The 66,517-nt window shown below is 41.2% G+C and overlaps 3 protein-coding genes across 5 annotated transcripts; 1 reads left to right on the top strand and 2 right to left on the bottom strand.

The window, feature by feature from the left end:
- Positions 1–6,547: 6,547 nt before the first annotated feature.
- On the bottom strand, positions 6,548–38,167 carry LOC135472574 (cyclic GMP-AMP synthase-like receptor). Of its 3 annotated transcripts, XM_064752132.1 has the most exons (5): positions 26,609–26,680; positions 25,857–25,943; positions 11,160–11,290; positions 9,539–9,760; positions 6,548–8,331 (listed from the first exon to the last, which is right to left on the bottom strand). In XM_064752132.1, exons 3-5 carry the CDS (start codon positions 11,263–11,265, stop codon positions 7,124–7,126), a joined length of 1,536 nt encoding a protein of 511 aa, XP_064608202.1. In that variant the 5' UTR covers positions 11,266–11,290; positions 25,857–25,943; positions 26,609–26,680; the 3' UTR covers positions 6,548–7,123. The 3 variants fall into 3 exon arrangements, with proteins under 3 accessions (XP_064608202.1, XP_064608204.1, XP_064608203.1); XM_064752134.1 differs by lacking the exons at positions 25,857–25,943; positions 26,609–26,680 and adding an exon at positions 38,152–38,167; XM_064752133.1 differs by lacking the exons at positions 25,857–25,943; positions 26,609–26,680 and adding an exon at positions 29,956–29,973.
- Positions 31,764–41,667, top strand: LOC135472402 (uncharacterized). Its single transcript, XM_064751887.1, has 4 exons — positions 31,764–32,128; positions 32,381–32,600; positions 40,093–40,247; positions 41,554–41,667. Exons 1-4 carry the CDS (start codon positions 31,784–31,786, stop codon positions 41,665–41,667), a joined length of 834 nt encoding a protein of 277 aa, XP_064607957.1. The 5' UTR covers positions 31,764–31,783.
- A 15,363-nt stretch (positions 41,668–57,030) lies between these two features.
- LOC135472399 (C-type lectin-like) lies at positions 57,031–63,842 on the bottom strand. Its single transcript, XM_064751882.1, has 5 exons — positions 63,799–63,842; positions 63,283–63,439; positions 58,459–58,579; positions 57,593–57,802; positions 57,031–57,335 (listed from the first exon to the last, which is right to left on the bottom strand). Exons 1-5 carry the CDS (start codon positions 63,840–63,842, stop codon positions 57,064–57,066), a joined length of 804 nt encoding a protein of 267 aa, XP_064607952.1. The 3' UTR covers positions 57,031–57,063.
- Between the last annotated feature and the right edge of the window lie 2,675 nt (positions 63,843–66,517).

The raw sequence follows: 66,517 nt of genomic DNA, 5'->3' as shown, positions 1-66,517 counted from the left end.
ATGGGGTTACAACATGTACGTTACACATTGGAAAGTTTGTCAGTAACTCACCAAAGGTCGATGGTTTAAACGAGGCACTCCTGTTTCAACCATCCACAAAGCTGAAATAGTGTGGAAAAAAGTTCTCAAGTTCAGCATTAGACAGCAAATGAATAAACCTGCATGAATGCCACCATGTATAAGTGATATACTCTCAAAGGTGTAGCACTGACCAAAACAGGAAGTGTACATTCTGGAGTTTAACGAGTTGAAGACAACTTGAAAATTGATCAGTCATTATCTAATTCTTAGGTAGGCCTACTGTGTACTTGAGAGTAGGGAGGCTAAGAGCTTTCTCACCCAGGGAGTCCTGTCTCAAACGTAAATCCATGCAAACATGCAGTACTGAATTTAGTATCCCTTAATATAACAACTAACATACATGTACATTACATGTAAGCGCACATACTTTAAGTAGTCCAGTGTTGATGTAGTACGGCCAGGTGGGTGTCTGGCATGTAGTTAGGGTCATGGTAGCGTAGTGTGTTGATGTAGTACGGCCAGGTGGGTGTCTGGCATGTAGTTAGGGTCATGGTAGCGTAGTGTGTTGATGTAGTGCGGCCAGGTGGGTGTCTGGCATGTAGTTAGGGTCATGGTAGCGTAGTGTGTTGATGTAGTACGGCCAGGTGGGTGTCTGGCATGTAGTTAGGGTCATGGTAGCGTAGTGTGGATAGAGAGGCCAGCACTGCGAGATTAGTCAGACACAAATCGGCTGAATGAAACTGAATAGGTTGGATGAGTGAGTGCTTGCTTGGGCTTTAACGTTGTACTCAACAATTTTTCAGTCGTATGACCACGAAGGAATCCTTAGAATGTATGTAATGTGCCCCCTTGTTGCAGGACGGATTTCCACCGCTCTTTTATCTAGTGCTGCTTTACTGAGACACCATACCAAGGGTATGATAGGGGTCAACCAGTCGTTGCTCTATCCGCTTCATGCTGAACGCCAAGCGAGGAAGTTACAACTTCATCTTTTAAGGTCTTACATGTGACTCGACCCAGGACTGACCCTGGATCTACCGCTCCCGAAGCGGACGCTCTACCAACTGTGTAGGTGTTGAATGTCATACATGTTCCACTTATATGACGGTGGCCAGCATTATGGTGAAAGGGAACTGGGTAGAGCCCGGGGGAAACCCACACCATCCGCTGGTTGCTGACAGACCTTCCTACGTACGGCCAGAGAGGAAGTCAGTATGAGCTGGACTTGAACTCACAGCGACCGCACTGGTGGAAGGCTCCTCGGTGATTGCACTGTGCTGGTGTGGTAACCCCCTTAGCAACGGAGGCCCCCTATATACTCATCGATATTGAAAAGGCACTTACTCGAATAAACAGTACGCTTTTCTCAGTGTTTCACACAAAACCTGAAGCAATATATATGTACACATAACTTTATTTTCTGAGGGTGACAAATGAACATTTATTCTGTCAGTTACAAAAACTGTTCTTCCCAGAAGCTGTCTGACAGGGTGACAAAACAAACAACATTTACAAGTAAATATTAACAGTGACCAGACGAATAGTTTGCACACATAACATTATCAAAAGTAGCCGTAGATTCAGTAATTATGCTATACAAAGCAATACAAAACCAACACAATCAGCAAAGGACAGGCAAAGGCAATGAAGTAATGTCTATCACCTCATTTATTCTTTAAGCCTTATCCTGGTAACTTTCTCAGGAAAACTGATTCAGAAAAGGTGAAATGTAGTGGGAAAATAACTCAACGACAAAGTGGAATTTTGCTTACGCCACCCCCTCTCGCTCCCCACCCGTGACACTACTTGAGTATTAGACTTTAACTAGCTGGACACATTCAAGTATACCTTTTCTTTGCACAAATACCTGTATGTGTGCCACTGTGCTGTATCTGGGTTGGGTGTCATGTCTGCATGGTGTCTTCTGCATGATTCTTCAGTGACTGCAGCACTTTGGCGGTGTGAAGACACAGTATATGTACACACACCTAATGGTTCCTCGTCCTCTTACTACTAACAAATTGTTAAATACGACGATAAACTCCAAGCAAGCATTCATTCATTCACTCATGGTGCTATTTCAAAGGATTCTGACCTATAGTTATATAAATGTACACCACCTCCAACCTTCACCCCTGCCCACACCTACCCATCAACCACCCTCCACCGACAAAAAAAAAATAATAAATAACACATCAAAAGACATGTTGCAATATTTTCATGATTGATTTATTCATACATAAGGAAGGTGGAATGTGTAGCATTATCCAGGCCTATACTGTGAATGGATGGCTGCATGAAATTCATTATTCAGATTCAAAAAGACTTGAAAAAAATCTTAAAATAGGCACAATACCTGATAGGTGTGTAATTTGTATTTCTGTGTAAGGTGACTGAAAAACAAATTAAAATGCTGGAGTTTTTTCAACACTAAACTAATCTCAATAACATGCATGTTGTTGTTACCATATAACAGTTATATCATTGCTTGATGTCATAAACTGTTGGAATCATGACATGACTGTAGGATCCAGAAGGGGCAGTAGGATCCAGAAATAACTGTAGGATCCTGATGTCACTAGAGTCCAAAAGTGATTGTAGGATCCGGACGTGACTGCAGAATCGAGACGTCACTGGGATCTAAAAGTGACTGTGATCTAAAACTTTCTACAAACTTTAAAAAGTGACTAGGATCCAAATGTGACTGCAGAATCCAGGGGTCACTGGGATCTAAAAGTGACTGTAGGACCCAGACATGACTGCAGAATCCAGAGGTCACATGGATCTAAAAGTGACTGTAAGACCCTGACATGACTGCAGAATCCAGTGAACACTTGGACTTAAAAGTGACTGTAGGACCCAGAGATGACTGCAGAATCCAGAGGTCACATGGATCTAAAAGTAACTGTAGGACCCTGACTTGACTAGAATCCAGAGGTCACATGGAGCTAAAAGTAACTGTAGGACCCTGACATGACTAGAATCCAGAGGTCACATGGTTCTAAAAGTAACTGAATGACCCTGACATGGCTAGAATCCAGAGGTCACCGGGATCTCAAAGTAACTGCAGGACCCTAACATGACTAGAATCCAGATGTCACATGGATCTAAAAGTAACTGAATGACCCTGACATGACTAGAATCCAGAGGTCACATGGAGCTAAAAGTAACTGAATGACCCTGACATGACTAGAATCCAGAGGTCACATGGATCTAAAAGTAACTGAATGACCCTGACATGACTAGAATCCAGAGGTCACATGGATCTAAAAGTAACTGTAGGACCCTGACATGACTAGAATCCAGAGGTCACATGGATCTAAAAGTAACTGTAGGACCCTAACATGACTAGAATCCAGAGGTCACATGGATCTAAAAGTAACTGTAGGACGCGGAAGTAACTGCAGACTGAAAACATGGCTTCATAAAAAAAGCTACAGATCACCTTCATTACTGTTGAATGTATGTACCAAAATACATGTGATAAAATAAAATCCTACATGCATGTATCACTGTGATTCTTCAATCTTTTCACATGTTTGCAAGGTGTTTATTCAAGCATATTTTGAAGGCATTATTCTTTGTAGACAGATAAAATTATACTTTCTGTGAAGCCCTTAAACTATCCAATCCAACCAACCTAGTTTTGTTTCCAAAACATTCATGGAATGTTTTATTTAGCTTAACATATTACAGTAATCTAAAGTTCAACAATTACATGTAACAACAACAACCACCAGGAACAGTCTATAATAAGTATCATACGAACTGCTAACTAAACTTGAGCTTTGTGTGCAAAAATAAAATAGATTGAAACAATTTTTTATGACAAAATACAGTAAGAATGATAAATAAATAACCCTCATGATAAAACTATGATTACATTCTAAATGAAGCTATGATCATCATCTACATGAAACCATGATCACCTTTAAGATAAATTTAAGATCACCCTCTAGATGAAACCATGATCACCCTTTAGATGAAAACATGATCACCCTCATGTTAAAACTATGATTACGTTCTACATGAAGCTATGATCATCATCTACATGAAACCATGATCATCCTCAAGATAAAGCTGTGATCACCCTCTAGATGAATCCCTGATCACTCTCTAGATGAATAAACCAACATCCACTGTCGTGATGAACTCTTCATCCAGCAGATGAGTCAATCTTAACCTAGGTTCACCACTGCCCTCTGAATCACCCTTCCAACCTTCTGCCTTGACATTTCTCTTTTACGTAACCTTTTGGCCTTCTGACACTCCATGTTCTCGAGGGTGTTCATTGACTAGATGAGGGAACTACAGATGGTCAAATCTTTGGAGAGTCCACTATTCCTTGACAAACAGACCATTGCAGCCATGGTAGCATGTCAGTAGGTTTGTCAGAGGTGGGTGGTTTTCCTTCGGGCTCTGCATGGTTTCCTCCACTCAGACACCTGATGCTGTCATACAAAAGTGAATATGCTTAAGTCTTGGCTGAAATCACCAGTAACATGAATAAAGTAAATGAATCAAATCATCTTCAGGACAACACCTTGGTGATTGCCCATGTGAAAACCCAATGTCAAACCTTTTATATGGATCACCTAATCCTCCATGACACAAAACTCCATCTGTGTAGCTGAAACTGCTGTCAGCTTCTAGAGGAAACCTTCCCCACCATCAGGAGGCCTATATGAAACCCATGCCGCCCATGGACACTTACAGGTGTATAAATGGCTGATACATATATGCTTTATTACCACATGTCACATGCCTCATGGACATTGCCTTAGATAGAATAATGTGTTTCTGACATGATAGCTTTAAATATCTTTATAAAATAGAAACTCCAACAAGCAGAATATCCACACTCTATCATAACAGTAGCAACACTATAACAATATCACTTCTTCATTGACAGGACAATGATTCCAAAACAATTATGACAATAATAAAAAACACCACACCATATTAATAGATGCATGTATACAGTATGCAAATGTCCTTTTTGTTGGAGAATACATTCAAGTAGGATTTGTCCTTACTTGAATCCTCGAAATTTTATAGCTTATGAAGAAATGCAAAAAACTGTAATTGCATCTAAATTGTATATCAGATTATTTCAGTCTGCATCAGACCCACAATGTTAAGTCAGCATACACATGCACTTGTTACATCACTCAGTTATTTCAGTCTGTATCAGACCCACAATGTTAAGTCGGCATACACATGCACTTGTTACATCACTCAGTTATTTTTTTAGTCTTTGTATTTGAAAACAAAATATACACTTACACGTATACAGCCGTCTGTTTTATTCAGATTTTACAAAATGTGTCAGTTTTTATGTAATTCTGTCATGTACACCTCAAACATTTTGCATACAATGCAACTTTTCAAAATTATCATGTGGATTTTCTCAAAAGTTTCACATAAAAATGTTACATATGACAAATGTACCTTTCACAAAGGTTTCATATGACAAAAGTGCCTGCTAAAAGGTTTCACATGAAAATGCTGTACCTATTTTGTTTTTAATACTGTACTTCATGGAAGATTTGCATGAAATTAACATTCTAGTTGATGTACATGTACTGTAAACACACCAAACATATGTATCACCATATACAAGGGTAGGAGTGCTAAAAGGAATTAGAAATTTTTTTCATGCACAAAGAGCGTAGCAGTATACCATATGGTGCATCAGTAGTCAATGTATTGAACAGTTGACTCAGTAGTAGCTTGCATGGTGCACAGCAGGGTCAGCAGTAGTCTACATGGCACACAGCTGGGTCAGCAGTAGTCTACATGGTGCACAGCAGGGTCAGCAGTAGTCTACATGGCACACAGCTGGGTCAGCAGTAGTCTACATGGTGCACAGCAGGGTCAGCAGTAGTCTACATGGTGCACAGCAGGGTCAGCAGTAGTCTACATGGTGCACAGCAGGGTCAGCAGTAGTCTACATGGTGCACAGCAGGATCAGCAGTAATCTACATGGTGCACAGCAGGGTCAGCAGTAATCTACATGGTGCACAGCAGGGTCAGCAGTGGTCTACATGGTGCACAGCAGGGTCAGCAGTGGTCTACATGGTGCACAGCTGGGTCAGCAGTGGTCTACATGGTGCACAGCAGGGTCAGCAGTAGTCTACATGGTGCACAGCTGACTCAATGTAGTCTCAATGGTGCACTGTTGGAACAGTATTAGTCTGAATGGTATACGGCTGACTCAGTAGTAGTCTGCATGGTGCACAGCTGACTCAATGTAGTCTACATGGTGCACAGTTGGCTAAGTAGTAGTCTGCATGGTGCACAGTTAACTCAGTAGTTGTCTACATGGTGCACAGCTGACTCAGTAGTAGTCTACATGGTAAACAGTTGACTCAGTAGTAGTCCACATAGTTCACAGTTGACTCAGTAGTAGTCTGGATGGTTCGCAGCTGACTCAGTGGTAGTTTGTATGGTGCACAGTTGACTCTGTAGGAGTCTACATGGTGTACAGTTAACTCAGTAGTTGTCTACATGGTGCACAGTTGGCTCAGTAGTAGTCTACATGGTTCACAGTTGACTCAGTAGTAGTCCACATGGTTCACAGTTGACTCAGTAGTAGTCTGGATGGTTCGCAGCTGACTCAGTGGTAGTTTGTATGGTGCACAGTTGACTCTGTAGTAGTCTACATGGTGTACAGTTGACTCAGTAGTAGTCTGTATGGTGCACAGTTGACTCAGTAGTAGTCTGTATGGTGCACAGCTGGGTCAGCAGTAGTCTGTATGGTGCACAGCTGGGTCAGCAGTAGTCTACATGGTGCACAGCTGACTCAGTAGTAATCTACATGGTATACAGTTGGCCCATTAATTGTTTAGTGCTCAGTATTGTTGTGTGTGGAGTTGTTAACTTGGCTCAGCAGTTTTTTCATAATGCACACACACAATGGTCGAAATGTAGAAATCTGGAGATTTAATAATAATTGTAAAGACTGGATATGCTTTGTTGTGCTGGAAGAACAGGGCATACATTCTTGATGATTATATAAACATTTGAATCAAGGACTGATTTCTAGAACTGAATAAGATGTGGGTATTAAGCAGAGAGTGTAAAGTACAAACACAAGAATTCACAACTCATCCTTAAGCTCTGGAACATTTATCCATCTCTTCACAGTATCATCAAAATTCTCCAATATTCTCTTGAGTCTACCTTCCATATTGATGATTGTGTCCGAGGTGCACGAGGAAAACAGATTGACACTGTTGAGAAAGCAGCATGGAAGATTTTGTTCGACTGCAAATTTGTGCAGGTAATCTGTGAAATCAAGTAGCTGGTCACACAGCGGCTTGGACGCCCATACATAGCCACTACGGTCAAGATGACAGTAAGTGTTCTTCAGCTGATACGACGAAAGATGGTTCAAGGGCATTTCTTTGTGACGAAACAGAGCTTTTGCTAGGCGCAGCAAGCTCAAGTTATCTGATTTACTGGCGATGAGATCTCTTTCTTGCTCCTGGAAAGACTGTCGCCAGGACAGGGGATAATTCTTAGCCAATCCTAAGTCAGCTTTCTTAGCGACAAACTGCTGTCCATCGACTGTTGTGATGAGCGGGACCAATTCAATACGGTAAGTTTCTGGCTGGCAGTCCAACTCCACGCTGACTGTTGGCCCTTTATATCCAGGCCGGTACTGGTGACAGTCGCCTATCATCGCAACTTTACCATTAACCACTGCTTTCTGCACAATACTTTGTAGTTTACTGATGATACGAGATGGACTAAGGAAATTGTAACCGTCCTTGACCTCGCCATATTTATCACAGACTGACGGCTCATCACAGGAGATGAGTTTGTAGCCAGGCATGTCGGGAATGGTATGAGCAGTCAGCCTTCCTGAGCTTATCTTGAGAGGAAGATGAAAATCAAAATCAGCAATCTTCACAGCAGCCAGACCTTCAGACATACTGCCCACCAAAGTGTAACGTGTGAATGTCAAGCCCTCCATGTTGGAAATGATTTGTGTCCATATCTGCTTCATGAACTGGTCAACGATGCGGCGGCTTGTTTGCACATCCTTGGACGGAACACGGACCTCTTTCTCGTAGAATTTCACTAGTTGTCTATTCAGTTTGTCACTGCAACGTAGTTTGTCACTACGATACGTACCCTCGGTTTCTTTCCCTGACAGCCAATAAGAAAGTGCTTTTAGGCCTAAGGTCACTATAGACCTTACGCCATCTCCTTGTGATGGGTGTCTCTCCTCTGCTCGACCTTCGTTCACTTTGGATTGTTTTCGCTGATTGGTCGCATGCATATCTCCACTGTTCCTTTCAGCTGAAAATAAAACTGGAGAAATCTAATCAACACATCAAACTATAACTATCTATAATTTACATTTTTTGTATAATGGTACTAATGGTCTCTTATCAATGGGACCGCTGAAAGTTCATGTTCATGCTGGCTTCCTCTACAGTGGGGTATGGGAATTGAAGTCTGGCAGCAATCTGCAGATGGTCGTGAGTTTCTGCCCAGTTTCCACCCACCACAATGATGACTGCTGTTGTATAAGTGAAATATTTTTGAGTACGGCGTAAAACACTAACCAAATAAATAAATAAATAAATATTGGTACCAGAACTGGTCAGAGAGACTCCAAAAAGCCTTAACACATACATGTATTTAACGTAACATGTGTACTAATGATCTACATGTACATTAAATGGAAACTCAGCTAATTTTGATTCTTGTGTCCCAAATTAATATTGATATCTGAAGTAAAAATCATATTTGTTCTGCAAATTAAAACTACTTCAGACCATAATTCTGTGAAATCGGTTTCCTAACAGGTTGTTTAAAACAGCAAATAGGAAGTTCTGAATCAATGGTTTTAATCAACAAGTAAAAATAAACATTAAGAACTAGCTGCAACACTTCCTTCTGGAAGAACAAAACCTGAAAATAAAAAGGATGAGTAAGAGAAAGTTGATCCTCGTTTTGCCATGGACACAATGTCTGGGAGCAGTATGTAAATGAAGGAGATTCATTCCATTTGAATTTGGCTATGGCCACTAGGCAGACATTCCATTTGAATTTGGCTATGGCCACTGGGCAGACATTCCATTTGAATTTGGCTATGGCCATCGGGCAGACATTCCATTTGAATTTGGCTATGGCCACTGGGCAGACATTCCATTTGAATTTGGCTATGGCCATCGGGCAGACATTCCATTTGAATTTGGCTATGGCCAGTGGGCAGACATTCCATTTGAATTTGACTATGGCCATTGGGCAGACATTCCATTTGAATTTGGCTATGGCCAGTGGGCAGACATTCCATTTGAATTTGGCTATGGCCATTGGTCAGACATTTGATTATTGTATCAACCTTCTTCATATACAACAACTCTCCATTAAATAACTGTGAGGCAACCTTTCCCAAACAACATCCCAAACACAAATTTTCAAAGAAAGAAAGCTCTATGTCCACATAAAAATGCAATATAAGCAGTGTCCAAACCATTGTGTTGAATAAAAATAGAACCTTTCTCCCTGGACTTGTGTTTCTTCTTCTCCTTTTTCTTCTGTCTCTTTGACCCCCGTAATTTCTTACTCCCTCCAGAGTTGGAATGTCCTCCATTTGAGTCTTCTACCTCTTTGTCCATTTTATCCTTTTTCCTTTTGTTTTTCTTAGATGAGCTGTGATTAAAATCTGCATCAGTGATGATTTCTCTGGTTCGTTTGTCTCCTTTCAAATCCCCAGAGCCTAGAGCAGTAAGCAAATGCTGACCATGACCCCAAGCACAGGAAATTATAAAAAATTCCAAATTTAAATTCCAAATTCAAATTCAAACCCAGTCCATTAAAAAGGTGCAACCATTAACCACTTAACCATTAACCACTTATCTATCAACCACTTAACCATCAATCACACTATCCATCAACCACTTCACCATCAACCACTTAAGCATAAACCACTTATCTATCAACCACTTATCCATCAACCACTTCACCATCAACCACTTCACCATCAATCACTTATCCATCAACCACTTCACCATCAACCACTTAAGCATCAACCACTTCCCCATCAATCACTTATCCATCAACCACTTCACCATCAACCACTTAAGCATCAACCACTTCCCCATCAATCACTTATCCATCAACCACTTCACCATCAACCACTTAAGCATCAACCACTTCACCATCAATCACTTATCCATCAACCACTTCACCATCAACCACTTCACCATCAATCACTTAAGCATAAACCACTTATCTATCAACCACTTATCCATCAACCACTTCACCATCAACCACTTCACCATCAATCACTTATCCATCAACCACTTATCCATCAACCACTTCACCATCAATCACTTCACCATCAATCACTTATCCATCAACCACTTCACCATCAACCACTTAAGCATCAACCACTTCACCATCAATCACTTATCCATCAACCACTTCACCATTAAGCACTTCAAGATTTATATTAAATGACCTAAAATTTCACTCCAAATTTAGTTATTTATTTATTTATTTATTTCATTGGTGTTTTATGCTGTACTCAAGAATATTTCACTTATACAACGGCAGCCGGCATAATGGTGGTGCAGAGTCCGGGGGAAAGCCAGGACAATCCGCAGGTTGCTGACAGACTTTCCCATTTACAGCTGGAGAGGATGCCAGCATGAATGGGACGAACTCACAGCAACCCCATTGGTGAGAGGCTCTTGGGTCATTACGCTGTGCTAGCATGCTAACCAAATGAGCCATGGAGGCTTCCCCTTTCACTCTAAAACATCTTTTCCTGAGGCAATTAAATACTATAAAACACTGCTTTTAGGTCATTTATTGCAATTAAAAGCACTCGTTTCACATGTTTTTGTCTTACAGCACTATTTTCACAATATCCACCCACTCCTACTTATTCCACCCACCCATTATCCACACATTCATCCACCCACCAACTCACCCATCCACCTCTCCATCACAACAAAAACCCCACCCATCCACCTTTCCATCCACCCCTCCACCAACCCAACCATCCACCTTACCATCAACCCACCCACTCATCTATCCACAATTCCATCCAGATATATGAATAATTTCTTCATCCACACCCCCAAATCTGACAGATTCGTGGTTTGACTTACCCGGGTTTTTCACCTGTTTGCCCTTCCCCTTTGATCTCTTCAGTTCTCCCTCAGGGAGGTAGGACAGTACCAGGAAGAAGCAGATGAATAATGGTAACAGCTTCATATTGAATGCCACTTCAGCTCAACGCCTGGAAAGATTGACAGTTGATCCATTAAATGACTGAATAGAGGGGCATGTACATGGACGTGGGCACTGAAACGTACATGGACGTGGGCACTGAAGCGTACATGGACGTGGGCACTGAAACGTACATGGACGTGGGCACTGAAACGTACATGGACGTGGGCACTGAAACATACATGTACATGGACATGGGCACTGAAACATACATGGACATGGGCACTGAAACGTACATGCACGTGGGCGCTGAAACGTACATGCACGTGGGCGCTGAAACATACATGGACATGGGCACTGAAACATACATGGACGTGGGCGCTGAAACGTACATGGACGTGGGCACTGAAACATACATGGACATGGGCACTGAAACATACATGGACGTAGGCACTGAAACGTACATGGACGTGGGCACTGAAACGTACATGGACGTGGGCGCTGAAACATACATGTACATTGACAGGCAGGTACTAGGGAAGCTGAAAAGTTCTTAGCCCGAGGTACTTCAAGAAGATTCGTCAGACATTGTGATGATTCTTGTTCAATATATTGATAAGGAGGGGCTCAATTAGTTATCTATATATTGAGCAGATAGGATGAGTCCCAGTCTCAGGCCGAGAACTGTCCAGCCTCCCCTAGCATCAGTCTTGAATGAAGGAAACTCAAAGTAATCAACAAATGATGATGATTTGATTTATTTACTGTTTCAAAATGTAAGTAGAGTTGATCCTTCATCACACATAACAATCCCTTACAGATGGGAACTTCATCACAGGTAATAATCCTTTACAGATGGGAACTTCATCACAGGTAACAATCTCTTAAAGGATGGGAACTTCACTACAGGTAACAATCCCTTACAGATGGGAACTTCATCACAGGTAATAATCCTTTACAGATGGGAACTTCATCACAGGTAACAATCTCTTAAAGGATGGGAACTTCACTACAGGTAACAATCCCTTACAGATGGGAACTTCATCACAGGTAACAATCCCTTACAGATGGGAACTTCACCACAGGTAACAATCCCTTACAGATGGGAACTTCATCACAGGTAACAATCCCTTACAGATGGGAACTTCATCACAGGTAACAATCTCTTAAAGGATGGGAACTTCACTACAGGTAACAATCCCTTACAGATGGGAACTTCATCACAGGAAATAATCTCTTACAGATGGGAACTTCATCACAGGTAACAATCCCTTACAGATGGGAACTTCACCACAGGTAACAATCCCTTACAGATGGGAACTTCATCACAGATAACAATCCCTTACAGATGGGAACTTCATCACAGGTAACAATCCCTTACAGATGGGAACTTCACTACAGGTAACAATCCCTTACAGATGGGAACTTCATCACAGGTAACAATCCCTTACAGATGGGAACTTCATCACAGGTAACAACTTCTCACAGATGGGAACATCAGCTGAACGCAGAGGCAGCAACAAGTACCATTTTTCTCTTTGGTATGATCTGATGCGGGTTTGATCCCAGGCCTCTTCATTTTGAGGCAGAAGCTCTAACCATATATAGGCCACTGGAGCTGTCATGTACATGTAGCAAAGAAAACTAAATTGTCCATTTCAGTGCTTTTTATCACAAATATACAATCTTATCTGTCAATGTACAACACGTCACTTAAAGTACGTCAAATTAAAGGTCATATTAACCAGTGAAAAAGGGCGAATATACAATTACAGCTGGGGTGACTAAATACATATGACTGTAATTATTTCAAGATTAGAAAGGAATCATCAGAGTGGCTCCTTTGAAAGACGGACAAGTCATTTAATTGACACACTCCACACCACACATATTCAACATTCATAAATGCCAAAAGGCTTAATTATTTTTTAAAATCTTCAAGTTAAATTTAGTTGGAAGCCATTGTATATAATAACATTGTATATATAACATGTACAAATGGGTTCGTCAAAGGTTTCTGTCCCTTAAACCTTTCCTTGAGGTCATGCACATCATACAGTAACATGTATGTGTATAGGTATGGACCAGTTGGCTGGGTCGCAGCATGCAGATTTATAACAAGATGTTCCACCAACGAGCATCTTTGATTATCCACAAACACTCCAAAGCATCAGATACAGCTGCCATCCCAGGAGTGGATAACTGGCACAAAACAACTGTCATCAGTGGCCAAATTTATGACACAGATATTGATTGGAACTGGCCAACTGGAGCTCCTCTGCGATCCAGGGGGTCAGGCGGTAGACTGAGCGTAAGACAAGACAGGCGACAGTACCAACACGGCTAATGTCCTCAGAGACTGAACGCCAAATTCCAAGAACTGTTGAGCTCCACACCTCTGACAGCTGCTAGCTCTCATACAGTAATTGTGACAAAAAGCCAGGGGGACACAAGGCAGTGTCAGACCTAATCTCTGCAGATGAAACATCCAGAATGTAGCTCTGACAGAAAACCCACATGGCGCGTCCATGAATCCAAATGTATTTGGCATCCGATCAGTCGTATAACCAACCTGTACACCACTGCCACCATTTCTACGCAAATCATATTCTGAGGAAGCTGCAAATCTTTCACATATGTAGACACAGTTATACTGGTTAAGCTACACAGAGGGACATGTACAGCATGTCTGTCCTGCCTGCATGATGCAATGTAAACCTGTAGGACAGTCAGGCCTGTCACAACAGAACAGTGTTCACACATTCCAAGCCTTGGCCAGTGCAAAACAACCAGTATTCATTCAAAAGATTATTGATTTCAGCCCTACACTTTATCGGAAAATTTGCTCAACTGTGCTCTGAGTATCCGTATAATCATCATAATTCTCTCATCTGGCATCTCCATTACATTGCCTTGTCAATCATCAAAAACAATTGGAGCTAACTACAGTTGCGTGGGGCACAAAAGCAAGGCCTTTCCCTCAGGAATCCCACCAAATTACGGCAAATAAAGATACATGTAGCTTGTCAGGAAATCAAACAATAAATGTACTCCTGGTAAATTGATTTTTCAAGAGCTAAAATGAACACACACATAAGGCTTTCCTAACCCTTTTTTCACTCTCCAAAATCCACTGTGAATTGTTTCCTTTACTGTATAACATTCACATTCATTGCACCTCCAGAACATTTCATGTCACATCACTTTATTGTTATCCACCCACTACACACAATAAACCTCTTATCAAAAACGGACTTTATAAACCACTTTACTTACCATCTTCCATCATATTCTTGAGTATGATATAAATTGTCCTCAAAAATGAGCATCAAGGTGCTGAACTGTTTTGATTACAACCACTAGGTTGTCCTGCTGTTTATGCAATGTCTTTACGAAGCACAGAGAGCAACTGAGTGGTATCCACATCCCCTTGGGATTACAACGCGCCAGACTTTCATCACAGCCTCCTACAACCAGGCCTTGATTGATGCCTGCAATGTGCAATTAAGCCAGGAGTCGCTTTCCGCTCTTCTCATAGCTAGGAAGCAATCTGAACCAGTAAGCTATATAACACTGTTCATATATCTGAACCAATCAATCAACAACCCAAGATCAGGCGGAAATTTCTATGAGGTTCCACAGGGGGGTTGCTTGCTGTCTCTTATGTTCAGTTTCTAATAACCAGCTCTAACTCGATCTAACACTAGAAGCTTTCAGCAACAAGGTTGTGAGAGGACAGCACCTGTCTCAGCCTTGGGAGGTTCAAGAGGGGTGGACCTGTACTGAACCCAACATCTTCCTCATCTATTACATTCCATGAATAATCTGTCCAAATAAAACTTAAGTTTTTTACGAGCAAAGTACCTCTTGTATCATGATCGTAGGCCAACTGTGCATATAACATCAACATTTGGATTATGCATGTGATTGTTTACTGATACAAAAAATAGGTATGAAAATAAAGTATTCTGTCTAATAAACTGTTGATTATAAATACCTTGTAATCCCTGTATGTTGATGTCAAATATGAAACAAAATGATGCTTTAGTTTGAAAACAGACTGTAGTTTTTGTGGGCTGTGAAGGATTGGTATGAGCGGCCTTACACTGTACATGGCACAGGGGCCGAGGCTCAAGGACAAAAAGTGAAAAGAAAACCTTCTCAATAATCTTCCTAGATACATTCACATGTGTACTATATACATATATATACATGTATATTATGTAATTAGGTTGTAACTCTTATCAGCCTGACGTGCTCCTTTACAATAAGTGGTCCGGTTTCCTCCCACTATAAAGCTGGCTGCCATGAAATAAGTGAAATATTCTTGAGTACGGCCTAAAATACCAATCAAATAGATAAATAAAAAAGTGAATTTTAGGTTTAATTTTGATGTCATGTAAAGTTTAGTATGTAACAGAACAGATTATTAGATCTCCTGTCACATACTATGCAAAGCAAATAACATGCAATCACACAATTTTCATTTGTATTTCACCAGCATGACGTAGAGTTTATTGTCCACCAAGGGTATGTGTACAGTGTATGTGGTTCATGTGACATTATAAGGCAAGAGTCCGCTCTGCTGACCCTGATGTATAGCACTAACAAATATATTCCTATTTATGTAGTATTTATAGGGTAGACATGGGAAATTTGGTATCCATGGCAACATCAGAAGGATATGAAACATGTTCATCATCTATCAATATTACCATAACAAATTAAAAGTGCACATGCAAAAGAATCAGAGCAGTAGCTCATGTAGACATTTATACATGTGCCTCACCATATAGAGGTATCACACACAACACATACATCATTACAGGTATGCATCAATCTACCAAAACTGTGCATATACAATTAAATAAAATTCTAACCTAGCATAACAGAATCTTCATGTACATGAAAGTCATCCGTGATACAAGCCTCAAACTTTACCCTGAGTTGTTGATACCAAATAGCCCTCCAGACTTCATTAATCTGACCAAAACTCAGATTATAAGTGATGCAAGTGTCTTAACCTTGTACTGTCTGGTAACAGAAATGTAGGTGACCAACGCAGCATATTGAATGTGTACATGTGGCTTTTATCCTCACATGATCTTGACGTGGGGAACCCCCATTTACCACATCCACAATCCAGTATCGTAAGTCCAACTGACTTATAGCTTTGATATCAGTCACTGAATAAAAATCTGCACAATCCCTCAGAAAATCTTTGTTGAATGTAAACCAACCAACGCTGTGTTAACATTTAATAAACATGTTAAAGGAGGAAGGTAAGGGAGAAATGATGCTTTGACCATTTTGTTAGATTATGCTGAATGTACTAAAGATATTAACTGGTATGGAAGATACTGCTAGAAAGAAAAGCAAAAAGACCTTTTGGACCTAACATCTCACTAAACTGCTGAAAGGTTCAAAACAGGTGTCTGTGGTGCCAAATATATATATATATATATATATATATATATATATATATTTTGACAAAATGGTCTTAAACAGTCATGCTTCAATCTTTACCTTTTACAAGATGCCGCCACAACATGCACACAAATAGACAGACTTCTCCAGCCAGACTTCTCACAGGCACAGTACAAGCCGACAGGTTGTTAGCGGGAAAAAAAACTGTCCTTGTTAATAAATCAGGCTGAAATCATCAAATATTCAGTAGTGGTAATGCAAGATGGGAGAGAGACAAGTTATCGCTTCAAAGGGCAAAGCTATCAATGCTTAATGTCACACATGCCTGTGGTATGGATCGAGAAAAGCTAGAGTCTAAATACAGCCAAAATAAGTCAAATATCATCGTATCATATCCTACAATGTAATGATCCAATACTGAAGAACCATATCATGATGACAATATGGCATTCGACTGAAAGACATCATATGAGGATTTTGACTGAGATACACCATGGTCTGACTGAAATACATAATGGTGTGACTGAAAGACACCATAGTGTGGATAAGAGAATGGTTACAGCTGAAGAGAGCATACTTAGATTGGATGAGAACATGGTTAGTGTGGATGAGAACATGGTCAGGGTGGATGAGAACATGGTTAGGGTGGATGAGAACATGGCTGGGGGATGAGAACATGGTTGGGAGAATGAGAACATGGTTGGGAGGATGAGAGCATGGTTAGGGTGGATGAGAACATGGTTAGGTGGATGAGAACATGGTTAGGTGGATGAGAACATGGTTAGGTGGATGAGAGCATGGTTAGGGTGGATGAGAACATGGTTAGGTGGATGAGAACATGGTTAGGTGGATGAGAACATGGTTAGGTGGATGAGAACATGGTTAGGTGGATGAGAATATGTTTACGGTGGATCAGAGCATGGTTAGGGTGGATGAAAACATGGTTAGAATGGATGAGACCATGGTTGAGAGGATGAAAACATGGTTAGAGTGGATGACAGCATGGTAAGGGAGGATAAGAGGATGGTTAGAGCGAATGAGAACATGATATTGGAGGATGACAGCATAGTTAGGGAGGATGAGAATGTTAGGACAGATGAGAGCCTGCATTGGAAGGACAGATGAGAGCATTGTTAGGACAGATGAGAGCCTGCATTGTAAGGACAGATGAGAGCATATTTAGGACAGATGAGAGTATGCATTGTAAGGACAGATCAGAGTATTGTTAGGACAGATGAGAGTCTGCATTGTAAGGACAGATGAGAGCATATTTAGGACAGATGAGAGTCTGCATTGTAAGGACAGATGAGAGCATATTTAGGACAGATGAGAGAGTCTGCATTGTAAGGACAGATGAGAGCATATTTAGGACAGATGAGAGTCTGCATTGTAAGGACAGATGAGAGTATTGTTAGGACAGATGAGAGTCTGCATTGTAAGGACAGATGAGAGCATTGTTAGGACAGATGAGAGTATTGTTAGGACAGATGAGAGTCTGCATTGTAAGGACAGATGAGAGCATTGTAAGGACAGATGAGAGTATTGTTAGGCCAGATGAGAGTCTGCATTGTAAGGACAGATGAGAGTATTGTTAGGACAGATGAGAGTCTGCATTGTAAGGACAGATGAGAGTATTGTTAGGACAGATGAGAGAGTCTGCATTGTAAGGAGAGATGAGAGCATTGTTAGGACAGATGAGAGTCTGCATTGTAAGGACAGATGAGAGCATTGTTAGGACAGATGAGAGAGTCTGCATTGTAAGGACAGATGAGAGTATTGTTAGGACAGATGAGAGTATGCATTGTAAGGACAGATCAGAGTATTGTTAGGACAGATGAGAGCCTGCATTGGAAGGACAGATGAGAGCATTGTTAGGATGGATGAGAGCCTGCATTGGACGGACAGATGAGAGCATATTTAGGACAGATGAGAGCCTGCATTGTAAGGACAGATGACAGCATTGTTAGGACAGATGAGAGTCTGCATTGTAAGGACAGATGAGAGCATTGTTAGGACAGATGAGAGTCTGCATTGGAAGGACAGATGAGAGCATTGTTAGGACAGATGAGAGTCTGCATTGTAAGGACAGATGAGAGCATTGTTAGGACAGATGAGAGTCTGCATTGTAAGGACAGACGAGAGTCTGCATTGTAAGGACAGATGAGAGCATTGTTAGGACAGATGAGAGTCTGCATTGTAAGGACAGATGAGAGCATATTTAGGACAGATGAGAGTCTGCATTGTAAGGACAGATGAGAGTATTGTTAGGACAGATGAGAGTCTGCATTGTAAGGACAGATGAGAGTATTGTTAGGACAGATGAGAGTCTGCATTGTAAGGACAGATGAGAGTATTGTTAGGACAGATGAGAGAGTCTGCATTGTAAGGAGAGATGAGAGCATTGTTAGGACAGATGAGAGTCTGCATTGGAAGGACAGATGAGAGCATTGTTAGGACAGATGAGAGAGTCTGCATTGTAAGGACAGATGAGAGTATTGTTAGGACAGATGAGAGTATGCATTGTAAGGACAGATCAGAGTATTGTTAGGACAGATGAGAGCCTGCATTGGAAGGACAGATGAGAGCATTGTTAGGATGGATGAGAGCCTGCATTGGACGGACAGATGAGAGCATATTTAGGACAGATGAGAGCCTGCATTGTAAGGACAGATGACAGCATTGTTAGGACAGATGAGAGTCTGCATTGTAAGGACAGATGAGAGCATTGTTAGGACAGATGAGAGTCTGCATTGTAAGGACAGATGAGAGCATTGTTAGGACAGATGAGAGTCTGCATTGTAAGGACAGATGAGAGCATTGTTAGGACAGATGAGAGTCTGCATTGTAAGGACAGACGAGAGTCTGCATTGTAAGGACAGATGAGAGCATTGTTAGGACAGATGAGAGTCTGCATTGTAAGGACAGATGAGAGCATATTTAGGACAGATGAGAGTCTGCATTGGAAGGACAGATGAGAGCATTGTTAGGACAGATGAGAGCCTGCATTGTAAGGACAGATGAGAGTATTGTTAGGCCAGATGAGAGCCTGCATTGGAAGGACAGATGAGAGTATTGTTAGGACAGATGAGAGTCTGCATTGTAAGGACAGATGAGAGTATTGTTAGGACAGATGAGAGTCTGCATTGGAAGGACAGATGAGAGCATTGTTAGGACAGGTGAGAGCCTGCATTGTAAGGACAGATGAGAGTATTGATAGGACAGATGAGAGAGTCTGCATTGTAAGGACAGATGAGAGTATTGTTAGGACAGATGAGAGTCTGCATTGTAAGGACAGATGAGAGTATTGTTAGGACAGATGAGAGAGTCTGCATTGTAAGGACAGATGAGAGCATTGTTAGGACAGATGAGAGTCTGCATTGGAAGGACAGATGAGAGCATTGTTAGGACAGATGAGAGCCTGCATTGTAAGGACAGATGAGAGTATTGTCAGGACAGATGAGAGTCTGCATTGTAAGGACAGATGAGAGTATTGTTAGGACAGATGAGAGTCTGCATTGGAAGGACAGATGAGAGCATTGTTAGGACAGATGAGAGTATGCATTGCAAGGACAGATAAAAGTATTGATAGGACAGATGAGAGACTGCATTGGAAGGACGGAGGAGAGCATTGTTTGGACAAATGAAAGCATTGTAGTACAGATGAGAGCTTGCATTATAGGTACCGATGAGAGCGTTGCTAGAACGGATGAGAGATTAGGAAGGTTGAGCCTGTATTGTTCGGACTGAAGAGAGCATTGTAAAGACGGATGAGAGCATTCTTCGGACGGATGACAGCCTACATTATAAGGATGGATGAGAGCGTTGCTAGAACAGATGAGAATATAGTTAGCACGGTTGAGCCTGTATTGTTAAGACTGATGAGAGCATTGACGGATGAGAGTCTGCGTTGTTAGGACTGATGAGAGAATTGTAAGGACAGATGAGAGCACTCTTAGGATAGATGAGAGCCTGCATTGTTAGGACTGATGAGAGCATTGTAAGGACGGATGAGAACACTCTTAGAACAGATGAGAGCCTGCATTGTTAGGGCTGATGAGAGCATTGTCAGGACGGATGAGAGCACTCTTAGGACAGATGAGAGCCTGCATTGTCAGGATGGATGAGAGCAATGACGGATGAGAGTCTGCATTGTTAGGACTGATGAGAGAATTGTAAGGACGGATGAGAGCACTCTTAGGACAGATGAGAGCCTGCATTGTTAGGACTGATGAGAGAATTGTAAGGACAGATGACAGCACTTAGGACAGATGAGAGCTTGCATTGTAAGGACAGATGAGAGCAAGAGCCTGCATTGTTAGGAAGTTTTAGGACATGGTAAGGATAGATCAGGAGTAGCCCTGCACCTGGTACCACTGTATACAATGTACCTTTGTGTACAGACCGGTTAGAGGCATATTGTTTGACAGAGGGAACATACCTAGCCTTCTCCTGGATCGATGGCCTTACAATTTCTCACATTATGCACTATACTACAGGAAATATGGATTGATAGCTTAGTTATGCTGGCAACAACCAGTAGGTGTAAATATCTGAGATGCTACATTGCATACATTGCATTTTTATTAACACCTTAAAAGCTTTGACATTTTCTGGCAGCTTTATAAAGGCCAGCTACTTAATTATCACCAGGCCAGTGGGTGTTGATACATTGCATACATGTACTGACCAGTCTTGGACAAAGTCCAGACACAAAAGTACCAAGTGACTGCCCTTTGCAGAAGGTGACAAAAACCTTTCACTAAAAGCAGCTGATGGGATATACGCTCCATTTCTTGTTTTTCAAATGCTTCATACACAAAATTACACATTTAATAGCAGTTTTTGTCATGCATAATGGCACATTCTATTATCCTTCTGGTTTTTCTATAACATGTACATCACTCAGTGTAAACATATGTCTAAACTGAGAAATGCAAACACTGGAACATGTTGAACTACATCATGACTGGCACCGCAACACTTGGACAAGAGCAGTACAAAGTAAGGATTCATTACAAGGTTTGAAGCCACAGCGTCAATCAAATTTACAAACACAGATTACAAGAACGCCCCTGCTTAGATCGAGTACCATATGAAATTGATCCTTCTCGGCGGTTCAAGTGCAGTGGTTGACAGAGGAGTGTCAGAGGTTTAATCTGTGCAGTGTACCTTTGTATCTAAGAATTATGCAAAATTGAAAGGTGCAGAAGAATGCTGGTAAGGAGATTTTAAACTGGACATGCATTAATTCTACGACAGTCTCTCAAGTTCCACATGAAACTCCAGTCACAGCTTCAAGGGTCATTATTTCTGTTGACTAAATGCGATTTCTACTAACATCACTAAAGTATGTCTTCAAAAAAACCATGCTGTACAATTTCAGATGAGAATTATGGTGAACTTTTAACCTGTTAGCCAAACAGAGCACTATGGTTCAGGACGTAGCTTTGTTCCAGTCATTTGCATGCATCAGTAATTTCTGTCAGGATAGCGTAGAGGTAACCATAGCAACTGTGTAATGTCACATTGAGATGAAAAACAGCAGAATGGATCCAGTAATCTGTTGTCCAACATGTAGATTTGAATGAAGACAAGGCAAAGGAAACACAACCAAATAAAATGTAATATATGTATGTCTACTGTACAATGTTCTCGTACTGTACAAAGTTCTCATACTGTACAATGTTCTCGTACTGTACAATGTTCTCGTACTGTTCAATGTTCTCGTACTGTACAATGTTCTCGTACTGTACAATGTTCTCGTACTGTTCAATGTTCTCGTACTGTTCAATGTTCTCGTACTGTTCAATGTTCTTGTACTGTACCTACGTGACATAGTGTTCTGTGGGTCAGCTTACAGTTATACATCATTTTACAGCACTGTTGTTTTTATACTGGAATTGTTTTACCCGTTGACAAGTAAATTCTTCATTTATTTATTTACAGGATTAGTACTTTATGCTCTAGCTAACTCAAAAGTATTTCACTTTATAACACTGTGTTCACTTCAAGACAATTTCACACTTACAGGGGCCCTCCGTGGCTCAGTCGGTTAGCGCACTAGCGCAGTGTAATGACCCAGGAGACTCTCACCAATGCGGTCGCTGTGAGTTCAACTCCAGCTCATGTTGGCTTCCTCTCCGGCCGTAAGTGGGAAGGTCTGCAAGCATCCTGCGGATGGTCGTGGGTTTCCCCCGGGTTCTGCCCGGTTTCCACCCACCATAATGCTGGCTGCCGTCGTATAAGTGAAATATTCTTGAGTACGGCATAAAACACCAATCAAATAAATAAATAAATAAATAAATAAATCACATTTACAAAGTGTGTATGGCAGTGGTCAGGTTTATTGGTGGAGGAAACCTTGACACCAGGAGGAAACCAAGGTGATAAGAGGAATAACCAGAGCGCCAGGAAGAAACCAGGGCTCCAGGAGAAAATCAGAAGAAAAACTCAGTGTGCCAGGAGGAAACGGGGTGCCAGGTGAAAACAGAGGCACAAGGAGGGAACCACAGCATTGGAGGAAACCAAGGCTTAAAGAGTAAACAAGCCTTAGCTATATTTCACTTTGATTTATGACAATTCTACATAACGGAGAAGAAAACCAGGACCCGAGCAAAGGGAAAAACAACTGCACATACCTGGCGGAGTTACTTGATGTAACGCCTTAGTCACTGAACAGTTATTAATGAGAAATGGATTTTAAAATGTGACCTACATAATTGTAAAAGGGCTATTGGTCTAAAGTAGGACTATGCCACTCAGACATGTTGGATTGGTCTACATTTAGCTAGGGTACAAGTGCAATGTTAACTCTTACCACTGTGTGTTATACAAGTTGAATATTGATTCTAGTTTTATTAACCCATGTTTTACAACCGACATGGTGAAATCATCCATTGCTTGTACATTATTACTCAAGTAATATATAACATCAGAAATGAAATGTCTAACATGACAGTTAAGTCACTACAAACTACATAAAAAAAAAAAAGCAAAAAACAAAAAAACAAATAACTTAGATTTGGTAGCAAGGCTACCAAAGAGCTTGTCTGTAGGAGACACATGAATGCAAAACTTCAGCTTGATACATAAAGTACTCAAATCATGAATTTGGTAATTTACGGTAATTAATATACACACTGAGCATCAGCGATAGAACATCACACTTAGCTGTGTCACTGCGTCACATATGCATGTAAAACTTCAGGTCAATACATGCTGTACTTTTTCAGATACCACCTGTAACATTTTGTTTAGCTTTGATTCTAAACACAACACACTGTCTCGCAGAGACCAAGTAGTTTTAACAAGGTGTCGTGTTGGGCATTCTCGTCTAACGCACAATTTCATACTAGATGGGAGCAGTGCTCCCGAGTGCGTTGAATGCGATGCCCAATATAGCATCAAACATATCTTGGTTGACTGTGTGGACTTTGCCCACGTTCGGCAGAGATTCTACTCGGTCGACTCTATATATGATTTGTTTGACAACATCGCTGGCGATGTTGTCATCAATTATTTGAAGGCCATTGGCCTTTATCATAAGATATAATTTATTAATATATAAATATTTATCACAAGATATAATTTATTAATATATAAATATTTATCTATAATGTTATATATACATTTCTTGATATATTATTTTTAAAATATGACGGTTTTCGAGTTTTAACTGTTTTTGGTTATTCTAATCTGGTTTTAAACATGTCCAAACATTTGTTTCCATTTTTAATGTTCTCACCAACATATCGGAAACCTCAAGCGCCTCGTGTTTCGACCTTGCTCTCGCCACGATATGGCTGAAATACTGCCGATGTGGCGTTAAACCATAATCATTCATTCATTCATTTAAACACAATACACTAAGTCAGAAATTTGGTAATTTATAGTATTTAATGTGTACACAATGTATGAACAATAAAATATTGCCCCCAACCACCTCGTGTTATTGTACAAGTGTGCATTAACTCCTCAACTCAATAAATGCAGTACATACCACCTCAAACATTTTGTTTAACTTTAATTCTAAGCACAATACACTAAGTTAGGAATTCAGTAATTTACGGTATTTAATGTGTACACACCCACTCAGTGATGGAATATCCCCTCTGTTACTGTGCTCTACATGTGTTCAAACCTTGATCTCAATACTGGTTTTACTTTATAAGACTCCACCCCTAACATTGTGTTTAACACTGCCTTTCCTTTCATTGGATAAAATGGTACGACATAAGCTATGTCTGTATTTTGTACCTTCAAGCTAAAAATTAGGCTTTCCTTGGAAAGTCTGTCAATATAGATTTGGGTTAATCTGAAAGAATTACAGTCCCTGCACAAATCAAACGTGAGCTTGTTAGTTCTCACACAAATCACATGCGAGTTTGTCTGAAACAGTTTGCCTACATAGAAATAAAAAGTGAATTTGTATGAAACAGTTAGTTCCCACAGAAGTGAAAAGTGTGCTTGTCTGAAACATTTTGCCTCCGCAGAAATCAGACCTGAATTTGTCTGAAACAGTTATAGTCCCACAGGAATTAGACCTGAATTTGTCTGAAACAGTTATAGTCCCACAGGAATTAGACCTGAATTTGTCTGAAACAGTTATAGTCCCACAGGAATTAGACCTGAATTTGTCTGAAACAGTTATAGTCCCACAGGAATTAGACCTTAGATGTCTTGAAACAGTTATAGTCCCACAGGAATTAGACCTTAGATGTCTTAAAACAATTTAATAGCCAGCTTATGATTGGCCCAAAAGCAACTCTTGCTCCCAGAAATAAGACTTGTACACAAGTTTGTCTGAAACAATTAGTTCCCACTGAAACTAGACATAGCCAAATTTGTTTGATATAATACAGGAATTAAACATTGGTAAATTACATATACTCTTATACATATTTCCAAGGAATTAGACAGAAGTTTCCCTGAAATTAGTGCCCATAGGAATTAGACGTCTGTCTGAGCCACTTAACCTTACAATTATTAGATGTGTGTGTATGCGTTTATCTGAAAGTTACCCCTTAGACATGGGAATTAGATGAGGTTAGATGAAAAAGTCAGTCTGAGATCTGAGATTAGGTTTGCCCAAAAGAGCGCTCACAGGTATTACAGATTTACTGTAAGACTGTCTTAAACAGTTTACCGAAACAGTCATCAACCACATTCATGTGACTGGTGTTCAACACTGTACTAAAGAACATTTTTACCTTCAGGACAACTGTCACGTCTATGGGTGTAGAAAAGTACAGTGCCTGTAGCAAAAAATACTTCGCTGCTGTAAGGGTCACCACCACCTAAAACAAAAATGTGGTTGCACAATTTGGAGAAAGTTTTTCCTGTTTTTAATACGTTCACATTGTTTTAATATGCTCATGACTGAATCTTAAATTTAGCAACACCAAAGGCAAGCATTCTCAGACATCCAGTGTTTTCTGAGGAAGATTTGTACATGGTTTTATTTTGGCATCCACCACAAATGAAGTGAATTCCAGGTAAAAATTTCACCCTGCATGGCTGGTGTCCTATTAACAGGTAGTTATTAGCAGGTGCGTCGGAAGCAATTTTACAGTGGTACGGCCATCGGTCGTCAGGTTGAGGACAGATATTTCCACCACTATGGCCTGAGAGATACGGTAGTTAAAAAGTTTAACAACTGCTATTTTTGTGTTACAGGTTTAAGCCATTTTCTTTAATATTGCACAGAAGTACCGATTTTCCTTGAAAAGGTGCAGTTTTCTTGTCTGACCTTGTCAGTTCAACATAACATCTATCATGTACATCACGTTATTCAAAATGGCTACCAGTATATTAATTTATCTGAAAGACAAGGTACACCACGGTTGTTTTTCATTTCTTTTGTTTCATTTAGAATGAATGATTATGGTTTAACGCCACATCGGCAGTATTTCAGCCATATCGTGGCGATGTTTCATTTAGACAAATAAACAGTGCTTCTTACATCTCTTCTGAATGAAAATTTCTTTGTTGTAGAATTCGAAGACTGTCAGACACCTAACCAATACAAATCGATATTACAAGGAATGTACAAAGAGCGACAACTGCAGGTAGCGCCCTCTATGATGTCACTTTTGTATATTAACAGACCTTATTTTAAACCATCTTTCGTTTTTAAATGAACCGAGTGTATAATTATAGCGTGTTTCTGGAGTGGTTTTCTAACGGAAAAATGGCCTTGCGTAATGTGGTAATATTTAATGCATGGTCATCATGCAATACATGCCTGAATTTGCTTTCAAAAGTTTATCTGGTACCAGTCCATGAATTCAGTTTTGCTACATTTATTTTCATGCACATCAAAAAAGTCGAAAACCTCCTTCAAAATTCTTTCTTTTTTTGTGTTCGTTTGTTTTCTTTTCTTTCTTCCTTCCTTCCTTCAGTACCGTACTTCAAGAGTTGTAGGCCTGCCGGTAGACGTAGCCTACCGGCATTAATAAATGGATTTTGATATTTCCGGAATTTCAGAATATTTTACAAACATTTACCGACCTGAACTTGTTGATAGGCCTACAGCTCTTTGGGCAAAATGTGGTAAATTACCACTTCGGTTATATAAGCCTATGTATTCAAGCACTAGAAATTATCTGGGAGATCAAATATACATTGACACAGTTTCATTTTACAGCAGGTTACAAATACAGATGAAAGACGTCAGGTGATGTAAATTTGGACAGTGTGAGTTCAACTCCAGCTCATGCTGGCTTCCACTCGGCCGTAAGTGGGAAGGTCTGCAAGCATCCTGCAGATGGTCGTGGGTTTCCCCCGGCTCTGCCCGGTTTCCACCCACCATAATGCTGGCTGCCGTCGTATAAGTGAAATATTCTTGAGTACGGCGTAAAACACCAATCAAATAAATAAATAAATAAATAAATCACACTGTATGGCAGTGGTCAGGTTTTATTGGTGGAGGAAACCATGACACCAGGAGGAAACCAAGGTGATAAGAGGAATAACCAGAGCGCCAGGAAGAAACCAGGGCTCCAGGAGAAAATCAGGAGTAAAACTCAGTGTGCCAGGAGGAACGGGGTGCCAGGTGAAAACAGAGGCACAAGGAGGGAACCACAGCATTGGAGGAAACCAAGGCACAAAGAGTAACAAGCCTTAGCTATATTTCACTTTGATTTATGACAATTCTACATAACGGAGAAGAAAACCAGGACCCGAGCAAAGGGGAAAACAACTGCACATACCTGGCGGAGTTACTTGATGTAACGCCTTAGTCACTGAACAGTATTAATGAGAAATGGATTTTAAAATGTGACCTACATAATTGTCAAGGGCTATTGGTCTAAAGTAGGACTATGCTACTTAGACATGTTGGATTGGTCTACATTTAGCTAGGGTACAAGTTGCAACGTTAACTCTTACCACTGTGTGTTATACAAGTTGAATATTGATTCTAGTTTTATTAACCATGTTTTACAGCTTAAACAACCGACATGGTGAAATCATCCATTGGCTTGTACATTATTACTCAAGTAATATATAACATCAGAAATGAAATGTCTAACATGACAGATAAGTCACTACAAACTACATCAAAAAAAAAAAGCAAAAAAACAAAAAAAACAAATAACTTAGATTTGGTAGCAAGGCTACCAAAGAGCTTGTCTGTAGGAGACACATGAATGCAAAACTTCAGCTTAATACATAAAGTACTCAAATCATGAATTTGGTAATTTACGGTAATTAATATACACACTGAGCATCAGCGATAGAACATCACACTTAGCTGTGTCACTGCGTCACATATGCATGTAAAACTTCAGGTCAATACATGCTGTACTTTTTCAGATACCACCTGTAACATTTTGTTTAGCTTTGATTCTAAACACAATACACTAAGTCAGAAATTTGTAATTTGTAGTATTTAATGTGTACGCAATGTATGAACAATAAAATATTGCCCCAACCACCTCGTGTTATTGTACAAGTGTGCATTAACTCCTCAACTCAATAAATGCAGTACATACCACCTCAAACATTTTGTTTAACTTTAATTCTAAGCACAATACACTAAGTTAGGAATTCAGTAATTTACGGTATTTAATGTGTACACACCCACTCAGTGATGGAATATCCCCTCTGTTACTGTGCTCTACATGTGTTCAAACCTTGATCTCAGTACTGGTTTTTACTTTATAAGACTCCACCCCTAACATTGTGTTTAACACTGCCTTTCCTTTCACTGGATAAAATGGTACGACATAAGCTATGTCTGTATTTTGTACCTTCAAGCTAAAAAATTAGGCTTTCCTTGGAAAGTCTGTCAATATAGATTTGGGTTAATCTGAAAGAATTACAGTCCCTGCACAAATCAAACGTGAGCTTGTTAGCAGATACAGTTAGTCCTCACACAAATCACATGCGAGTTTGTCTGAAACAGTTTGCCCACACAGAAATAAAAAGTGAATTTGTATGAAACAGTTAGTTCCCACAGAAGTGAAAAGTGTGCTTGTCTGAAACATTTTGCCTCCGCAGAAATCAGACCTGAATTTGTCTGAAACAGTTATAGTCCCACAGGAATTAGACCTGAATTTGTCTGAAACAGTTATAGTCCCACAGGAATTAGACCTGAATTTGTCTGAAACAGTTTATAGTCCCACAGGAATTAGACCTGAATTTGTCTGAAACAGTTATAGTCCCACAGGAATTAGACCTCAGATGTCTTGAAACAGTTATAGTCCCACAGGAATTAGACCTCAGATGTCTTGAAACAGTTATAGTCCCACAGGAATTAGACCTCAGATGTCTTGAAACAGTTATAGTCCCACAGGAATTAGACCTTAGATGTCTTAAAACAAATTAATAGCCAGCTTATGATTGGCCCAAAAGCAACTCTTGCTCCCAGAAATAAGACTTGTACACAAGTTTGTCTGAAACAATTAGTTCCCACTGAAACTTAGACATAGCCAAATTTGTTTGATATAATACAGGAATTAAACATTGGTAAATTACATATACTCTTATACATATTTCCAAGGAATTAGACAGAAGTTTCCCTGAAATTAGTGCCCCATAGGAATTAGACGTCTGTCTGAGCCACTTAACCTTACAATTATTAGATGTGTATGTATGCGTTTATCTGAAACAGTTACCCCTTAGACATGGGAATTAGATGAGGTTAGATGAAAAAGTCATTCTGAGATCTGAGATTAGGTTTGCCCAAAAGAGCGCTCACAGGTATTACAGATTTACTGTAAGACTGTCTTAAACAGTTTTACCGAAACAGTCATCAACCACATTCATGTGACTGGTGTTCAACACTGTACTAAAGAACATTTTTACCTTCACGACAACTGTCACGTCTATGGTGTAGAAAAGTACAGTGCCTGTAGCAAAAAATACTTCGCTGCTGTAAGGGTCACCACCACCTAAAACAAAAATGTGGTTGCACAATTTGGAGAAAGTTTTTCCTGTTTTTAATACATTCACATTGTTTTAATATGCTCATGACTGAATCTTAAATTTAGCAACACCAAAATCAAGCATTCTCAGACATCCAGTGTTTTCTGAGGAAGATTTGTACATGGTTTTATTTTGGCATCCACCACAAATGAAGTGAATTTCAGGTAAAAATTTCACCCTGCATGGCTGGTGTCCTATTAACAGGTAGTTATTAGCAGGTGCGTCGGAAGCAATTTTACAGTGGTACGGCCATCGGTCGTCAGGTTGAGGACAGGTATTCCCACCACTATGGCCTGAGAGATACGGTAGTTAAAAAGTTTAACAACTGCTATTTTTGTGTTACAGGTTTAAGCCATTTTCTTTAATATTGCACAGAAGTACCGATTTTCCTTGAAAAGGTGCAGTTTTCTTGTCTGACCTTGTCAGTTCAACATAACATCTATCATGTACATCACGTTATTCAAAATGGCTACCGGTATATTAATTTATCTGAAAGACAAGGTACACCACGGTTGTTTTTCAATTTCTTTTGTTTCATTTAGAATGAATGATTATGGTTTAACGCCACATCGGCAGTATTTCAGCCATATCGTGGCGATGTTTCATTTAGACAAATAAACAGTGCTTCTTACATCTCTTCTGAATGAAAATTTCTTGGTTGTAGAATTCGAAGACTGTCAGACACCTAACCAATACAAATCGATATTACAAGGAATGTACAAAGAGCGACAACTGCAGGTAGCGCCCTCTATGATGTCACTTTTGCATATTAACAGACCTTATTTTAAACCATCTTTCGTTTTTAAATGAACCGAGTGTATAATTATAGCGTGTTTCTGGAGTGGTTTTCTAACGGAAAAATGGCCTTGCGTAATGTGGTAATATTTAATGCATGGTCATCGTGCACTACATGCCTGAATTTGCTTTCAAAAGTTTATCTGGTACCAGTCCATGAATTCAGTTTTACTACGTTTATTTTCATGCACATCAAAAAAGTCGAAAACCCCCTTCAAAATTCTTTCCTTTTTTTGTGTTCGTTTGTTTTCTTTTCTTTCTCCCTTCCTTCAGTACCGTACTTCAAGAGTTGTAGGCCTGCCAGTAGACGTAGCCTACCGGCATTAATAAATGGATTTTGATATTTCCGGAATTTTAGAATATTTTACAAACATTTACCGACCTGAACTTGTTGATAGGCCTACAGCTCTTTGGGCAAAATGTGGTAAATGGGGCGCATTCACTTTTAGTTCCATCCATAGGCGCCAGATGGCGTACGTGTTCCATCAGCGATACTCATATCCGGTTAGGTACGCGCGCACATGCCGGCAGCATGGCCTATTCCATGTGGAGCGTGAGTAAGCTCAAACAAGAGCTGATTTTGCGGAATGCCTGAAGTACAGGGCGTAAAGAAGATTTGATCCAAAGGTAAAGTTGCCTTTCCTTATTTATTTTGCTTAAGACTATGTGTCATCGTGTTAAATCTAAAAAATTTTTATATCACGCGAAAGTGTTGTTGTTGTTGTGATTACTGTTGACTTCATACATTCCGTGTGTAAGACGTGTGTTAGGCAATTTGTAAGGATGAGTTTACTTTATGAAACCGGGATGATACTTGACATCACTCTCAAAACCGAGATTTCTCACTGGTTGGTACAGCTAATTTATTTTCTGAAGGCCTATGCCTACATTATACACAGGCCGTCGAGCTAACATGGTTGTGTGGTTACTTTGTAGGTTAGAAGCGTATGGCAGAAATAATAACTTTCAAGGTGTCCCCGTGTTGTTGCCAGAACCAACTATCCCCGATTGGCCAGTGAGTGGATTTAAACAGCTGATGCCTGTTCATAAGCTCCAGCTTCCTAAAATCAGAAGGGCCCTTGTGGAGTCGTATTTTGAAATACGAATGGCCATGGACAAGAGGGCTATGAGTGATCTCAAGGCCATACAGAAAGGTGAAGCACTGCTGGATAGCCAAAGAATTGATGCCTGCAGTGTACATATTACCCAGAAGGATGTTCATTTCAGTGGAATGGTCAGAGCTGCCATGAAAAAGAAGGTATTGAAATTATACCTAGCATTGTTTTATCAAACTTGTGATTGTAATGGTAATAACAAATGTATATTCAACATCACATGGCTGTAATTTGAACATGCTGAATTTCAGACTGTTAAATTCGAGACAATACTGCAACACCCCTGACAAGGATGGCACAAGTGTGTAAATAGGCTTTAGTTTGTGTAGGATTACTTGTGGGATTTGTGTCGTGTGTTTTATATTTAAACAACTGTACAAATACTCGCTTTATAGGTGTCCTACAATTACAAGTTGAGGCTTGATGGTCAGTCAGCAGAGATACTTAACAGTCATTGTGAATGCCCTGCTGGCAAGGGACCCCATGGGACGTGCAAACATTTAGCAGCAGTGTTACTTATGCTGTGCAAATTCATGCAACATGGCGAGATCAATATTCGCAAAACTTGCACAGAAAATCCACAAACATTTCACCAACCATCAGCTCTTCATAGTGGTAAATGGTTGTGTAAAATTACTTCAAATTGGGTTTTCGTTTTGTATTAGAACGTTCACTTCAGGTCTAAGAGACCCGTGTTGGCTGAAGAATGTTGCATTTTTGTAATAGATTTTTGTTGTTACAGTTTGTTTGCAGTTGCTTGAAGGTTGAAATTGTGTTGTGTTAAACTGCATATTTCACTGCTTTCTGTTCTGAAAGGCGCATGCTTTAGTTTGACATGGCTAACAGTGGTTAGGCCATTCATAAAAATAATTGTGTTTCCTGTAACGACTTGATCAAAAAATGGGTAGGTAGGTAGGAATTTTTTGTTTTAAATTTTTTTTGTCAAAAATATGGACATTCATATATTAGATATTTCTCATCTAGAATACATTATATACTCAGCTTTATGCATGTATACAGCTGGAATACTGCTGCTGCAGAATTATTTAATCAGTAAGTCAAGAAATCCATCAATCTATTATTAACCTTTAGTTTATCATTCAAAAAAAAAAAAAAGCCGACCCAGAACTTTTTTTTTCACTGACAATAAGATGGGCAGGTCGGGTTACAGGAAACACATAATTTTTTTGTGGATGGCCTTAAGGTACTTGTGAAAGGATGATAAAACCTGAAGACTAAACAAAATGGGAGAATTTAAGTTTAAGGTGTAAAATATTAAAAACAGTGTAAAATATTCTATTCCATTGAACATTTACTGCATATTTCAGTGATTGTGAGAATTAGCCAAATCACAACCATCTTGTGAACAGTTACCAGGTGCCAAAAAAGAGTGGTGTATCGTCTGCTGTTGCATTCAGGACTGCTGGAAAAATGTTATGAACATGGACTAAATACTATCATGTTGTTGTGGTGCATGTTTTTACATGTTACTTTGTGGCCAAGCAGTATTTGTTTTCTGATCCAGGTTCTCCTGTTAAAGCACAAAACCTTCCTCTGAAGGAGGGCAGGAAGAGGTTGTCTGTGGATGATCCCAGGCCACAGAAATACAGAAACGTTCACATTCGCAGGTTTTTGAATTGGTACCTCCGTTGCATCAAGAATAACACGCGTTGAAGGGTACATTTTCCTGAAACCAACTGGCATGGTAGCCTCCACAACAGATTTGGATGGCCAGATGTCTATCTCTTGGAGTTGGAAATAAATGAAATTGATCCATGTACAAACAATTCTGGAAACAGTAGTTTCACTAACGTTGAACAAAAGTGACAGCTCCACATCATCTTTTGACTGTCTCAGCTTCATTAAAGTTAAAAACAATTGATCATGTGGAGACAATAGCGAACATTTGTAGTTTAAATCAAAAGCTGCCGGGCCAAGAATATTGAAGAAAAACATGAAATATTGATAATCATAAAAACCAGTGTAGTAAGACATTGCTTTGGGATTGTTTTCAAAGTTATCGACTGAAAATCTATTTTGATTGCTGGGCAAAGAGCACTGCACCCCCTGATCTGTTGTGGATGAGGTTGAGATGGTCTCAATGGCTGGCAATTCCTCATTTCCAACGGATTCAAAACACGCCACATCGGGCACGTCTTCCACAATCATTTGCATCTGGACATCTGGACTTTTGCCCGTCCTCTCCAGTTTCCTCATGGGCTTGGTGTCAGATGGCCAGAAAGTAAAAACTGATGGAACAGCATTTGCTCGAAGTCTTTTCCTTTCACCTGAAATTTGAATGGACAGTTTTCACGTGTTAGTTCTAATGAGTGCAAAGAAGATTTTTTTTAAATTTATTTTAATACAGCAAGCCATTAAGACTAGTGCCGGAAATATTTAAAACTTCGAATATTTCACGTTGAAAAAATTCTGCTAGATCTATTTAATATTACAATTTGACCTGATACCTCTATTATTAGTAAGCCATATTTACAAATAATTTATAACTATCAGTTTTAATTGGTAGGCCTGCATTCAAGTCTACACTGCCGCCAGGTATAGCTGACGGTAGGGGGAATAAACAATACTGATTTCCATTTTAAAATGCAGATCTCTCTACGAAATAGCAATCCTACCTAGTAACGAAACTGGCCGATAATCTTCTTCTCTGAAGTGCGCTCTGCAGACCACGTCCAGCTTTTTAGGGTCCCATAGTTGTCGGGTTTGCGGGTCGATTCGCTTGATAGCAACCCTCCATTTTAATCTAATGTTAGCGTCTCGAGGGAATCGATGTCCTCCAGTGTTCCCCTTACACCCAGGTACGCAACAATATTGCGGCATTGCTGTAGAAGAGTTACATTTAACACCAGACGGTCGCCGACATACAGATACACTCGGCCATGCCGGTGGATATGTGTATCGCTGATGGAACAGTGGCGCCACAGGGGAGATAACTCTGAGCGGGGGGTCCCCCATTACCACTTCGGTTATATAAGCCTATGTATTCAAGCACTAGAAATTATCTGGGAGATCAAATACACATTGACACAGTTTCATTTTACAGCAGGTTACACATACAGATGAAAGACGTCAGGTGAAGTAAATTTGGACAGTGTGAGTTCAACTCCAGCTCATGCTGGCTTCCTCTCCGGCCGTAAGTGGGAAGGTCTGCAAGCATCCTGCGGATGGTCGTGGGTTTCCCCCGGGCTCTGCCCGGTTTCCACCCACCATAATGCTGGCTGCCGTCGTATAAGTGAAATATTCTTGAGTACAGCATAAAACACCAATCAAATAAATAAATAAATAAATAAATCACACTGTATGGCAGTGGTCAGGTTTATTGGTGGAGGAAACCATGACACCAGGAGGAAACCAAGGTGATAAGAGGAATAACCAGAGCGCCAGGAAGAAACCAGGGCTCCAGGAGAAAATCAGGAGTAAAACTCAGTGTGCCAGGAGGAAACGGGGCGCCAGGTGAAAACAGAGGCACAAGGAGGGAACCACAGCATTGGAGGAAACCAAGGCACAAAGAGTAAACCAGCCTTAGCTATATTTCACTTTGATTTATGACAATTCTACATGACGGAGAAGAAAACCAGGACCCGAGCAAAGGGGAAAACAACTGCACATACCTGGCGGAGTTACCTGATGTAACGCCTTAGTCACCGAACAGTTATTAATGAGAAATGGATTTTAAAATGTGACCTACATAATTGTCAAGGGCTATTGGTCTAAAGTAGGACTATGCTACTCAGACATGTTGGATTGGTCTACATTTAGCTAGGGTACAAGTGCAACGTTAACTCTTACCACTGTGTGTTATACAAGTTGAATATTGATTCTAGTTTTATTAACCCATGTTTTACAGCTTAAACAACCGACATGGTGAAATCATCCATTGCTTGTACATTATTACTCAAGTAATATATAACATCAGAAATGAAATGTCTAACATGACAGTTAAGTCACTACAAACTACATCAAAAAAAAAAGCAAAAAACAAAAAAAAATTCATTTCTTTTGTTTCATTTAGACAAATAAACAGTGCTTCTTACATCTCTTCTGAATGAAAATTTCTTGGTTGTAGAATTCGAAGACTGTCAGACACCTAACCAATACAAATCGATATTACAAGGAATGTACAAAGAGCGACAACTGCAGGTAGCGCCCTCTATGATGTCACTTTTGCATATTAACAGACCTTATTTTAAACCATCTTTCGTTTTTAAATGAACCGAGTGTATAATTATAGCGTGTTTCTGGAGTGGTTTTCTAACGGAAAAATGGCCTCGCGTAATGTGGTAATATTTAATGCATGGTCATCGTGCACTACATGCCTGAATTTGCTTTCAAAAGTTTATCTGGTACCAGTCCATGAATTCAGTCTTACTACGTTTATTTTCATGCACATCAAAAAAGTCGAAAACCCCCTTCAAAATTCTTTCTTTTTTTGTGTTCGTTTGTTTTCTTTTCTTTCTTCCTTCCTTCAGTACCGTACTTCAAGAGTTGTAGGCCTGCCGGTAGACGTAGCCTACCGGCATTAATGAATGGATTTTGATATTACAAACATTTACCGACCTGAACTTGTTGATAGGCCTACAGCTCTTTGGGCAAAATGTGGTAAATTACCACTTCGGTTATATAAGCCTATGTATTCAAGCACTAGAAATTATCTGGGAGATCAAATATACATTGACAGTTTCATTTTACAGCAGGTTACAAATAAAGATGAAAGACGTCAGGTGAAGTAAATTTGGACAGTGGTATCCTGTATGTAATCCCGACCGTAGTGCACAGTTACCAGACATGACACCCCAAGCAGTCCAACGACACTGCATGATACAAGACAAGAAACCTCAACCATTCAGAGTGAACTCTCACCAGACCACTGATACCAGAACTGACTCCAAAACAAATTCTGGTACACTGATACCAGGCATTGCCTCATAACAACCATATCACACTGATACCACAAGACATCAACCATTCCAAGGACACTGATACCAGAAATAACACAGACACTGGTATCAAACCTGACACCCCAACCAGCCCAAGGACAAAAAGACACTGATACCAGAAATGACACCCAATGAGTGAAAGCACACCGATACCAAAAATGAGACACCAACTAGTCTAAGGGCACTAGTACCAGACATAACACCCCAACCAATCCAAGAACACCGATACCAGACATGACACCCCAAAAGGTAAAATGACATTGATACCAGACATGACACATCAACCAGTAAAGGGACACTGATACCATGACACACCAACCAGTCAAAATACACTGATACTGGCCAAAAAACTAGATACCAGGAACAACTGCAGCCAAAAACATGACAAACTTCATCTGCAACACTGGTACAGACATGACACCCTAACCAGTTCAAGGACACTGATACCAGACATGGCACCCCAACTAGTCCAATGACACTGATACCAGAAATGACACCCAACGAGTGAAAGCACACCGATACCAAAAATGAGACACCAACTAGTCTAAGGGCACTAGTACCAGACATAACACCCCAACCAATCCAAGAACACTGATACCAGACATGACAACCCAAAAGATAAAATGACATTGATACCAGACATGATACATCAACTAGTAAAAGGACACTGATACCATGACACACCAACCAGTCAAAACGCACTGATACTGGCCAAAAAACTAGATACCAGAAAAACTGCAGCCAAAAACATGACAAACTTCATCAGATGCAGCCAAATACATAGCAAACTTCATCAGTAATATGTGGTACACCTGCAGCCAAGTACTTGGCAAACTTCATTTACAACATAGGGTACAGCTGCAGCCAAATACCTGACAAACTTCATCAGTAACACATGGTGCACCTGCAGCCAAATACTTGACAATTAAATATTTTTAGTACCTCAGAGTACCACCTGCTGCCAAATAGCTGATAACCTCCTCCAGCACTGTATGCACGGAGTGAAAACGAAATATTAAACCAACAATTAAAATTGCCACATTGTCTTGTTTAAATTTTATTTTACCACAGTCAAAAGTTAACAATGGTCTCAAATGAACCGATGTGAGTTGAAAGGGTTTAAGAATCAAAAATACACTATATACATGTTTACTGTCTCTCTGTTATAACCATGGCTCTCATCAACTGGCCCACTCTAAAATACGTACATGTAAATGAATCCTTCCTGAGCTGTACTTGATCATAAATATTGCTGACAGGGAGGGTTTTTTACTATTCTGGTCACCAACCTGGAGCACAAGTATATACATGCTTCACTCTCAATAACCTATTTCTGATGTCATTGGGGTTCTACCCTTGGAAAAGTCATTTGGAAAAATGTGATGTTAGCTCAAAAATGTTGAATCGAGTACCACTCTTGTAACATAAAGCAGAATCAAGTACCACTCTTGTAACATAAAGCAGAATCGAGTACCACTCTTGTAACATAAAGCAGAATCGAGTACCACTCTTGTAACATAAAGCAGAATCGAGTACCACTCTTGTAACATAAAGCACAATTAGCTTTCAGAACCCATCATTTTATTTATGCATTTGATTGGTGTTTTACGCCTTACTCAAGAATATTTATAACACTTATAACGCAGTGGTCATCATTATGGTGAGAGGACATAACCCATAACCATCTGCAAGTTGCTGCCAGACCTTTCCACGTTCGACCAGAGAGGAAGCCAGGATGAGCTGAACTTGAATTCACAGCCACCGCATTGGTGGGAGGCTACTGGGTCATTTCGCCGTGCTGGCATTCTTACCACTTAGGCCACTTGGGCCCCTAAAACTCAACAAGGCCAAGGCAAGTGAAGTCTGTGACTGTCACACAACAGTCACTCGTTTGTACTTTGCAGTCTCTCAGTTAATCAACTGTGGGGTGTTTCATACTTTTTATTGGCCAGGTTAACAATACAAGACTTTGTGCTGAGCTCAGTTACAGATACATATTACCTACATATGCACAGATTTTTCATTAACTCAAACACTGTTAATACACCATTTATCAGTGTGCTTGAAAAAATATCATATTCAAGTCACTCTCCCATTCTGTACAGCTTTTAGGCACCAAAAATAACTACTTTAAATAAATTTGTCCACTGTTTATTGCACATGTACATGTTCATGCAAATTGCAGAAAGTTGATAATAAACAACTTTGAAGCAAAATGTCAATTTCTCACTGTGACAAGTTCAACTTTCAATCTATTTGCCTCACAGAAGGGAAAGCAAGTGCTCTTCCCACGTCACATATAGCCATACATTAAAACATACCATCAATGAGGTTCTGTCAGTAGTATATGCTGAGATATTATGCCAAATGGTTTCAAGATCTCAGGGTGTCACTTCCCAAGAACTTTTCCAAGTGCACTCTGAAAAATGTTTAAGCAGAAAAAAATATTATTTTAAAGTGAAGAGTTTTATATGATGGTTGACAAAATAATGCTATGCATGTAATTTTTGTCCAGAATAGCTTTACAAACTCTTCCCTGATAACAGAAAGCTGATTAGAAGTTCAAGCATACAGTATGCGTGCAGTTGAGAAAGGGAGACAATTCTGGTGCTCTGGAGAACAAGTGACTTTTTACCATTCACCATCATATGATTTAATAGCCTGTAAAGGATTAGGGCAAAAAAAAAGTGACAAAGGTCAACAAACGTGTTAAGAGTTTTTTCTTTGTTTTTTGCACATATTATACACTTAATGTTAACACACTTCATGTACCGAGGACCAACCTTATGATTAACACACATACAATTTAGCACTTTCATATTACATGACAAATAATAATAAATAGAGCCAAGGCATAAAGTTCTGATAATATGCTTGTCAAATAAAAACATGACATGGAATATGGCATTATAAGAACAAAAAGTATATATTAAATGAGACCAAGAAAAAATAATTACACGCTGATATACACATAATGTAGATAAATAAAATACATGGACATGTTTTGGAAAAAAGTATTGCTTAAATACATGTGACTACCACAGAGCACCGCTGATGTCCACTCTCTACAAAGAGAGGTAGATATTGCATAAGAACAGTTTTACAATATTGTACAGTGTTTTCTTGTCACTCTACTTTGTTGTCTTTAGGGGCCTCTGAAGGTGGCCCTGGAGGACGGACCACCTCAGGTGTGCTGGCCACCTTCTCTGCTGACTTACTGCGTTTCCTTCCTCCAGAGCATAGTCTGTTACATGTCCTCAGTAAGCAGCTCAATATTCTCAGTATTAAGGTTAAAAGGGAGACGGTGAGGAGTAAGGCCACAAGCACTACAGCAAGAGATGTGACGAAGGTCAACTGGAACGTTTGTACAGACATTATGGTATCTATATGTCGACAAAGGAATTACGGAAAGATCATAAAAATAGCATACAACTGAGTGGACAAAAAAGTTTCACCACACTGTAACTTAACAGCTTACAGCTGCAGATACCTAAACTGAAGCCAGGTCAAGGTATACTTCAGCCTACAGAGTTCAATTATAACAGCAGCGCGGATTTGTATCACAGTTCACCACAAGTCTCTCTCTACGTAAGGATCAGGCACCCTTGTTGAAGCAAAAATTTCAGTTCACTAGTTCACTGCATTCGGATCCTCCTTAATCAGAAAATAGGCTCTCACTGTCCCCTTTGATGTATGAATGTCTTCATGAACTTTGACAAGAGCCCACAGACTGAGTCCATAAGCCAGGGTTGGCAGTCCTGTTCAACAGAAACAAGGAATGGTGTGTGAACATGGTCAAGTTGCACATTCAACAAATACATGACAACCTTCCTCAGTGGTTTTATAAAGTAAACACTCGAGTACACACAGTACAAAGTCAAAACAATCCCAAACAGCAGATTTACTTTACTTTTACTATGATTTTCGTAGGTCCTATTTTCTTTCTTTGGCATTTTTTGGTCATTTTCTTTCCTTCACTTCTGAAGTAGAGATAATCATAAGTTTATTTATATTATTTTTAAGTTAAAGCATGTGTGAATGTGTGAATGATACAACCGCACACATGATTCTTCAGTCCTAAGGAGGCTAGATATGAATGATAAACACACCCACCAAGGTTAATCAGCTTTAACCACGTGAAAAGTTGATCTTCTTGATCCAGGTCCTCCACTGGCCGCTTGCTGCAGTGATATTTGACAAAAGGCCAGCAGCCAGCACGAAGAATATGGTAGTTTACTTCATCAACACACCAGTTAAAATGCGACCGACCAAACTGATCATTCACAACATCTCGCTGATAAACACAGAATGACGTCCAGTGGGGCTTTCGCTGTTGCAAATGGCACGTCAATACTTCTGATGCAAAGGGCTTTCCTGATGATTTGCCTTTATGCTGGATGTAATGTCGAATTAAGAGGTTAACTCTGTTTATCATTGAGTTTGCCACTAATTTTGTGAACGAGACACGAACACTCTGCAAACAGAAAATGAGATATAAAGGTTCTAGTTGTATATTTATATTCTTTCGGACGAGTAACATATAGGTGGTTTGCGATGGCAGCCATCTTTGAGGTAAGTTTTGTATATTGCCCATTGTATGCCCTTATCAGCCAATGGCATCTGTCCAACTTATTGCATCTCTGGCAATAGACACCCAGTGGGCAATACGTAAACTTACCTCAAAGATGGCTGCCATTGCAAACCAGCTACAGAATGATCAATGAGAACAATACAATACTGTCACTATGACGTGACAGCAACCTCAGATTAACAAATCTCTTAATGAATTTATGCCTGAAAAAAAAGTACTTCAACTGCTTTCCTCTGCACAACACAATATAGAACTAAAAGTAGAATCATGCCGATTTCTGATGCATTACTACTGGTCCAAATTTCGACACTTCCAACACATTTCGCTTTCTAACCTCTTGTAAATTGAGAAATCTGATAACCAAATAACCAGCAGGTTACACAGCATCGAGAATCGGAAACAGGTTGCTTAGGTACATACAATAATACGTCCTAAAAGTCGAGACAACGAGGAACGCAGAACTTGTCAGAGCTGACAACTTCACCTTGCTGTCGTTGTTGACATATATGGCGGGATATCCGAAATTCTGAACATGATTGTCTCCCCTGGTTTGGTCGTTTCATTTGGGGATCCCTGGCACATACATTTATTTATTTGTTTGATGTTTTACGCCGTACTCAAGAATATTTCCATGGCACTCATGCATACAGTTCAACACACATGTTTTTTGTTTGTATTTTTTTTAACTGGAACACTCCAACTAGATAACATTATAGGTCTTAAATGCAATATAACCTAAACATTGAGTAGGCCCCCGAATATTCACTTCAAAAATAAAGGCGTTGGGGATCTCCTTTTGACTATTTTTTGTTTTTGTTTAGATAAGTAGAGCTGTAGACCTACAGGTTATATCTGAGATTCAAATAAAGGTCTAGAGGGCCTATCATATTCAAGGTTACACATATCCAAGAACTTTTCTCACAAACATTCGTTACCCGAGTGACCAAAATTATACTATTCTGTTAGAAAACTGATATTTTCCACCAGAGGTACTATATATATATATATATAGTGTTACGGCCCAAACTGTCTGTATTATAAAGAGATGGCTTGTTCGAAATACACGATAGTTTAGCCGCACAAAAAAGTAACCAAAACCAGCAGATTTTATTTTACAACAATTTATTAGCTTTAACAAGAACAGATAATAAGACTTATACAAATACTAAAGTGCTTAAGTTTAACAAGAAAGGATAGCAGTAGGGGCCTATCTATACAAATGTAAGACCTGTTTGTCTGCGGTCGAATCACCTGCGAGACTATCTTACGTTGTCGGGTGGACACGTGACTGGCTTTTGGGGAAACAAGTGTTAAATATATGCTGGACAAAGAACGCAAATGCTCTGCTGGGTTTTCACATGTGCCACAGCCTGAGAATTTATTATTTAAGACAGAGGTAATCAGTATGAGAGTAGGGGTATCTGTAAATATGTTCCTTTCCCTTCCTTCCTTCCTTCTGAGTTTGGATAGTTTCACAAGGGGAAGCAGCCTGGAGGGTAACGTCTGGCAGTCAAGACGGTACAGCACCTGGGTGAAATGTATGAATGAAGACTGGCTGTGATCTTGGTAAAACACGTCTTGACTGCTCGGCTGTCTTGGAGGGAATGGGGAGAGCTACTAGAGCTTTCAAGTATTAATGAGTAAACAATTTAGAACGTAGCTTTCAAAGACTTAATAGAAGTGCCATATGATCATAACAGGTAAGTTAAACAAGTTAAGGTGTTGGACATGATTATTAACCCAATTATATAAGACATGTTACATGTGTGTCCACATGTATACACAGCGACCTGTACACATACATGTAGGTCAAGGTAGGTTGAAGTTGAGAGGTCAGCCTGACAGTCAGACCATAATGCATGTAACGTTTAAGCATGGCATCTAGAAACCAAGTGACATCATGCTAACAATGATTGCAATATAGTCAATACTAGAGAGGCCAAGGGTCACAGGGTTACCGGTATCCTGTTTAAGAGAGGCATCTAAACATAATGTCGAGTACGTTGCCAGGCTTATAAGGGGCCAGGCTCGCATTAGAAATTTAGATGACTCAGTGTATCCATATGATGGGTACAAATGCATTTTATGATGCCAGGTCATATCTCATATATAACAAGACATACTGGTCTATGCCAGCTGACCTTCACCTCCAACCAAAACATAACATTCGTAAATTACTCTTTCGATCATTTAACATACAGGTTACAAATCAATAGTGTAGGCTAATGTATGCATTAATAATCTGAGTGGTACATTTTTATGCTAGGGGCTGCATACATTTTGTACAACCCAGAACGGTTACCGCATGAAGAACAATAATACGGGTCACGCAGGGTATTTTGATAATATCTATAAACTAAATACAATATTACCAGGCGATAGCCTATATGCATATTAACTGTATATACAAAGTTAATATCTATATATATATATGTATCTATCAACAATAATAACAAATGCTTACTGACTGGCCATAGAGAACATGAACACTGGACTCAAAATGTCAAAGTCCAAAAGCATGATAAATTCCAGTATATGTGCATCTGCAGTGATATGTAATTTCTGAGGATTGTGTTGTGTTAGGACAATCACAGGCATAATTAAATACAAAAACTCAGAACAGTTACAAGTGGTTGGTCTTGTACTGAGTTTTAATTTGGCCTGTGTACTGCTGGTGCAGCCATCTTGTTTAGCCACTTGATAGAGGCTGGGCTGATAGGATGAGATTAACCAGCGGGGGTCATCAGGGGCAATAGATGCCAAGGAGAAATTAATCCCTTCCAGATGTGCTGCCACCTTGCTTACATACACTGGGGTAATACACATGTCTGTAGCTACTGGAGGCTGGCATGGTCAGCTCAAACAAAGGAATTAAGCTTGACCATGTGTTAACCAGTGTAAAAGGAACTATCTGTTCTGGAAGTTAGGAGATCAAGTTAAGTTTAGGCAAAAGCTAGTAGTTGATACATATAATCCTTAAATTCCAGATCAATTTAAGTAAACAGTGGTCACTTTTAAAACTAGTGAACTTAAGTGGGTTAATGGTTCCAATGTGGAGGTTTATCCCAAACTAACACAGCTAACCAAATATTTTCACTGTAAACAGGTTGATGGGAGAAGCAGTTATCCCACCTGTTTCTTGGCGTAAATTCCTGAAATCTATTCAGCCAATCCTTTTAGAATGTGTGTATCTCTTTGCAGAGATCACACTAACTTGTGAATAGCTGACCAAAGTAATAACTTAAATTACTCAAAAAGATGTGCATAATATATCCTATATGGCACAGTCAGATAAGTGCATATGTGACAACAATTACATATATCAATTTATGGAAGTGTTCTGAGACCACAAGGGTTAAATTCTTACCTGGGTGAAATGTATGAATGAAGACTGGCTGTGATCTTGGTAAAACACGTCTTGACTGCTCGGCTGTCTTGGAGGGAATGGGGCTAAAACAAAGGGCCACATGGCAAGGCTGGGGTGTGGAGGTCATGTGACCTCCCACCCCCTCTCAGGCCATGGGCACTCCCCCACAAGCATAAGGCTTGGTTACTGATGTGACTAGCTTACTGGTGAACACCCAGGGCAGATCTGGCCTGGAGATTTGGGCAGATCTGACCTGGGGGTTTACACTCTCCCCCCCTAAAAAGGACACGGGAAGCCTCCAACTAGAGCGACGTGGTCCACTCAGCCAAGAAGTCAAGTGCGCGCTACCAAGTCAGAGCACTTGCCCACTCACCCAAGTAGATACCCCTGTGGTACTTCATGGACAGAACACTTTAAAAGCGATGATTTCTGTTATTGTCCCTGGTATCCGGAGAATCACTGCTAGAGTCCCTGTCTTGTGCCAGCGTCACACGCACTCGCTTTGCTTCCTGGAGAGTAGGTACTGTGGCCCTCCTTTTCATTCCAAGGGCCAGCCATAGGTTTGGACAGTTCTTCTTTTGCCTGTCCTTCTAGGTGTTGGCCTGATGACTGAGCGCAATGTACAGTCGACTCTCTTTCCCGATGTTCAGGCTGGATGTAGAGGGATTAGATGCATGCGCCGCCGTCGAGGGGCTACATGGCATATGAACCATACTGGGCATAGCAGCCGGGGGTTCGCCAGGCCTGTCGTCCACCGTCGAGGGGCTGCTGGGTGTGACAGCAACGCTCCGTGCCTTGATGGGCTTGGTCACCTCAGTAGAGGGATCAGATGCATGCGCCGTCTCTGTCCCCTGTGGGCTGTGGACTGTCTCTCTTCCTGAAAATGTCCTTTAGTGTCCTTACTAGGCAAGCTCTGGCTTCCTCTCGCTCTCTCCTGAATACATCACACTCCAGTTGGACGTTGATGAGCTCAGCTTTCAGGGACTGGATCTCTAGCAGTAATGCTTCCATATTGACCTGTAACATAAGAAAAGCGAGCCAGATAAAAAAGAACAAAGCATGCCAATATTGCCTACCAATGGTCCTACATATTTCTTAAAAACCATGCGTAGTGCACTATACAGAGCATATTTAAAATTTTAGAAGTTTTAAATGGAAAAGGAATGGTACTTATCACCAGACAGAAAAAAGGGGTAATGTCAAAATTCTGTACTTTATCAAGAGCGATATCCATTATTACCCAAAATTCTACAAAAAGTAACAAAAAGGACTGGGGTACCCTGTTCAAAGCACCCATGTGAGAGTTTGCTCAGGTTATACCCAGACCATATACTTGCTGTAGGCAACCCCGTATGGATCATAAGTGAACCTTCGGGGAGGTTGCCTCTGGCGTTCGGAGCGTCTTATGGAGTCCTGCGACGTGGTCTCCACAGGTAGAGGGATGTCCTCGTCCATCTCATTGGAGGCTCGTCCGGGACTGGTGTCATCAGTTGAGGATGTCTGCACCGTCGTGGGCATCGCTGGTTCAGAGTCCACATTGTCTGCCACGGGAGTACTATCCACTTCACCTTGCTGATCTTCCACGAGGGTTTCCACTGGAGGATTTTCCAATGCTTCAATGGCTTGATCAGGTCGTAGGTGGAACGGCTGCCGTGGGACAAACTCTGGGCAGTTCGGATTTAATGGCCGTGAATTGACTGCTGACGGGGCGGTTTCTTGTTCTGGGCCTGTAATTGGCTCCACAACATGTCCCCCTGCATCCGAAAGCGTCGCACAGTACCATCTGTCACCACACTCAAGTTTAATGGCATGTGCCCTTTTGTCATAATAGCCCTTATTGCGGATTGCTGTAGGACGGTTTGAGGAAGCCGGGGTCTCTGATTGTCCTTTTAATGCCTCAGAGACCCCTCGGAGTTTAAATCCGCAGAGGTGGAGTTTGACTCATTTTGGCGAATTTGTGTGTAAAAGTCATCTCTCTCCTTGGTGCGTTGCCACACCAAAGCCTGATTTGGAGAATTTCGGCACCTGGGTCTGCTGTGATCCCACTGTCCGCAGTTGTGACAGAACCTGCGAAATTTAGTTGTCTTCTGACCATTTTTCTTGGGCTCCTGCTCCTTGTTTCTCACCAGATGGTCCTGATCAGGTTGTTTGGTAAGGGAGTGAGTCTGACTTACAAGGGAAAAGATCTTCTGTATGTCAGCCTTTAAGTCGCGGAGTTCGGAACTACCAGACTCCACTGTCTCAGAGGTATTGTGTACATGATTCCGGGCTTTTGCCTGGGTGGGAAATAGCACATCGTCTTTTTCTACATCCCTTACTGCATCCATGAGTTCCGGGAGTGATGGAGATGCACCAGTTTGAAAGCGTGCATTCAAAATGCTGTACACGTTTGGATTCCGATTGGTCGTGCGGAACTGTGTAAGTCGAGTTTGATCGACTTCAGTCTGAGACATGGGCTTGCTTAGTCTGAGCTTCTGCAGCTCGACTTCAAGCCGTATCAGGTACTCCGATGGTAACTCACTGGGAGTCGGTGTCAGAGAAAAGAATTGCTTCCAAGTGAGGACATCATCTTTTTTTCCTCTGTACAACCGTCTCAGGTAAGAGATCATTTCGTCTGGCTGCTTGTTCTCCCCAAGACCTAGCACCATATCAAGGGCTGGTGACAGCAAACTGCTCATCAACCGCTGACGTTTGGACGATGCAGTCAGCGTCTGGTCATCCTGAATTATGCGCATTTGTTGGCACCATTCCTCATGAGAACTTTCCCCACTCTTCACCGGGTAGGTTCCAGAGAATGGCTTCACTCGGTAAAAGTGGGGGCTTGGCCTTTCCCAAAAGATGGGCATTTGCTGACTCCCTTGAGGGGCTTGCATTGGGCTATGTGCCGAACTTGTATGTTGATCAACTGGTGTGGCAGCTGCTGAATGAACATGGGCTGCTGTCACATATGAGGTCTTCTGCCGTAATACCTCAGGGGCAGGAGTTGGGGCAGATGCTAATGGCTGGCCATCAGCCACTACAGGTGGGGTAGGTGTTGTTGGCTGGATATTAGGCATCACAGGGGCTTTCTCACTAGAGGCAACCAAACAAGCATTCTTCATTAGCTCAGTGATCTGCCTCATGAGCATTTCATTATTTCGCTGAAGTAAGTCCAGCATCCAAGAGTTTTGTTTTGCTAGTTCCTCCTGGACATCTCTAGAGATCCAAGATTTTTGTTTTGCTAGTTCATTCTGGACATATCTAGAGATGCCTCCTTTGTCAACCGATCCAGGCAGGCCACTGGCTGAAATGTTTTCCACCAATGGGTGTGGAAGGGGTAGTTGATTGACTGTGACCTCCTCTTCCCTAAACAGCATGGTATGACCCACCCTAAGCATAGTATCCTGGCTGGCAAATTCCACCAAGAAGGTGGGAACCACTCCAGGAACATGTATGACTTTAGACGTCGTACCATAGAGCTCCTCCACTCTCTCCTTAATGTCAGCCTCTCTCGTGTCTTCAGGCAGGTCAGTTAAGGCCACTGACTTTGAGCAGTCTATATGCCTAGACTTCATCAGTTTTTCCAAAGTGCCCTGCTCAATACCAGCCATGATATGTGGCTTGGTGTAGCTAATCTGAAGAGTGAAGCTTGTCAGAGTGGAAAGAGACAGTTAATCACTTCAGTGCGAGCTCAACGAGAGTGTCACTATATGATTTACTGCTGGAGGTAGCTGTGAACAAGAAGACTGACAGACTGTAGATCACATGAAATGGATGTGAACAGCTGTTACTACAGGGTGACGTAGAATGGCAAGAGGTCACTGATTCTCTGTCATGAAAGTGTCTCAGCAATATTTAATAACACCAAAGCGCAATCACGATCGTCCCATTTCGGGCGCCAAATGTAAGACCTGTTTGTCTGCGGTCGAATCACCTGCGAGACTATCTTACGTTGTCGGGTGGACACGTGACTGGCTTTTGGGGAAACAAGTGTTAAATATATGCTGGACAAAGAACGCAAATGCTCTGCTGGGTTTTCACATGTGCCACAGCCTGAGAATTTATTATTTAAGACAGAGGTAATCAGTATGAGAGTAGGGGTATCTGTAAATATGTTCCTTTCCCTTCCTTCCTTCCTTCTGAGTTTGGATAGTTTCACAAGGGGAAGCAGCCTGGAGGGTAACGTCTGGCAGTCAAGACGGTACAGCACCTGGGTGAAATGTATGAATGAAGACTGGCTGTGATCTTGGTAAAACACGTCTTGACTGCTCGGCTGTCTTGGAGGGAATGGGGAGAGCTACTAGAGCTTTCAAGTATTAATGAGTAAACAATTTAGAACGTAGCTTTCAAAGACTTAATAGAAGTGCCATATGATCATAACAGGTAAGTTAAACAAGTTAAGGTGTTGGACATGATTATTAACCCAATTATATAAGACATGTTACATGTGTGTCCACATGTATACACAGCGACCTGTACACATACATGTAGGTCAAGGTAGGTTGAAGTTGAGAGGTCAGCCTGACAGTCAGACCATAATGCATGTAACGTTTAAGCATGGCATCTAGAAACCAAGTGACATCATGCTAACAATGATTGCAATATAGTCAATACTAGAGAGGCCAAGGGTCACAGGGTTACCGGTATCCTGTTTAAGAGAGGCATCTAAACATAATGTCGAGTACGTTGCCAGGCTTATAAGGGGCCAGGCTCGCATTAGAAATTTAGATGACTCAGTGTATCCATATGATGGGTACAAATGCATTTTATGATGCCAGGTCATATCTCATATATAACAAGACATACTGGTCTATGCCAGCTGACCTTCACCTCCAACCAAAACATAACATTCGTAAATTACTCTTTCGATCATTTAACATACAGGTTACAAATCAATAGTGTAGGCTAATGTATGCATTAATAATCTGAGTGGTACATTTTTATGCTAGGGGCTGCATACATTTTGTACAACCCAGAACGGTTACCGCATGAAGAACAATAATACGGGTCACGCAGGGTATTTTGATAATATCTATAAACTAAATACAATATTACCAGGCGATAGCCTATATGCATATTAACTGTATATACAAAGTTAATATCTATATATATATATGTATCTATCAACAATAATAACAAATGCTTACTGACTGGCCATAGAGAACATGAACACTGGACTCAAAATGTCAAAGTCCAAAAGCATGATAAATTCCAGTATATGTGCATCTGCAGTGATATGTAATTTCTGAGGATTGTGTTGTGTTAGGACAATCACAGGCATAATTAAATACAAAAACTCAGAACAGTTACAAGTGGTTGGTCTTGTACTGAGTTTTAATTTGGCCTGTGTACTGCTGGTGCAGCCATCTTGTTTAGCCACTTGATAGAGGCTGGGCTGATAGGATGAGATTAACCAGCGGGGGTCATCAGGGGCAATAGATGCCAAGGAGAAATTAATCCCTTCCAGATGTGCTGCCACCTTGCTTACATACACTGGGGTAATACACATGTCTGTAGCTACTGGAGGCTGGCATGGTCAGCTCAAACAAAGGAATTAAGCTTGACCATGTGTTAACCAGTGTAAAAGGAACTATCTGTTCTGGAAGTTAGGAGATCAAGTTAAGTTTAGGCAAAAGCTAGTAGTTGATACATATAATCCTTAAATTCCAGATCAATTTAAGTAAACAGTGGTCACTTTTAAAACTAGTGAACTTAAGTGGGTTAATGGTTCCAATGTGGAGGTTTATCCCAAACTAACACAGCTAACCAAATATTTTCACTGTAAACAGGTTGATGGGAGAAGCAGTTATCCCACCTGTTTCTTGGCGTAAATTCCTGAAATCTATTCAGCCAATCCTTTTAGAATGTGTGTATCTCTTTGCAGAGATCACACTAACTTGTGAATAGCTGACCAAAGTAATAACTTAAATTACTCAAAAAGATGTGCATAATATATCCTATATGGCACAGTCAGATAAGTGCATATGTGACAACAATTACATATATCAATTTATGGAAGTGTTCTGAGACCACAAGGGTTAAATTCTTACCTGGGTGAAATGTATGAATGAAGACTGGCTGTGATCTTGGTAAAACACGTCTTGACTGCTCGGCTGTCTTGGAGGGAATGGGGCTAAAACAAAGGGCCACATGGCAAGGCTGGGGTGTGGAGGTCATGTGACCTCCCACCCCCTCTCAGGCCATGGGCACTCCCCCACAAGCATAAGGCTTGGTTACTGATGTGACTAGCTTACTGGTGAACACCCAGGGCAGATCTGGCCTGGAGATTTGGGCAGATCTGACCTGGGGGTTTACACAAATACTAAAGTACTTACGGTGTCAAGTCCAAACGGACGCATATATTCCACAATATATACCACACAGGCATAAATGCTCAGAGGCAAATTCACAAGAGGGAAAATCCACAGTATAACTGAGTGTATGACGAAATATACACAAAATTCCACAGACAGGGTCCGTGTACTAATAAGCACATAACAATAGGTTGCTGCAAGAGCTTCCCACGTACGACTGGAGAGTAAGTGAGTGAGTGCTTATTGTCGAACTTAACAATTTTTTAGTTATATGACGACGAAGGAGTGCATGTAGCCTACGTGTAATGTGCGTACTTGATGTCCTACGGATTTTACCTAGTGCTGTTTGACTGAGACGTCTGTCCAGGATTGACCCTGGATCTTCCGCCCCAAAAACGGACTCTACATACCAGCTGAGCCACCGGGGCCGGTGGTACGACGGGAGAGGAAGTCAGCATGATATTATATATAGATGTAAACTGATCAGTTGGAATAGGCCTATCCCATTGGGCTAGATGCATTGGATTATAGCGTAGGGATTGACGGAAATTTAAAACCAGCAGTTGAGGTTGGCTCGATAGGAGCCCTTCTTCTGGTGATGTATACCTTCTGTGCTGCAATTAATACGTAAGATACCAATTAATATATGACGTTTCAAAGCTGGACAGGCTAGTGTAAGCTCCATGACGTGCTCAGAACTGGACAGGCTAGTGTAATCTCCATGACGTGCTCAGAACTGGACAGGCTAGTGTAATCTCCATGACGTGCTCAGAATTGGACAGGCTAATGTAAACTCCATGACGTGCTCAGAACTGGACAGGCTAGTGTAATCTCTATGACGTGCTCAGAATTGGACAGGCTAGTGTAAACTCCATGACGTGCCCATAACTGGACAGGCTATAGTGTAATCTCATTGACGTGCTCAGAACTGGATAGGCTATTGTAAACTCCATGACGTGCTCAGAACTGGACAGGCTAGTGTAATCTCCATGACGTGCTCAGAACTGGACAGGCTAGTGTAAAGTCTATGACGTTCTCAGAATTGGACAGGCTAGTGTAATCTACATGACGTGCCCAGAACTGGACAGGCTAGTGTAATCTCCATGACGTGCTCAGAATTGGACAGGCTAATGTAAACTCCATGACGTGCTGAGAACTGGACAGGCTAGTGTAATCTCCATGACGTGCTCAGAATTGGACAGGCTAGTGTAATCTCCATGACGTGCTCAGAATTGGACAGGTTAGTGTAATCTCCATGACGTGCTTAGAACTGGACAGGTTAGTGTAATCTCCATGACGTGCTCAGAACTGGACAGGCTAGTGTAAACCTCAAGACGTGCTCAGAGCTGGACAGGCTAGTGTAATCTCATTGACGTGCTCAAAACTGGACAGGCTAGTGTAAACCCCAAGACGTGCCCAGAACTGGACAGGCTAGTGTAATCTTCATGACGTGCTCAGAACTGGACAGGCTAGTGTAAACTCCATGACGTGCTCATAACTGGACAGGCTAGTGTAATCTCTATGACGTGCTCAGAACTGGACAGGCTAGTGTAATCTTCATGACGTGCTTAGAACTGGATATGCTATCGTAAACTCCATGACGTGCTCCGAACTGGACAGGCTAGTGTAAGCTCCATGACGTGCTCAGAACTGCAAACTCCATGACATGCTCAGGGCTGGACATGCTAGTGCAAACTCCACGACGTGCTCAGAACTGGACATGCTAGTGCAAACTCCACGACGTGCTCAGAACTGGACAGGCTAGTGTAAACTCCATGACGTGCCCAGAACTGGACAGGCTAGTGTAATCTCCATGACGTGCCCAGAACTGGACTGGTTAGTGTAATCTCCATGACGTGCTCAGAATTGGACAGGCTAGTGCAAACTCCACGACGTGCTCAGAACTGGACAGGCTAGTGTAATCTCCATGACGTGCCCAGAACTGGACAGGCTAGTGTAAACTCCATGACGTGCTCAGAACTGGACAGGCTAGTGTAATCTCCATGACGTGCTCAGAACTGGACAGGCTAGTGTAATCTCCATGACGTGCCCAGAACTGGACAGGCTAGTGTAAACCCCATGACGTTCTCAGAACTGGACAGGCTAGTGTAAACTCCATGACGTGCCCATAACTGGACAGGCTAGTGTAATCTCCATGACGTGCCCAGAACTGGACAGGTTAGTGTAATCTCCATGACGTGCTCAGAATTGGACAGGCTAGTGCAAACTCCACGACGTGCTCAGAACTGGACAGGCTAGTGTAAACCCCATGACGTGCCCAGAACTGGACAGGCTAGTGTAATCTCCATGACGTGCCCATAACTGGACAGGCTAGTGTAATCTCCATGACGTGCCCAGAACTGGACAGGCTAGTGTAAACTCCATGACGTGCTCAGGGCTGGACAGGCTAGTGCAAACTCCACGACGTGCTCAGAATTGGACAGGCTAGTGTAAACCCCATGACGTTCTCAGAACTGGACAGGCTAGCGTAAACTCCTCGAGTGCTTATAACTGGACAGGCTAGTGTAATCTCCATGACGTGCTCAGAATTGGACAGGCTAGTGTAAACTCCATGACGTGCTCAGAACTGGATAGGCTATTGTAAACTCTATGACGTGCTCAGGGCTGGACGGGCTAGTGCAAACTCCACGACGTGATCAGAACTGGACAGGCTAGTGTAAACCCCATGGAGTGTTTAGAGCTGGACAGGCTAGTGTAAACTCCTGGCGTGCTCATAACTGGACAGGTTAGTGCAAACTCCATGGCGTGTTCAGAACTGGACAGGCTAGTGCAAACTCCTCGCGTGCTCAGAATTGGATAGGCTAGTGTAAACTCCATGACGTGCTCAGAATTGGACAGGCTAGTGCAAACTTCATGGCGTGTTCAGAACTGGGCAGGCTACTGCAAACTCCTCGCGTGCTCAGAATTGGACAGGCTAGTGTAAACTCCATGACGTGCCCAGAACTGGACAGGCTAGTGCAAACTCCACGACGTGCTCAGAACTGGACAGGTTAGTGTAAACTCCATGACGTGCTCAGGGCTGGACAGGCTAGTGCAAACTCCATGACGTGATCAGAACTGGACAGGCTAGTGTAAACTCCATGGCGTGTTCAGAATTGGACAGGCTAGTGTAGACTCCATGACGTGCTCAGGGCTGGACATGCTAGTGCAAACTCCTCGCGTGCTCATAACTGGACAGGTTAGTGTAAACTCCATGACGTGCTCAGGGCTGGACAGGCTAGTGGAAACTCCACGACGTGATTAGAACTGGACAGGCTAGTATAAACCCCAAGACGTGCTCAGAACTGGACAGGCTAGTGTAAATCCCAAGACGTGCCTAGAACTGGACAGGCTAGTGTAAACTCCTCGCGTGCTCAGAATTGGACAGGTTAGTGTAATCTCCATGACGTGCTCAGAATTGGACAGGTTAGTGTAATCTCCATGACGTGTTCAGGGCTGGACAGGCTAGTGCAAACTCCACGACGTGCTCAGAACTGGACAGGCTAGTGTAAACCCCATGATGTGCCCATAAATGGACAGGCTAGTGTAATCTCCATGACTGGACATCTATTAAATACAAATGATCTTCATCGACCATGTAAAGTGTTTCTTGTTTTGAATCTCTGAAATATTTGGTTTTACCTCGTCCGGTACAACAACTAATAGTGATAGATAATCTTTAAAGGCCTGTTGTAGAACAAAAATTGGGGCTCCCTAAACACACTAATGCAAACATCTCCTACATGCTCGGACTCAAGATGAACGCAAATACCTTCAGGTTATTACTGCCTTCAGGCTATTACTACCTTCAGACTATTGCCACCTTCAGGCCATTACCACCTTCAGGCTATCACTACCTTCAGGTTATCACTACCTTCAGGCTGTTACTACCTTCAGGCTATTACTACCTTCAGGTTATTGCCACCTTCAGGCTATTATCACCTTCAGACTATCATTACCTTCAGGCTATTACTACCTTCAGGCAGTTACTACCTTCAGGCTATCACTACCTTCAGGCAATTATTACCTTCAGGTTATTACTAACTTCAAGCTATTACTACCTTCAGGCTATTAATACCTTCAGATTATTACTTTTGTCTTTAAACAATCCCTGACTCATCATTTGATGCCCACCATGTTTCCTTTATATAAGTTAGCTGGGATCCAGTTAAAAGCGTTCAGTCGGTATATAGAAACTTTACGGTATGAATAGTGGCTACTTCACATAGACATGTATCGCCAAGTAAACTGGTGTTTCTCTAACCATTATTTATCTCACACCTGTTAAGGAACGACCAAGGAATGTCTCCTCCACAGTTTTTTTTCTGACGACCGCCTAATATATTCAGTTTTTAAAAGAAAAGACGGCATAAAACAATAAAAAATAAAGAGCTTTCAAGCCAGGTCTAGTGATTATATTTCTTGTTATATACGCTTATTATCCATTTTTGTTGAATCCCTTTTGGCAGAGATGTACAACAAATGTTAGGTATTTGCATAATCTTGAGGATATAATATTATCCTTTATGTGATAATGTTAATAATGTAGCAGCAGGCCCTACTGGTTTTATGGGAGCGCTAATTTAACCACAATCTTATCAAACTTGATGGCTTCCTGTTGTCAAGATTGGGTCCAATGAAACGTGGACAAGAAATTACACGTGTGCTCCTGGTATGTAAGAGATTACTTCTTTCAATACTGATTTAACAACCATATAAATTCTATATAGTACTCACAAATACAAGACACTCGCTTGGTCTCGTTTATCAAAATATTTTTCTATTAAATTTCCGGAAACATTTCGTGAGAGCATATTTAAAAATTTAGTTTATATGGTGAGTGGAAATGTAAGCCTGTGTGCTTAATACTTAAGGCCAACTTGTACTTGTACAGACCTAAGCTAATCATCACCATGGCTTCGAGCCTTTACACTCAAACTGTTCCCAGTGTAAGTTATTGTAAACATGTATACCTTACTATATAGTTTGTTACCAGATGGCAGTAGTCAAATCTTTGATAACGTTGTCAGTTGTAGCCTACCTTGACGGCTCAGAAATATAGAGAATCGTTTACACGGTGGTATTGGTCGTTCTTTCCATACCCAGTCTTAAATTTTACAATTATACTGTGTACCTTGTTTGATCACCCCGACTCGCGGACTTGATTTCCAACTCCACTAGGTTCCCTATTTCGGGGGTGGGATGAAATTTTATCATCTTTTTGATTTCCGTGGCCACACCAATGGCCTATATTTCCCGCGCAATGGCGACTCGGGTCCAAGCTGAATAGTTGTTTTGGAATGTATGAGTAATTAATACATTTTCTACCACCCCATTGATCTGGAAAGGGAAATTTGCTGTCTTTTAGATGTGAGTAACCAGTGTATTCTACCTCCTACAAGCCTCTCTACCCATGACAAGAGTAATGAATCACACCCAAGGGACACGTCAAGGTACGAAAAAAGTAACACTGAAAGTTTCTGTGACTTCTCAGAATATAGCCTTTTAATGCTTTCTCTACCATATAACCATCGGAAGGGAAATTTCCGTTGGTTAAGATGAATAGATAGCCAGTATGTGTTATACCCTGCTGAAGAAAATTTACCTGCCACGGTACAGAAGCTAGCAGACGATGAATATAGAGAAAATAGAAAATAAAGAGGAGCCGAGTGCCTGACTAGCTGTTTTGTTAGTCACAGACAAAATGAAAAGTTATCTAAAAAAAAGGTCATTGTTATACAAGGACAAAGTCCAAGCAGAAGTCAACCTGATTTCATTGGGAAAACGTTATTTCTGTTCCAGTACACATGAAATTGTACAGCTGTTGGTTCTTTATTCTTTTACTTGACATGTATGTGATTATGCAGAACTACTGCGGTCGATCTACAACAGACCGGTCGTACGACATCTGGCATATAAATGGTTTCTCCAGATCACAGTATTCGTCTCCCCATGTGTAATTATCTTCGGGATAATCCAGGACGAGACAGTTCTGTCGGTCGCCGACATTATTAGGTTGTCCTGGTTTCCAGTCCGTGTAGTTCACTCCTCTGTCAGTGTTGGTCCATCTCCAACTTCCTTCTGTGTCCAGGTCGGCACCGGAAGTCCACACGCCGCCATGTTGGGCGGCAATATTAAAATCTGAAAAGGTACCAATTTCCAAAAATATAACAGAAAATAATTAGATGTAGGTTAATACTGAGATCGTCGCAAGAATACTGCAGTTTATTCTTTTGGTAGTGTTGGTATAGCCACTAGTGTTGATTCCACCATGGAGATGAATACAGACGTACGTTTGTTAACGTTCACCTAGTTTCCACCTCTGTTATCTTACGTTACTGATTGCCCTATTCATGAACACCAATCAAACAATGCTACAAGACTAAAAGCTCGTATACCTCCTTGATTATTGATGAAGTTGACAATTAGTTTCTGTTTCTCTTCGTTCTCAACACTGACCAGGTGACCAAAAGGCGACATCTGGCGGCAAGATTTCACTGCTTTCGACCAAGTAGTAGCTGTGGTGTTGAAATACAGACAGACTCGTTCGTCTCCAAAATTGGCTGTATAAGTCGCTAGGGGGCATCTGGGAACATCTATAAAACACTCTTACGTTAAAAACTTGGTATGGGTAGGTAAATGTAGAACTGTAGATCTATCTATTATGGAAGGGTCCACATTTCCAAACTCCTAAAGGTGTCATGAGGTGAATTACCTCAAAATGTATTTAATTTATCAATATAATTAAACACGTATAGCATGGTGAGTAAAATCAGAGCAGCGACGACAGTGTGATGGCTGGCAAATTACAGTTATTTAAAATATTGCTATAAGTGTAACGAGTTAAGTACAAATGTATTATCCCAGATATAATCCTATTTTTATTTGATCTTGTAGGTCGTATATGCTTTATACTCAAATAGAAGGCACATATATTACATTATATACATTTGCTATTTCCCATGTACTAGTATAATTGTTCTCACACAGTGTCAGCAGCATCTGGATCAATAACAGGTTTTGGAGCGTATTATTAGAGACGACTTCACTGTCTATAAAACGCATCAAGCTACCGATGTCTAACATCACCCACGAATCATATAGCGCAGTTTTAACCTTGCTGCCTTGAAGATGATAAACGAGAGGACGTAAACAAGAGTTGGGAGTTCGGAAACAAAACTTTGGTCTACGGAAAGAAAATGAAAGTAGCCAACGGAAACAAATTGGGAGTAGGGTAACTAGTTGGGTGTTCAGAAAATCTTACTTCCACAGCCTGTGTTTGACACGTAGATATCATCGACTCCGATTTTCTGGTCCATTTTATAATAGTTGTAACTGCCAAAATGGTAACTTTTATAGGAGGGCATTTGCCCCTCAATGACCACCTGTGGGTAGACAAACGTTGATCATGAAACCAACAAGCAAATCTCACTGAATCCTGTAGAGTTTAAGGTTATACATAAACAAATGATTGATCGATAGCCGGTTGCGTGAAATGGGTAACATCAGGTTAACCTGAACTGTTGGGACTGTATATGAAATCGGGACAGGCCTAGAGTGCACCCAAGACTGAGTTAACATAACATCATGCATATACATATTTATATACAGAAAATACAGAATTGCCAGTCAGTCAACACAATTAGTCCATGTTTGAGTGTTTAGTTGTCCTTTACCATTACCTCAGGTGGATGCGTTAACATGCATACATGCAAATGATTTATGTGTTTGTTACAATCATGCTCTGTATTATACGGGAAAAATTTACCAATTCATTTCATTCTGGTTTAAGGTGATACTCATAATGTTTTCACTTATATCATGCAGACAAGTTTCATTTAAGGCAACCTGGGTGCTTGGAGAAAGCCACAGATCTCTGACGGGTTACTAGTGATCTATCTCACGTGTGACAAGTTTTATCTAAGAAACCTGAGTGCTTGGAGAAAGCCACAGATATCTGACGGGTTACTAGTGATCTATCCACGTGTGACAAGTTCTATCTAAGGAAACCTGAGTGCTTGGAGAAAGCCACAGATCTCTGACGGGTTATTAGTGATCTATCCCACGTGTGACAAGTTTAATCTAAGGAACCTGAGTGCTTGGAGAAAGCCACAGAACTCTGGTGAGTTACTGGTGATCTATCCCACGTGTGACAAGTTTTATCTAAGGAAACCCTGAGTGCTTGGAGAAAGCCACAGATCTCTGACGGTTACTAGTGATCTATCCCACGTGTGACAAGTTTTATTAAGGATGCTTGGAGAAAGCCAAGCGTGTTACTGGTGATCTATCCCACGTGTGACATACGTCCCACTGGTGGAAGGCAAGTAAACTCCAGCAAAATTTATGTAGGATCACACAAAAGAACACCGATGACAACTTGTTGCGATCAAGACTCAACTAGCAATGGAAGCAAAGGAACTCCTTGTCTAAGGATGAAATTGAACCTATGTTTAGAAAAGGAAAACATATTTTTGATCAAGTAATTACAGAAAAATGGTTAAAAAAGAGTTTTAATTGCTTCTGCCATCCCATTCGACTTTATCAGCTTAACTTTGAACTAATGACATTGTTATGTAAATCACACCATCATCTGCACCCCTACCCACCCCTCCCTCCCTCTATAAATTAGTAAATAAATATACTTTTCTTCACTTTATAAGGAATAAAGATCACAGTATTTTTCCAGGTTTGAAACCAATCTAAATCCCATTTAATCAAGTTGGGTTTAAATCATTGACCTTTGACCTTGTTACTGTATTTGTGGATGTGAATAGCTCGAAATAGATCTATTGGGTAAACCCATTCCATGTAAGTCGATCACATATTTACAGTCATATTTGTAAAGCAGTTATTTACGATCGCATCTATCCCTAAAGTCATTCATTGTAAATTCATTAAGGGAAGAGGGTTTAAGAAGTGACGACCAGGCCCCAAGTTCAACCTCAGATCTGAGCTCCAAAGCATTTGTGACCTAATGACCAGTAGAGCGGTAACCCTGGTAATCCAGTTTTGATGGACCAAAACAGGCTTTACATGAAGGGTTTTCAGAATGTCGTCTCGTTCACAATGCTCCGGGTATACCATTTTCTTCCACCAATATGAGAACTGATACACCGGAAACAGCCTTTGTAAATTAATAAATTGAAAAAAAAAAGGTAAGCATTTATTGCACAACGAAGTTACCTGAAATGCGCACTGGTGTATTCGGAGTCTAGTTCGACCTGGGCATATGTCCATTTGTCATTGGTTCGAGGCTGAAGAGTGAGGACGGGATACCCCAGTCCACCATACTCCTGCAAACATACATGGTGTGTTCATTATTTTTTTGTTTGATTGGTGTTTTACGCCGTACTCAAGAATATTTAACTTATACGACGGCGGCCAGGACCATAGTGGGATGAAACCGGGCAAAGCCCGGGGGAAACCGACGACCATCCGCAGGTTGCTGAGAGACCTTCTTACGTACGACTGGAGAGGAAGCCACCATGAGCCGGAATCAATGCGCCGCGCTGGCAGGCTAACCACTCGGCCACGGGGCCCCTGTTGACAATATTATATTATCTAGAGAGCAAAAAAGCTCTAGATGTTACCCATGCATCACGTGACACAATTAACACTAACGTCTCAATTAAGAAAATAGACCAATGCAAGCAGTTTGAATCTGGATGAGTTAACATGAACTAGACTACCGGTGAATTTACATACTCCCGTGAAGTGCCCGTTGAAAGCCTCCAGTCCCTATACGAAACAAATGTTTCAAACTGTTTTATTTTCACGCAGCCCACGGATTGATGTATTGTTTGTGTGCAAACCTAATGCAGTGCCCGTTTGAAAAGAACTGTGAGGTCATCATTGCCACGTTGGCCACTGCATTTCCTTTAGTTCTCAACCTTACACCCGTACAAGTGAGAAATCGATCAGCAGTTGAGGGAAAAATCGAAGCACAGACATACAAGCCGACAAACATTCCTTCATTAATATAAATATAGATATTAAATAAGTATGGCAAATATCTGGCTCGACCATTGGCATGGTGGAACATCGCATATACAAATAGGAATGCTGGACACGCTGTTCAGCTTGAGTCAAAGGTATGTTTGCCTCTAGGCGAGGGTCCACAGGCACTGGAGTGATATCACGTGTAAGAATGCTGAACACACTGTTCAGCTTGAGTCACAGGTAAGTTTGTCTCTTGGAGAGGGTCCACAGGCACTGGAGTGATATCACGTGTAAAAATGCTGAATGCACTGTTCAGTTTGGGTCACAGGTAATTTTGCCAATAGGCAAAAGGCCATAGACACTGGATACTGGAGTGAATACTCTTTACAACTTGGACCTAGGTCATAATGATGCTGGTACAAACCTTGGCGTAGACCTTTATGGGTAGGGCGTCATTGCCTGAGAGCGTGTAATACAGCTGGATACAGTACTTTTTTCCCCGGATTGAACACAGGAGAAGTCAGGCGGGCAATTTTCGGAGTCACTGACGTAATCGACCTGATTCGGGGTCCATGGACATGTAGTGCCCTGTGAGGGTACAAATTTATACAGACTTTTATCGCCGTCTAGTGGCCCAGTTATTAGTGTGAGGGGTGCAGCACAATGACTCATGAACCTCTCACCAATTAATGCCGTCCGTTGAAGCTCAAGTCCAGTCCTTTTTGCTCGCTTCATCAGCGGTCGTATGTGGAAAGGCCTGTCAGCAGTTTGCGGATGGTCGTAAGTTTCCCCCGAGCTCTCCCGGTTTCCTCCCACCATAATACTGGTCACCGACGTAAAAGTTGAATAATCTTCAGTACGAACTAAAAACATCAATCTAATAGATAAATAATTACAACCTATATGTATTTTAATAATGCCCTTCGCGCTGTCGTGGAGTATGGGTGTCACACCCTAGTATACATACACGTACATTTTGAATATTTTGGCCACTCTCAGAATGTCGTAATATTTCAGACTACTTGTGTGAGATTTCGCACAGGTATAACAGAGAAAATGTCAGACCACCCGTTAGTTAGGGACACGGCGACTTACAACTTATTTATTGACAGCCATTGGTTTAGAGACATTGTTTTTCACGAAAAATCCTGAAACTAAGTTCCTGCGTACTTGTAACCCCAAAAGAAGGTAATTCAAAAATGGCGGACGTCGGTGCGACTTGCTCGATTCAAAACTTTAAACGACTGTTGGATTACTATTGAAGATGGTTTACCCATGTAGGCACAGACATCTGCACTTCACTTCACCTAGGAAACTGAGGCATACGAATTATAACGACGGGTTAGAGCTGCTGTTTTAGTGAAATTATTCCACGTCCAGGTAGGTTATAGTGAAGCAACTAAGTCCAGGCTAGTTGCGGAATGGGGTAACTCTTAGCGAGCAACCCATTTGCGAAAGTTACGGAGAGAAAAAGGCCCAAATGTGTTGGATTAACGGTAATGAACATTTCCCGCTGTTCACGGGCACATTAAATCTTCCCTAGCATAAATCAATGTCAAAGGCATGTTCCTACGAAATTAACTAACATGTTCTTATGTTGAGCTAACCAAAAATATTTCTTGACAGTCACACAAATTGACAAAAAAGAACATATTCTGGGTCTACCCTACCGCACCTGCCTCCTCGATAACTAACAGCTATGGTATAGTTTTGGAAACTATTTTTCATGCACAAGCGTGATTGCCATGGACCCTTTTGCTTTTCCGAATCTCAAAACAAGTTTCAAAACAAGTTAATAACAAAGACTACTCTGTCGATTTATGCTAGAGAAGATTAAATGCGCGTGTGAAAGCCGTAAATGTTGCTTGCCATCAATCCTACACATCTGTTTCTCTCGCAACTCTCGCAAACGCATGTGTTGCTCGATGATCGTTACCTCACGCTGCAATAACAGCTAGTTAAAACCTTATAGTCCATTTTGGTAATAGCTTGTTTTAAATGCGTGTTCAACCAGAACTGATACTTAAATTTGTATATCTATATCTAATATATGGCAACTGGAGCTTCAGTTCAAACAAAAATGTATCGAGTCTTACTCTAAATTCCCATAAATATGAACAAATTACCCGTGACCTTGACATTGGCTTACCGTAGTACACGCCATAGGTATGATCTCTGGGGACCGCATAGCGAAATCTGTTGTTGACAACCTGCCAGTTGTACTCCTTGTCGCCTCGTTCAAGTCGTTTGTCCAGCCACACGTATGCGTGTCCTCAACATACACACGGTCGTGTTCAGTGTTTCTCCTGGAACACGATTTAAGGATGACAATATAACTTTGCTGGGTGCATCAACATTACCTTCAGCGTTGAATACTAGAGTAATGATCAACCGTGTGTCTTTGTTATATGAAACGGCCCATGCATTTGCGTGGGTAAACCGCAGTGACACCCCATTTTTGATAAAAAAGAAAGCAAACTGAAGTATTTGGACACACCTTTGGAAACTGAATCTATATCTTACCTTCTATACGTTTTATAATTTATTCACTTATTGATACACTGCATATTGTTTTACTTACATGTATGTGCATGTAATTTGATACTTTGTAAGCATTTACATAATGATTAAAATAAAACCGGTATTTCGATTACTTGGAACATACCTTGACTTGACGCTTGAATTCTTAGACATTGTCAATGACGACATTTTGAATTGTGGCAGTATGTGTCCTTCAGTAAGTTGCATCAAAATTGCTCAGCCCACTTAAGACAGATATAAGAGTCAAATGTATTTATTTATCTGATTGTTGTTTTAAGCGGTACTCAAGAATATTTCACTAATACAACGGCGGGCCAGCATTAAGGTGGAAGGAAATCGGGCAGAGCTCGGTGAACCAACAACCATCCGCAGGCTGCAGACAGGCCTTTCCAGGTACGATCGTATAGGAAGCTAGCATGGGCAGGATTTAAACTCACAGTGATCGCACTGGTCATTGGCTCCTGCGCCATTGTGTTGCGCTAGCAAAACTAAACACCAGGTTAAGGAGGCCACATCATCAGCACAAAAGGTATTTACAGAAGTTAATATAGCTACATGTGCCTTACCGGTGTTATCGGCCCTGAACCAGGGCACACATGGTGAGTGCCAGGAGTAACATCTCCATGATGACACGGGAGAAGCAACCGCCTCCACACCTGTCAAGTAAATAACTCACAGTTGATTGATTGTGTCTTTAACTCACTTGGGGTTTAACGTCGTAGTTAACAATTTTTCAGTCATATGACGACGAAGGAATCCTTAGAGTGCATGTAATGTGCCTCCTTGTTGCAGGACGGATTTCCACCGCTCCTTTATCTAGTGCTGTTTCACTGAGAAGCCTTACCAGAGGCAAGTAAGGTGCCCCACCCGAGACATTATATGCTGAACGCATGCTGAATGTTCATGCTGAACGCCAAGCGAGGAAGTTACAACTTCCTCTTTTAAAATCTATAAAACGTTACATAGAAATGAGTAAGAAATGTATTTTACGAAAACATGATGCTGTCAAACTTCAAAAATCAAATACACCGTACCCTCAACTCTAACCGTAATTTTGCTGTTTAACAGCAAAGTCAACATATTAAAGCAGGTTAGATACATGTCAGAGCTTCGGTTAACACCTGGAGTAACCACCAATTCTGAGTAAGGAACATGTGGCGTCCAGATATGCAGACAAAATAAGGGTGGAAGACAAGCTGTCGACGACACATGAACCGGCCCCGATGGCTCCATTAATAGAGCGTCCGCTTCGAGGGCGGTATACCCAGGGTAAATCCTGGGTCGTGTCACTCCTAAGACCTTGACAGAGGAAATTGTAACTTCCTAGTTTGGCGTTCAGCGTGAAGGTGACAGAGTAACGCCTGGATGACCCGTATCAGTATAATGTCTCGGGTGGGGCGGCTTACTTGCCTTAGGCAAGTCGCATCAGTGAAGCAGCACTACATAAAAGCGCGGTGGAAATCCGTCCTGCAATAAGGAGGCACGTTACACGTACATGTACTCTAAGGACTGAAAAATTATGCCTTGTTCGATGTTCAACATCGGAAGTCCATTCAAGAAGACGAATCAAGAGAAGGACCTACAGATCGTCGTGGACAACCACGAGTCCAGACCTCAAGCGCTCGATGGGAAGTGTTTGCCCCAAACCAGTTTGACGTTGACGCCAGATCGGCGGTCTAGTTTGATTCATACATGTTATATCCTATTGAATCCTTGCATTAGATGAGACTCAGCACATCTGACATACCCTCTGTTTGTAACCTGATGCATGGTGGTGTAACGAAACATGCATGACGCAAAGCCTAACATACATGTACAACAACACTGGGTCTTCCCGGGCGCTTCACTGACGGATATCTGTCCACTGTTATTAGCCATACACCGATAAATTTATCGACGTCCCACAGAGCTATGTGGCACCAAAACATAATGTGTGGTGACAACATATATACTTTACATCATTCCATAATAGCTGATACATGGACTCGCCAACATAGCAAACATTTGGCCTTCAGTGTTAAGAACGCCACGAAGGCGCCAGTGACGTCGCAGTTAACAACACCAGAACAGCTTCTCTCACCTAACATTTGGTTGAAGCGCAGCATCAAGAAGAGTGCTTCTCGCTGTCTTATCAGAAATTCCCAGCAGCCCTAGGTTAGAACTCGCTGTTGTGAATATCGCGGTCGACCATTGTGGCAGATAACGTGACCAGATAGCAGTGTCTTCTAGCCGTAGCGTCACATAGGATCGCATCATGGTCGCTTGCCTTTTTGCACTGTTTGCTTTGTTGCTTCTATAAATTGTCGTCTACGGCTGTGTCCCGTTTGTTTATTTATTTGACTGGTATTTTATGCCATACTCTAGAATATTTCACATACGGCAGCGGCCAGCATTATGGTAAGAGGAAGACGGACAGAGCCCTGAGGAAGCTCACGGCCATCCGGAGGCTTAAGCCAGGTCTTCCAACGAACGGCCGGAGAGGAAGCCAGAATAAGCTGGACTTGAACTCACAGCGACATCATTGATGAGTGGCTGCATTGCTCATTGCGCTGCACTAGTATGACCCGGAGCCCGACGCGCTGGCACGCTAAACATCTCGGACACGGAGGCCCCCCGCTGACCTATCTTATTTTGTCTGTGAATATCAATGCCCAGCGATGTGTTTTCATATACACCGAAGACGCCTCCTGGAACAGATTTCCTGTTAACGATTTGTGTTGTAGCGTATACACCGTACAAGTCCATATATCTGTGATGTATCTGATACAAGTACTGTTTTGAGTACATAAGCTCAAATTCTGTCCGTCAATTACCTGTACCATGTACCCCTTAACCTACAATAT

The sequence above is a fragment of the Liolophura sinensis genome, chromosome 8 (assembly GCF_032854445.1).
Source record: "Liolophura sinensis isolate JHLJ2023 chromosome 8, CUHK_Ljap_v2, whole genome shotgun sequence".
NCBI lineage: Eukaryota > Metazoa > Mollusca > Polyplacophora > Chitonida > Chitonidae > Liolophura > Liolophura sinensis.
This window is presented reverse-complemented; position numbering and strand designations above follow the sequence as displayed.

Excerpts from the sequence above, each read along its gene's own strand:
- LOC135472574 (XM_064752134.1), bottom strand. The coding sequence starts at position 11,265 with ATGAAGCTGTTACCATTATTCATCTGCTTCTTCCTGGTACTGTCCTAC. Across the intron at positions 9,761-11,159 it reads CAAACAGGTGAAAAACCCGG|GCTCTGGGGATTTGAAAGGA; the intron begins GTAAGTCAAACC and ends TTACTGCTCTAG. Across the intron at positions 8,332-9,538 it reads ACACAAGTCCAGGGAGAAAG|CTGAAAGGAACAGTGGAGAT; the intron begins GTTCTATTTTTA and ends TTTTATTTTCAG.
- LOC135472402 (XM_064751887.1), top strand. The coding sequence starts at position 31,784 with ATGGTTGTGTGGTTACTTTGTAGGTTAGAAGCGTATGGCAGAAATAAT. Across the intron at positions 32,129-32,380 it reads GAGCTGCCATGAAAAAGAAG|GTGTCCTACAATTACAAGTT; the intron begins GTATTGAAATTA and ends CTCGCTTTATAG. Across the intron at positions 32,601-40,092 it reads ACCATCAGCTCTTCATAGTG|GGGCCTCTGAAGGTGGCCCT; the intron begins GTAAATGGTTGT and ends TGTTGTCTTTAG.
- LOC135472399 (XM_064751882.1), bottom strand. The coding sequence starts at position 63,842 with ATGTCGTCATTGACAATGTCTAAGAATTCAAGCGTCAAGTCAAG. Across the intron at positions 63,440-63,798 it reads AATTCAAGCGTCAAGTCAAG|GAGAAACACTGAACACGACC; the intron begins GTATGTTCCAAG and ends ATCGTGTTCCAG. Across the intron at positions 57,336-57,592 it reads CTTCATCAATAATCAAGGAG|ATTTTAATATTGCCGCCCAA; the intron begins GTATACGAGCTT and ends GTACCTTTTCAG.